The 64,456-nt window shown below is 36.4% G+C and overlaps 3 protein-coding genes across 5 annotated transcripts; 1 reads left to right on the top strand and 2 right to left on the bottom strand.

Moving 5' to 3' along the window:
• The first annotated feature begins 20,358 nt into the window (after nt 1-20,358).
• Nucleotides 20,359-23,189, top strand: LOC140890358 (uncharacterized). The gene is made up of 5 exons (XM_073298115.1): nt 20,359-20,778; nt 21,413-21,547; nt 21,693-21,761; nt 22,394-22,830; nt 22,955-23,189. Exons 1-5 carry the CDS (start codon nt 20,359-20,361, stop codon nt 23,034-23,036), a joined length of 1,143 nt encoding a protein of 380 aa, XP_073154216.1. The 3' UTR covers nt 23,037-23,189.
• Nucleotides 23,190-23,642: 453 nt separating this feature from the next.
• On the bottom strand, nt 23,643-30,680 carry LOC140889071 (uncharacterized). Of its 3 annotated transcripts, XM_073296773.1 has the most exons (12): nt 30,264-30,680; nt 29,622-29,707; nt 29,307-29,386; nt 28,827-28,882; nt 28,508-28,556; nt 28,137-28,283; nt 27,643-27,738; nt 26,709-26,822; nt 25,901-26,034; nt 25,493-25,725; nt 23,950-24,723; nt 23,643-23,836 (listed from the first exon to the last, which is right to left on the bottom strand). In XM_073296773.1, exons 1-12 carry the CDS (start codon nt 30,638-30,640, stop codon nt 23,787-23,789), a joined length of 2,196 nt encoding a protein of 731 aa, XP_073152874.1. In that variant the 5' UTR covers nt 30,641-30,680; the 3' UTR covers nt 23,643-23,786. The 3 variants fall into 3 exon arrangements, with proteins under 3 accessions (XP_073152874.1, XP_073152876.1, XP_073152875.1); XM_073296775.1 differs by lacking the exon at nt 30,264-30,680 and having other exon boundaries at nt 29,307-29,447; XM_073296774.1 differs by lacking the exons at nt 26,709-26,822; nt 27,643-27,738.
• A 16,886-nt stretch (nt 30,681-47,566) lies between these two features.
• LOC140890357 (uncharacterized) lies at nt 47,567-48,007 on the bottom strand. Its single transcript, XM_073298114.1, has one exon. It carries the CDS (start codon nt 48,005-48,007, stop codon nt 47,567-47,569), a length of 441 nt encoding a protein of 146 aa, XP_073154215.1.
• Nucleotides 48,008-64,456: the final 16,449 nt, after the last annotated feature.

Here is a 64,456-nt window from a genome sequence, read left to right as displayed (position 1 = left end):
AAATTTCCTTGCCAAGCTACATGAAACAGATTTCCGGAAGTCCACAGAAAAATTATTGCTAATTGACCGAAGTGAGAAGCAAAAATATTCTGATAAAGACGTTCCTCAGTAATATCATCATGACTTTCGAAGTCATGTGCGGTAGCAATACCAAACCAAATACGACGAGTAGTGGGGTCCTGAGCTAAGCCTTGGCTAAACCTTGGAAATCTTAATGCCATAATGCTTTTCAAATCCTCCTAGCCATTATCCTACTGCAATAATTCTTGCTAAGAAGAACGCCCATGTTGTGGCAATTCCACCCAGAAGGTAATGGGTTACTCCTACAGCACGTCCTTGTACAATGCTCAAGGCTCTCGGCTGAGTAGCAGGAGCAACTTTTAATTTATTATGAGCCCAAACGATGGATTCAATAAGTTCTTGCCAATAACCACGTCCACTAAATAGAAACATTAAACTAAAGGCCCATACAAAATGAGCACCCAGGAAAAAAAGGCCATATGCGGATAATGAAGAACCATAAGACTGAATTACCTGGGATGTTAAACACACATTCACCATAAAACGGATATGTTAAAGATAGGAATACTGGTACGTTAGATGAACATTATAAAGAAAAGTAAGTCGTTATCTTGATATTGAGACATAATTTTCTTTGACGGCTCTTATATTCTTCTAAAATGTTGTGATTAAGGAAAATAATTGAATTGGCTTGAGATATATTATCTTGAATAGCAGCCTCTAGGTCTTCAATGGTAGTAGGCATCTGCTAGGGTTTTTCCCAATAAGCATTAACAAACTAACTTCCTAAATGAAGCACGCAATGCCAGCAATGAAGATTGGTTATAGTTGTTAATTAATCTCCATCAATTAAGAAATAAATTTTCACACATTTAGGACAAATACCTCCCATCTACGTAGAAATTAAAAAAAAAGGCTATTATTTTGATTAAAATTGAGAGCATTCTTCAATATCATCAAAATTCTGATGTAATTACATTCACTCATCCAGAACATACATTTCACGTAGAAAGTTTGGCAAATTGGCCAATTAATTTCTTTATATAGAGAAGTTCTGAGTCCTAAGATATTTAACATATTGGATATTACGATAAAAAGTGAGAAAATTTCATAGTTTCCAATAATATCTCTCACACAATGGTCACAAGGAAGTTTAGAAAGCAGTATCCAAATGCACTATAGCCTGTGGCATTCGATTTGAGATTTAATTTCTGGACGATGCAATATATAGGATTTTTTCCTAATCTGTACCCTTTCCAACGATAGTTATGACATGCTGGACTGGTAGCTTCTAACAAGTTATCCTGTATATGATCAATTTACAAATAATTTAACTAAAACCAGTACCTGACCGCTAAATTTGGTGTCTACTAGCAAGTGCACTATGTCAAGTAATAGTAAGTGGACAGAGAGTTCAAGTATCAATCCCACAGGGACTGTAGTCAATTCTCAAGAATTATTTATTTTTCTCAACCTAGACAAAATAATAAAAGGATTAATATGATTTAAATAAAAATAATTTACTAAAAAGAAATAATTATTAAAATAGATAAAAGGTGAATTTAATTAAAATGAGACAACCAAGACACATGCAGGAACCGAACAAATCATGTAAACATGTAGCCGATTCAGAACTCAGATTTAATCTTAGATTACGGGAATTCTCCTAACTTGTTCAAAAGTTTATTTCTAGAACAATCAAACCTACTCAAATATTGACAGATTAATCTTTCGTAATTCTAATCGAATTTGAATGCATGACAAATAGTGAAAATTCAGTTTACATCCAAAACAACACATTGAAACCGAATTCTATTTCTAGTTGATTTTACAATATGTTAATTATCAGAGCGATCAAAATCAAAACCTCCTCTGTCGACTTGGAATCGATTAACAGACAAGCAAACAGTTGATCAGACTATTCACAAGAAAAATATAAATCTGATAATCAATAAAACAAAATCAAGTCTGAAAAATCCCAAATAAACATCCAAGTTTTCTACATGAGTTTGTACGGCCCAATCACGGCATCTTGGTTGAAAACAAACTACTCAATAATTGAAAACAATGATTCAAAAATAAAAGTAGAAAAAGAAAAGGAAAGAGAAATCTTCTATCTCAAGCCTTGTAGCCGCCTCTCTTGAAAAGAGTTGTGTTCTAATGGATGGGTTCGTACTTATATGCCCAAGGGTCTTCAAAAGATGGTATCCTTCCCGAGCAAGAATTTCCAAATTTAAAAAGTCTGAACGCTCCGCTCGCTCGAGCAAGCAACTTTCTGCTCCGAAGGAATTTGGCTCGTCTCGCTCGAGCGAGCTCAATTTTTTGTTGCGCGCAACTATTTTGAAAAATTTATATATTGAGTTCTAATCGTCGGATCGACCTGAAATTTGGACAAAAACTTCAAAACATCTTGAAATTTATTTTGAATAATGTAGATTGGATTTGGATCCATCTAGAATTAAAAACAAGTTTTTGACCAAGGCTGCTCCGTAATTCACTTTTCACAAATCCATTTTTCTACAAAATTAACTCGGAGAGTGAAATGCACATGTAAGAAATAAATCACATAAAAACACACATAAAACAGTATGAGTGCACACAAAATAAACATAAAAATATCACAAAATAATGCATACAAAATGCACTCGTCAACACCACCATACTTAAATTTTGCTCGCCCTCGAGTCCTGGCGCTGATAGTGAAATATTTCCCATAGAACACATCTTTGAATCCATTCCAAGTCAACGTAGTCATATCCACAGCAGAACGGGCTCACTGCCACCAAACCCGTGCATCATCACAAAACATAAAGATGGCACACCTCACACGGTCTGCATCAGTGAGCTGCATGTAGTAAAAAATAGTCTCCACTGACTGCACCCATTCCTCGGCTACAAGGGGATCAGCCCCTCCTTTGAACTCCTGTGGCCCTAGATCCTTAAACTGCTTAAAGGTCGGATTAGTTAATAGCGGCTGATTGTTGTTCCGTCCTCCCGCTTGTGCTTGGATTAACTGTTGAATCTGTTCCCCTTGGGCTCTACTCTTCTCTTGCAACAGAGTCGCCAACCCAGCCAAAAACTGGTTGTTCTGATTGTCCCCATTGTTCGGATTCCTACGGTTAGCCATGATCCTGATGTCCATACAGTCCACATGCTTAATTACGTTATTTTAACATAACATCCTACTCAATATGCATACACTATAAATCAAAAATATTATCATGCATCTTAAACAATCCATAACATAAAACTTACAGACATGAAGACGAAGCATAGGGTCATGGCGAGAATGCATGTGTGCGACAAACCCAGAGCGAACTGCTCTGATACCAAGCTGTAACGTCCCAATTTCACAATCGAAACGTTACTCAAACATACATACTTAAATTTGGTAAAAATAAAAATTTTGCGGAAGCATCATCTTCTTTATTAAAAGGAGCATATAAAAATTGCACATAATAAAATAGTATCTAAAAATCTTTGTCAAACATGGACAACAACTAAAGAAAATTAAACTTGTTTGCCTCTCATCAAATAAAAAAAATGTTTTTAAAACATCTCCCAAGCTAAAGCGTTCGCACTCATGCATTGCCCGTTGGACCAACCTCGGCCTCTTCTTCATGCCCGGTCACATAATCATCAATATAAGCATCCACATCATCGTTACCTGCACCATTCAAGTATAGTGAGTCGAAAGACTCAGCAAGAACAGACATAAAAAGGATTTTCTACTTTAAAAGAAAAACATTAACTTAAACTTTCATGCAATAAACATAAATTTGATGTAGCCATAACATAAAAATATTTGAGGTGATGAAGTATGAGTAATGTGGTAACCGTCATAACGAGCCATTCATAGTTTCCTGTTGATCAACAAGCATATGGCATTACGCTCGTAAACTTTCATTCTTTGGATAGCCGCTTCGGCGCTTATCCCGAAGTGCATACCCCATATAACCATCCCGTGAGCCATGTTTGGATAGCCGCTCCGGAGCTCATCCCGAAGTGCATACCCCATATAATCACCACAAGACGCATAATTCATCAAAATATTTTTCATGTATCATATCATTCATCTTATCAAATCATATCATATCATTTTCATAAACCTCGTAACATTCTCATAAAATTTCTCGTGATGCTACATGCTTAAATTCCTTCAAAACATTTCATGAGAAATTAGCTTTCATAAAAAAATCACATAATCATGCAATACATAACTTGACCGATCCACGTGAGGCATTCCGTCCGTTTCGGACCTTGAAAACTTTAAAGTTCTTCATGGACATTCTTAAAAATAATTAAAATACATTAAAATATCAAAATCATGATTTTTAGGACCCAAAAACTCGTAAAATGGGGTGGGAAGTTCGAGGTGCGGCGCGGCCGCGCCAGCCCCGTGTGCAGCGCAGCCGTGCCGCCCATTCGCAGAATTGCGGAACTGCGGCGCGGGCGCGCCGTCGCGACACCTATCTCCGAAAAACTGATCTTTTCTGCACAATTTCAAAACCCACAATGCTTTGGGACGTTTTTCCATCAAAAATAACATTCAACCACATCAAAACTTCAAAATAACTTTTCCCAAAACAACAACCATTTCAAAGATTTTGAATCAAGAACCCTCATTCCAACTTTTACCCCAACACTCTGATTTCTTGCCTTCAAATCATTCAAAACTCAATAAACTTGAACCGAACACATCAGGAATGCTTCACGTATCACAATCAAGCAACATACTCATAAATTTTTCAAGAACGTGCATATATCATCAATCAAAACACCTAGGTTTTACCTTAAAAATACATAATTCTTGAATGGGTTTAAAAACAGTAAAAACTTGCCTGAATCGTCTGATTGGGATTAACCTGGACGGCGGAACGATCGAGCCTTGAGAAGTGGAAGAACCCCAGCCTGAAGATCGCAGTATTCGAGAGAGATTTTGAGAAAAGAAAAGTGAGCGTTCAAAATGAGTGTTCAGAAATAAATTCTGAACGCTTTTCTTTTGTGACTAATGGGCTCCAACACGGCCCATTAGTTACTCTTAAAATCCTTTAAAATTTTTTTACTCTCCTACTTAAATAAAAATGCACTACATCCCTTTAAACTTAATTTAAAATATTTTCTTAACTCGTTTCAAGGGTAGACTCGTTCCTGCGACCCAAAATTAATTCCAACATGAAAACTTTAAAATCATACATATGCTTACAATTTCAGGCATTTAAATTAATCACATAATTAAACATAACAATTAAACATTCTAAATAACATGCATTAAATCATATAATTTAATCAATTAACCGTGATTAAGCTAGTGGAATTTTTGGACCTTACAAGTACTGATAAATTCTAAGTTATCATTGTGTTCTGAGAAATGACGACTATCAATTATATCTGGTTCTAGCGAGTAGACTGCTAGTTAGTGAGTTAGTGGAATAGGTTGTTTCCATTTTAAATAGGATCGTTAAGAGTAAACAGATGATTTTGGTAAGCTGAATGGGTGAACAATTGCGAGATAGGAAATAGAGTTTTTCCTAGAGACTTTTGGGTACTTTACATTAGCATTCTAAGATTTTGTGAATATCAACCAGTAAGGCTATTGCAACAAGTATGGGTGCAGAAGGATGAATAGAATATTTATGAAGTTCCTGAATAAGCTGAAGATTTATTTACCAGTAAAATGCTAGGGTACTTGAGGAACAATGAGAAAGCATTTTCAATCGAATTACAAACTCTTCAAGGTGCCTAATTGGATACTAAGTTCTTGAAATATGAATCAGGTTGTACATATAATAATTTGGAAATTTTTGGATTTTCAGACTTGCTGTCAAGTTGAACTAGGGATTTGAGATATGTCTTCAGGCGATATGTAAGAATTATTTGGTGCTTAGAGACAATCTAATCCAATAAATGGATAATAGCTCGTGGTATATTTTGATTTGAGGTGTAAATATGGATTTCTTAGCCGTTGCGTCTGGGATAGAAAATATGGTTAAATCTGTTGGAAAATTTTAATTAAGAATTTTACTTTCGGAAAAATCAAAGATGCTAGAGATGAACGTATAACTTGGAGAGTGGATAACCGAGATCTGTTTAGTCACCTATTTGGATTTTATATGTTATCGGTTAATACCTTGGGACTGAACAACAGTGGATTTTATGGTTATATTTTCTTATGAAGGATTAGATTTATTTATTTATAGAAATGGCCAGATCTACCTCGTATTTTGAGGACTTGTGAATTTCTTAAGAGCTCGAGTCGTATATTATATGAGTTAAGTTTAATTGGTAAATATACGTTAAGCATAGCTTCGTTGTTAGAAAGTTTTTAAATTATGATCGAGGTAGACATAAATTATTTATTGGTTATATGGGCTCTATTGCTTGGAATCCCGACGTAGGATATAAGGGTATCAAAAATGTAGGTCGTGCAATAACATAAAGATCTAAGAACTTGTAGGTTGTAGAACTTATCAATGCGGTAGGATGACGTTTTAAGTTGATAAATTTAAACTGAAGGTAAATTGAGGATAAGACCACTTGGAAGATGTAGGAATTGTAAATTTTATATTGCAATAAGATTTAGTCAGATCTTTGATGACATAGATATCAATAAGCATCAGAATGCGCAGCGAAAGCTGATTTGGGCCAACTAATGTGGGTGCTAAGTTGGAAAATTTAGTGTTGATCTGGTCTAAGGTATTCTAACCTAGTTAGTAAGTCTCGAATTTAGAGGACGAAATTCCATTTAAGGGGGGAAGGAATTGTGGCGCCTAAAATCCAATCTACAAAATCACATGCATTAAATTTAATAAATATTAGGATTATAATTTTTAAAGTTTATCTCATTCAAATTCTTTATTTGAATTATGTGCTAATAAAATATTTTATTATTTGTTTAAATAATTTTTATTGTACTAAATATTTAATTAATGTTTTTTTTAATTGTTTAAATTTAGGTGTCTAAATGAATTTATTGTGCAATTTAAATTGTTTTAATATTTTAAAAGTTTAGGCTTGCATATTTAAATGATTTTAATTTTAATTGTTTAGTTTACTCTTTTAAATGATTTTAATTTTTTAGTTTATTCTCTTAAACAATTCTAATTGTCTTATTTTTTTTAAATGATTTTAACTTTTAGCTTATTTGTTTAAATATTTTCGAGTGTCTAATTTATTTATTCTAAATAACCTAAGTTTAGCGGTTAGTTATTTTAAATTATTTTAAATGTCTAACTTATTTATTTAAATTTTTTTAATTGTCCAAATCATTTTAAAGATTTTTTTATTTTCGCTTGTGTATTTATTTAAATTGCTTTTAAATGTTAGTCTAGTTTGTTTAAATTATTTTAAATCGCTCTGCTTGTTATTTAAATATTTTACTCGTCGTCGTGACATCAGAATATTTAAAGTATTGATTTTTAATTCTATGATAGTGTTTAAATTTCTTTAAAGAATTAGTTGCTCAAATATTTTCAGTTAAATTTTTCATGAAATTCTTGAGTTCAGTGTTTCCGGTTCCGGCTTGCGGCAATGGTAGACTTCGGCAGTTAATTCCTAAATTTTATTTCAAGAGTAAATTTTGTGAGAATTGAGGAAATTATTTGAATGGTTGATTTTAGAATTTTCCGGGTGTCAAAAATCACTTTTTCCGAATTCTGAGTTTATTTTTAAACTTTTACGAAAAATTAGCATTTTTTTGAAAATTCGAACTAGTAAAATCCAATTTAATATTTTAAATTATGATTTTCTAGCTTGTGCATTTTATTGGTGCAATTAAATTAGGGCTAAAATTGTTATAGGTGTGTGACACTTTTTAAAAGTTAAGAGAACTTTTAAATCACACACACCCACCTATACAAACACCTATACTTACACACACTTATACACATAAATTATTTTACACAACAAAAATTACAATCCCTAACCCAAGCCCCAAACTCACGTTTTTCTCTTCCCCTTCTCCAAGAAATATGCGTCTCTCTCTTCCAGGGTTTTTCGGTCGCCGCCGTCCTGCCACCACCGCCGCCGTCGCCGGAGCTTGCACATTGGATGTCTATCTAGCTGCTGGGTCGAGTTTCCAGCCATGGTTCATCAGTTTTTCAGCTCGTTCCATCTCCATCTTCTTGAGTTTTTGGGGCATTTCGAAAATAGGCAAGAATATGATTTTCTTTGGCCACCAAATAGATTATTATGTTGTGTGTTTGTCTTGTCTTGAGTATTTCGAATTTTTCTTTATTTTTGGGACAACATTTCGAAAATTTCAGCCCTTATATTGCTATGTTTATACTTATGTTAATTTTTAGCCATATGTATTGATTGAATATGAGTTGTGTTGGAAGTTTGGTTGATGTACTCCTTTTCCCCTTTCAATTTGAAATTTCAGATTTTTTTTTTAGCCTATGTTGTTTCGAATTTTGTTATGTGTTGCTTGGATGGTGTATTAGGGACTATCATGGGTGAGAATGTAGCTCACATGGTAGTGCTTAGGATGGGTTGAAGTTAGCTTGCAAGTTGGAGTTGAGGGGTAAATCGATTTGGTGAAGATGGTTTTATGGATTGGTCGAGGGGCTGGTTATTGAGTCGTGCTAGGCTTGGGAGGGCTGAACAAGTGGTTTGAAGAGGTCTAAGGAATGGTCATGGTCTTAGTTTATAGGTTGTAACATGGAAGTTCAATGTGTAGGTGTCTTGAAAAGGGAATGAACTAAGACTTGGATGAGAAAAATTTTGTCATGCGTGGGCTGCCTGGAAATGAATGTTTGAAACAGGGTTAGGATCATGATTTAGTGAAGGGATCGGGTCTCGAGGTAGCCTAGGATGTTAGGGAAATGTCGTTTCAAGCGGAACTCAATTCGGATGAGTTTTCCTCGAGTCCTAGGCATTTGATCAAAGAGGTGCAGAACTTTTGAGTGAATAAGGTTGATGTCCGGAAGCTAATTTTTAAAACGGGGTTAAACTCGGGTTTTGATCAAGGGCTCGGGTCTGGAATTAGTATAAGATGTTGAGAATATGTCGGCTCAAGCGGGAATTATTTCGGTTAAGTTTTGGTCGAGTTTTAAGCATTTGAAGAAATAGGTGCATAATTTTGAAATTTTGTGAGGGGCTGTCCGAAATGAAATTTTTATAAAAGATTGGATAGGAATAATACCCTGAGGGTGACTTTCTTATTTAGTTTTAAGTGTGAGGGAGTTGTGGTTTCTAGCGGAATTCTTTTTGGATAAGAATCGAGTGAGTTATAAGCTTTACGGACGAACCGCTCTAAATGTCTTAAGTGCTAAATTATGGTTTAGATTTTCATCCTTGGTTTGCTCCCTAAATCACCATCCCGGTCATCCATGTTTGAGTTTTTTGCTTGATCATTGAGTAAATATTTTCAAGTACATTACATCTACATATACGTGCTAAGTACATGAATCAAGAAGGAAAGAAAATATTTTGAACAAAATGAGTTGGTTGTGACCACAAAAAGACGTGTATGGACGGGTTGGGAGACGTTCTGGCTTTCCTTACCACCTGACGTGTATGGACGGGCTGAGAGAAATCTTGGCTTCCCATACCAAACATTGGCAAGACGGGTTGGGAGATATCCTGACTTTCTTGCGGCATAGTGCACTGCAGCCATGATCTAGATCGAAACCAGAGTCACAATTCAAGGATCTAAGTTCACAGTTACAGTTACAGTTACAGTTCAAATCATTTATGACTATGTTTCAGTACAGTTTATTCATTTACAGTGATTATATTCGACTTACTCATTCATATGTTATATTCATGTTCTCTCAGTTTTGAAGTTTATTTTGTTTAAAGTAAGGGCACAAAACAAAAGTATTTTTAGTATCAGCTATTTTTTAATCTGCGTGTGCATATATTTATGTAGTACTCGTTATTTTCCTCATATTCTTGTTGGGCCTTTAGGCTCATTATATCTACTTGGTTCAGATTTAGGTTATCATTGAGATTGTGGGGCAGGACTATCAAGTGGACTGTGATGCGGGCACGGCACATCCCTCTAACCATGCCAGTTTCCGCAAAATTTTATCGTATTACCTTAAAGTCTTTTATTTTGTTGATCGAATAAAATGTAAAGTATTGACTTGAAGAATGGATTTCTTCCATGTAAACAGTAATTTTTGAATATTTTGGACGTTTGGTTTGTCGAATCTTTTTCTCCAGTTCTCGTTCATTTCTCGGTTTAGTTTAGTTGTGTTGTCAAGTTGCATTCCTTTTTATTTTATTTTAGTTGTTGTCTGTGACATGCGGGTTTAATTATAAATAAATAGGTCATGCCGAAATTTTTTTTAAAATTTTTTTAAAGTATTTAATTTTTCTTAAAATCCGCATTTTATTTCATTATTATTTAAAGTAAAGTTAGGGTCGTTTCAGTTGGTATCAGAGCATGGTTCTGGTTTGGGTTGTGCCTACTGCCGGTTGCAAGAAACTCGAGAAATCTCGCCTCAAAGTCTGTAAGTTTTAATGAATTTTATATGGTAGTCATAATTGATTTATTTTAAATGTTTTGATGTCACCTTCTTTTTAAAATATTTTCAAAACTAGATGTTTAATTTAATTATGTGTGTAGTTTAGTGTTTATTTTTGTTTAAATCTTCTTTTATAATTTAAAATGTATTATTTGACTGTTTATTTTTGTAGCATGCGGTTCCATGTTAAACGGAGTTGGTGTACTAATATTCCTTCAAGTTTTGGATAGTACGTGGATGTTGTTTGAGTTATTAGGTAGTGTTAATAATTTTATGAGATTGTAGGAGCTTGATGGAAAATATTAAACTTGTGCATTAGGAGAAATTAGTCGTTGTGTCCTTGTTGTCATGTATTCTCTTATGGATGGAATTTATTCGGATAAAACTAAGTTTATAGGTTGCTTGGGAATTTCTAGACATGTGTTTAGTCAGTTAAGTTTATGAATAGAATTCATGTGAAGACTTGAGATACGAACTTGGTTTTATATTTATATGGTCCGGAACGCCTATCAATTAATTTCCTTTCAATACAAGGACTTTTCGGAACAATCTGATGTCGCAACCCCCGCGCGCGCTTGGAATAAGTCTAGCGCGCGCATAACAAAAAAACAGATTTCTGAAACTCTGATTCGCGCGCAGGCGCGCTCAAATCTCGCTCGCGCGCCTCACATTTTCTGCTCCGAGCGACGATTTTGAAAAATTCATATATCCAGTTCTAACCGTTGGATCGAGCTGAAATTTGGACAGCAACTTCAAAACATCTTGAACTTTATTCTAAACGGTAGAGATCGGATTTGAATTTATCAAAAATTAAATATGATTTTTTAACCAAGGCTGCTCCGTAACTCACTTTTCAAAAATCTATTTTCCTACAAAATCAACCCGGAGAGTGAAATACACACACATGCACTAAAACACATAAAAAAACATAAAAACAATATGAATGCACACAAAATAGACACAAACCTATCACGAATTAATGCATACAAAATGCACTTATGATTGATACATATTATTCGGCACTCGGGAGAGGGAATAATACACTTGAGTGTTCTTGGTTATTAATTGAAAGGAATTCATGAAAATAAATTATTTAGGAGTGATTTTTGTTGAAACCAGTGAAGTCTAAACCTCTAGACCATTTTTCATCTGATTGGTAATTCCTGAAAGTTGTGTGCGTGCTATAAATAATCATCTGCTTATTTTTATTTTTTTGCAAATCTTCTGATTGTTGATTTTCTAAATAAAGTTAAGACTATTTTAATTACAAGTACTGAATATTTTCACGTTATTCTTCGTAGGAATGATACTCTATTTATCATTATATTAAAATTTGACACCGTGCACTTGTGAGCACAAATTTCGCAACACAAAAACAAACAAAAATTCATACGTGACTGGTGAGGTTTTGGCTGCTACTAAGAGCTACGAGAACAGACAAAAAGATGTGCTCGCAATATATCTTCCAACTGTGTCATCTTCTGTCTCATCTCGGCAAACTAACCTCGCTTCTCAGCGACCGCACCTCAGCAACTTTCCATGCATCTCATTCATTGAAGTTTGCATCATCGTGCACATGAAATCAATGGATGTCTGCATGACACATATCATGTCTCCTAACATCTGAATTTCATTTGGATTAGGAGGCTGCAAGCCACTGGCATTGATTGGAGGTGGTGGCGGGATCATGAAATTATTGGGGCTGTTGAAATCCAGAGGGTTTGTCATCTCATTTTGGATATCAGGTGACCGATCAAGGATGAGTGATGGCAGGTTCCCCTGAGGAATATTCACAGCCGGTGTAGGAACAAAACGGGAAAGGATACACTGGCAGCAGTACACCTTCTTCCCCTGAGCCATAAAATCAACGATTCGATCAATCACATGATCTGGGGAAGGATCTTCAAATATGCCAGTTCTGAAGTGTTCTGACATACGCTCCTTGTCAGTGGGAGCAAGGATCCCGACAATGTCAGCTTACATGTAATAGTTATAATTTAATGAGAGTAATGAATTTATGAATGAATACCATATATCTAAGACACAAAACGATTACTTTACTTACATTATCAAGTGATTTGAAGCATGAATTAATTTCTTCCTTCTTAGGAGCATTCTTGCTGCTCCAGTCCTTCGTGCTCCAACGACACATTCGCGGAAGTGGTAGACCAGGCTCATCTAAATGAGTTGCAAGACTGTTCACAGCGCCAGGTATGCATTCGTAGGAGAGGATCTGCAATTATATAACATTTCTATTCAATATATAGATATGATTAAAATGATATATATTACAAACGAATTACAAAACTAGATGACTACTTACTTGTAATGGATTGATGAAGCCTGCAATGGTGTATGTCAGCGAATATTTTTTTTTCGTTCTTTCTTTAATTTTATCAAATATATTCATCGACCGCAAGCTAGCAAGGACTACATCATATGCGGAAGACCCCCAAGGATATCTATTAAAGGCATCAAAGTATTCAACTAACCTAAACCACTTGGGGCCCACGGTCAAAGATTGTCAAGTTCTCTTGGTCAACAGAACACCAGTGACAAAAAGAAGGCACACTAGATTTACCTTCTCAAGATTGACCTCATCACCGCCCTCGCAGCTCAACACACCTAGACTATCCTCCAAGTTCCGCACAGAGACCACATCCATATCCCCAAAATGTCTAGATTTAAAATCTAACTTCATCGGAATCTCAGGAATATCTTTGGAGCAGTTAAGTCCTGTGATCAAACAAAACTCGAGTTATGAAAATCTGATAGGCCTCTTTCGTATCACCATCCAGAATTTATTTTTCGGTGAGTCTAATGTCTGCCTACTTATCAAATACCATAACAAACTCCCAGACAATTTATAACAATTTGCGCTACATATCAGGTGTCCAAGTTGTGTTCTGCTCATCATGACTTCCATCTCGATCGGATTAAGATACTTAATTATCTTTTCAGTAACATCTACGTATCGTCCTAATTTAGTCAAATTTCAGGAAAAACGATCAAATTTGATCCCTTTCCTTTGAAGAACAACCTGAAAAACGTATTAAATCAATGAATAGTTAACTACGAATGAAATCAGAAGAAAAAATGTTCATAAATAATTAAATATCAAAATAATAAGTTAAATGAATCAGTCGAGATTAAAATATGATACAATCGATGTGAGAAACAAATCGGTCGGCACATAGTCGATAATTCGTGCTATGTAATACAGTCGAGATTCATAACATCATCAGTCGAGATATGAAGCAAATCGGTCGAAAAATAGTCGATAATTCGTGCTACGTAATTCAGTCGAGATTCATAACATCATCAGTCGAGATAAGAAAAAAATCGATCGACACATAGTCGATAACTCGTGCTACGTAATGCAGTTGAGATTCATTACATCATCAGTCGAGACATGAAACAAAACAGTCGGAATTGGTCGAAATTTACTATGACTGTACTACGGTAGGAATGAATGCAACAAAGTTGACAAACATATGAAAATGTTCATGGATTGATCATATATATTCATCATATATGAATATCAAACATGAAATATCAAAGTCTATAATAGAAAAACCTAGGTTTCTAGCTGACTTACAGTAACGTTTTCCTCTGCCATTACTTGTTTTGCTTGTTGTGGAGAACGAACGAGGTTACGTGGAGGACAGAAACGATGACGGCGACGAAAGAGGGCTTTAACGGCGGCTCAATAGGGTTTTGTTCCGACAAGCGACGGTTCCGTAAAAAATTTAAGAGCAAAAAGAGGGAAAATTGAAGTTCAAGTGAAACAGTTAATTACGTCAGTCGAGAAATCAATTACCCAGTCGACGAGAGTTAAAATTATTTTTATCTCATTTTGGATTTGTTTTTATTCCGCTTAATATTTTTACTAAAAGGTAACAGTGTTTTTCAAACGTCTCTTTGTTCAAATAAAATCAATAGTGATCTATATGCCTCATTTTTTCCTGATAAAAAGCAGATGGCCATGTACCAACGGAACACTTCCGATCACCGTTTACCAAACACGTGCCACCGCCGCCGAGAGTCCGCGGCCTCCGTTATAACTCCTTTCTGATTCTACTTGTAACATATTTCCAATGTGATGATTGAATCCATAATTTAGTATTGTATATGTATATGTTGAGAAATTTTGATTATCCGTAATGGGAAAACCAAACTCGGTGGTTCCGAATCAGAGTGAGGGAGGGGAATTTATTTCATTTGTATAGTTTATTATTATTATTATTATTATTATTATTATTATTATTATTATTATCTTCTTGACTTGTTGGAGCAGATGCAGGGGCGTCGGCCCAACTAGATAGGTATACTATATATATATATATATATATATAAATTTATGTCTAGCCCAAATTAAAAATAGTCCAGCCCAAATATAATTTTTATTTTTTTATGACTTCCGCAGAACAAAAACCAAGAACTTTCTCTACTTTGGTAATTTGGTTATTTCTTTCAAAATTGCGAGTCTTAAAGACGAGAAGAGAAGAGGGGTTTTTATTTTTGAGGAGCTAAAGCTATTGAAGCTCTCGGTTTTGATTTCTTATATTTAGGAATCAAATGAACGGTAAGCTATCGATTCAAAAAACAGAGAACAATTTCGATTTTAGTTTGATAATGATTTGTGGGAGACGGTTCCAGTTTTTGTTTATTATATTCATGGTTATTATATGTTAGTGGCCTTTCAAATTTCAATGTTCAACTTTGTGGGGACTAGGGATTGAATTTCTGTTTTTATTCAGGACACTTGCACACTATACACAATAATGGAAGAAAAAAAATGAGGGGATTGAAATTATTGAATTGGTGGGGCCGTGGGGTGCGGGTCAGTCAAAAGAAAAAAATGGTTTCTAATTCTTCATTTCTTTGTGTTAATGGTTGTTGGTTTTTTGAGATTAAAATCTTTAGCTGATTCCTAATACAAATTAAAATGTGTATTAAAATTAAAATATGTTGCTACTTGCTAATTTTATTTGCTGCTAATGCGATGAATATTTGTAGAAATTAGAATTATTTGTGTATGGTTATATAGTATTTACATAATTATCAAACTTTTGGATTTTTATATAGTTATTTTCTAATTTATATATCCTATGAATTTTGTTTATGCATTGACTTTTGAAAAAATTTAATCACCCCTTGTTTATTTTCTGGCTCCGCCCCTGAGCAGATGGGAGCCATCACGTTGTCGATGGCGGCGAAATTGGTGTATTTTCCGCCGAATCCGGCTTGGTATGGGTTGACGGTTGATGGGTCGATGGGGAAGATGAGTATGACGGAGGTGGCGGAGAAGGAAAACGTGGATGTTTTGAAAGTGAAGACGAAGAGAGGTACGGAGATCGTGGCGGTGTATGTGAAGAATCCAATGGCAAAGCTTACCATTTTATACTCTCATGGAAACGCAGCCGATCTTGGGCAGATGTATGATCTCTTTAGCGAGCTCAGCTTCCACCTCCGAATCAACTTGATGGGGTATTTTCCAAACTTTCGGAGAAATATTACTCTTGGAGTTATTTTTTCTTCTTAATTTTTGAGATTGGTGTCTTTTCTGGTTGAATAAAAAGCGGTAGTTTTTATTTATAGTTCGTTCTATTGTGGTGGAGTACGCGTGCTTGGGAAAGGGGAGGACCTGTGGATTGTGAATGATTTTCTGGACCAACTTAAGAATTCTTTCATCATGGTGTGGATATTCATATTCCAGAAAAGAAAAATAAAATAGAGGTGGATAAAGCTTTGGATTGAGGTGTATCCATATTGCAGTTCCAGGATTGCTCAACAAATCGCTGAAATTTGTGATGTCATAGCTTACACTGAATGCTGCTTCTCTTGCAAAACTAAATGCAGATGAATAATTGTTGTTTTTTGCTTATATAATGAGGCGTGTGTCGGGAGCACATTGTGTGTTCAGCTGTATTCTTGATTTTGGAGATCTCACTTCTTGTTCATGCAAAATGTTTGTCAATATCATTCAGACAATAAAAAATTGCCAGCTGGAAAAATTATAGGTATGATGTTCGAGTTGTGTATTTCTTCATGGTAGGTATGATTACTCAGGATATGGACAGTCCACTGGCAAGGTATATCTGTATACGCATGTATTAGAAAATCAAAAATAGTTTGTGTTGCTTACGTGTAGTCAATAGTCTAGTCAAACATATTTCTTGTATAAATAGAACCACACCTATATTGTATTTGACTCTCCCGAATATTCTTCAATAATATCAAAAGATCAGTTTCTTTCTCAATCATGGTGTTTCATCGATTTCTCTGTTATGGTTTTAGAGAGGGGGATCTCTAATTTCTTTCAAAATTGATCTAAATCATCTTCTTTTTGTTCAAAAATGTCAAGAGGAGGAGGAGCAAATCAGAATGTGAACCCCAATCAAAATCCGAATCCGCTGCTTCGTTCAACTTCGAAAGATTCAGGAAGTCCGTATTTTCTTCAAAATGGAGATCATCCTGGTATGAATCATTTATCTCATCCTCTTGTAGGATCCAACTACAACTCTTGGAGTCGTGCTATGATTGTAGCATTAACAGCGAAAAATAAACTTGCATTTGTGGATTCTTCAATTCAACGTCCACGCTCTGATGATTTGCTCTATGGATCGTGGGTGAGGTGTAATAGCATGGTGATCTCTTGGCTTTTGAATTCTATGACCCGAGAAATTGCAGATAGTCTCATGTATCTGTCAGTTGCTAGTGAAATCTAGGCGGACCTACGAGACATATTTCATGAAAGTAATGCTCCGAGAATATATCAAATTAAGAAGTTGCTCAGTGAACTACAACAAGGATCTCTGGATGTTAGCTCGTATTATACAAAATTGCGAACACTGTGGGATGATCTGCGAGATTATCAACCTACTTCAGTCTGTAATTGTGGAACAACAAAGGAATGGCTGAGCTATCAAAGTCAGGAATGTGTGATGCAATTTCTGATGGGGTTAAACGAGTCATATGCGCACATTCGTCCACAAATTTTGATGATCGAACCTTTTCCTGCTATTACGAAGGTTTTCTCACTAGTAATACAAGAAGAAAGACAACGGTCCATTAATTTGGGGGTTTCGAAGTTGAATGTCGATCAATCAATCAGTATTAATGCTGCTAATGTGAATTCTCCAGTTACTGCTGTTGTTGCATCTACGAAGCATTTTCAGAAACCAAAGGGATGAATGGTGGATAAAATGATGTGTTCTTATTGTCATTTCACGAACCATACAATTGACAAATGTTTCAAATTTCATGGACATCCACCTGGACATCCTAGGTACAATCAATCGCAATATCGACATAAAGGTCAAGCTCACCAAGGTCAAGCTCATCAAGTATCCAGTAATGCAGAGTTTTCTTCAAATGCTTCGATGGATAATTTGACTCAAAACCAGTGTAAGCAACTTATTGAGTTTCTGAGCACTAAGCTTCAAGCTAGGGATGGTTTCAACATGGAAGTGCAAAAGCAAGAGCCTGCTATATCTTGTATCATTGGTATATGTTCTTCACTCTCTTCCATCTCAAGAATGGATTGGGTAATGGATACAAGGGCGACTCACCATATATGTTGTTCCATATCTCAGTTCCATTCTTATATGCCAGTCCAATCCACAGTAACATTACCAAATAGCTTAACAATCCCAGTAACTCTTTTAGGATCTGTTCGACTGTCCAAGGATCTCATCCTTAATGATGTGCTTTATGTTCCTAATTTTCAATTCAATCTATTATCAATCAGCTCTCTTACTCAAGTCCTCACATGTTCTGTCTCTTTTATCTGATTTCTGTCATATTCAGGATCTCAACAAGACCAAGGTGATTGGAATGGGTAAAAGAGTTGGGAACTTATATGTGCTTACAAAATCAGATATGTCCTCTTCCAAGATCTGTAATGTTTTTGTTTTTCAAAATCAGTTGTGGCATTGTCGTATGGGACATCCATCTTTCACTAGAATTGCTTTCATAGGTGAAATTTTGCAATCCAGCCCTGATTCTTCAGATACTAAACATTGTTCTGTTTGTCACTTGTCAAAACAAAAGCGTTTGTCTTTTGTATCACATAATAAAATCAGTGCAATTTCTTTTGAACTCGTACATATTGATATATGGGGTCCTTTCACTCCAATTTCTGTTGAAGGCTATCGATATTTCCTTACCATTGTTGATGATCACACTAGATTCACATGGGTATATATGTTGAAGAACAAATCGGATGCTTCACATATATTTCCAATTTTTCTGTACATTGGTTAAAACTCAGTTTAGCGCTTGTGTCAAATCAGTGAGGAGTGACAATGCCCCCGAACTTGGTTTTGTTGATTTCTTTAATAAAGAAGGAATCATTCATTATTATTATTGTGTGGAGAGACCTCAACAAAATTCTGTTGTTGAGAGGAAACACCAACATATTCTAAATGTAGCAAGGGCACTTTTGTTTCAGTCCAACCTTCCTTTAGTTTATTGGGGTGATTGCATTCTTATATCTGTCTACTTGATCAATCGCACACCTTCTCCACTTCTTGATAATAAAACTCCTTTTGAATTGTTGTACAACAAACGTCCTCTGTATTCTCATTTAAGGATATTTGGATGTCTTTGCTATGCTTCTACTTTATTGTCTACACGACAAAAACTCTCACCCCGAGCTATTAAATGTGTCTTTCTTGGTTATCCTTCGGGTTATAAAGGATATAAACTGCTAAATCTGGACACAAATGATGTTTTTATATCTCGTGATGTTTCTTTTCAGGAAGATATTTTTCCGTTCAAGGAAAATTCTTCTTTCATTCCTTTTGAGCTTTTCCCTGATAATGTTTTACCTAATCACATGCCTTCATCTTCTTCCCCACTCATGTCTGATCCATCTCAAAGCATTCATTCTAAACGTACTTTACATAAACCTTCTCATCTAAAAGATTACTACTGTTATATGGCCAAATCTCCTTTTGAATCTTCAACGGCTCATCCTCTATGCTCTGTTGTTGATTCTTCTAAACTTTCCTTATCCTACAAAGCATTCATCAATAATATATCTTCTGTTCTTGAACCTGAAACCTATTCTCAAGCCGTTGCACTTCCTGAATGGAAACAAGCCATGACCGACGAGCTTAAGGCTTTAGAAATCAATAGGACTTGGTCTATTGTTTCCCTGCCTCCCGGGAAGACTGCAGTTGGTTTTTGATGGGTGTATAAAGCAAAATTTGGTTCTGATGGCACTTTGCAAAGACATAAGTCTTGCTTGGTAGCTAAGGGCTACACTCAACAAGAAGGCCTTGACTATCTTGAGACTTTTTCTCCAGTAGCCAAGTTAGTTACTGTTAAGGTTTTACTTGCTCTTGCTGCTTCTTGCGGTTGGTCTCTCATCCAAGTTGATGTCAACAATGCTTTCTTGCATGGTGATTTGGTGGAGGAAGTTTATATGTCACTACCACCTGGTTATTGTAGCAAGGGGGAGTCATTACCTGTAAATGCTGTTTGCAAACTTCATAAGTCGCTTTATGGTCTCAAACAAGCGTCTCGACAATGGTTTGCAAAATTCTCTTCAACCTTATTAAATGTTGGTTTTATTCAATCTCATGCTGATAACTCTCTGTTTTTAAGAGTTCGTGGCACTGTTTTTTTGGCTTTGTTGGTTTATGTCGATGATATCATCATAGCTACAAACAATGAGAGTGAAGCATCTGAATTGAAAGAATTAATTTCTTAATAATCGATTCAAGCTAAAGGATTTAGGACATTTGAAGTATTTTCTGGGCATCGAGCTGGTATTTCCATTTGCCAAAGAAATTATGCACTGAAATTGCTATCTGAAGCAGGATTATCGGGCTGTAAACCACGAAGCACACCCATGGATGTTAATCTTAAACTTACACAGGAAGATGGAGAATTGGTTTCTGATCCATCTTCATATAGACGAATGATTGGCAGATTGCAATATATTACTATCACTCGCCCTGATTTAGCCTTTGCTGTCAATAAACTTAGTCAATATGTTTCAGCGCCTCGAGTTTCTCATATGGAAGCAGCTTTTAATGTACTTAAGTATGTGAAGGGCACAGTTGGTAAAGGGCTGTTGTACAAATCAGATTCTGATTTGCAACTCAAATTTTTCTCAGATGCAGATTGGGGCGCTTGCATAGATACTCGTCGGTCTATTACTGGTTTCTGTGTATTTTTGGGCGAGGCTATGATATCTTGGCGAGCAAAGAAACAACAGACAATGTCCAGATCCTCTGCTGAAGCAGAGTATCGGTCCATGGCAGCAGCTGTGTGTGAAATATTATAGATTCGTTCTCTACTTGCAGATTTTGCCGTTCTACATGCTGGCCCAGCAACTCTGTTTTGTGATAGCCAAACAGCAATACATATAGCTTCGAACCCGGTCTTTCATGAGAGGACGAAACACATCGACATTGATTGCCACCTTGTCCGAGAGAAGGTCCAGGCCGGGATTGTCAAGTTGATGCACGTCTCTTCTGAATTTCAGCTAGCAGATTTGTTCACTAAACCTTTGTTACCATCACGTTTCAATTTGCTTTTGTCCAAGATGGGAATGCATAATATCCATTCCTCATCTTGAGGGGGAGTATTAGAAAATCAAAAATAGTTTGTATTGCTTACGCGTAGTCAATAGTCTAGTCAAACATATTTCTTGTATAAATAGGACCACACCTATATTGTATTTGACTCTCCAAAATATTCTTCAATAATATCAAAAGATCAGTTTCTTTCTCAATCATGGTGTTTCATCGATTTCTCTGTTAGCATGCACATGAGTTTATTAGTTCTGAGGTAGTTTGTGGATACAAAATGCTGAGTTTTGCTACTCTTTTAATTTTTCAAAGCCGAGTGAGCACAATACGTATGCTGATATAGAAGCTGCATTTAAATGTCTTCAATAGACTTATGGGGTGAAAGAAGAGGATATAATATTGTACGGACAATCTGTTGGCAGTGGACCAACTTTAGAGTTGGCATCTCGTTTGTCTAGGTTAAGAGCTGTAATCCTTCACAGTGCAATACTATCTGGACTTCGGGTGATGTATCCGGTTAAGCGTACATATTGATTTGACATTTATAAGGTAAAACATAAGTTCAGAAAAGAATTAAAAATGGCTCTTAGCTTGGTAGTATTATCAGGATGAATCTTCTGTTGATTACACTATTTTTGTTTTCATTCAGAATATTGGCAAAATTCCGGGAGTTCAGTGTCCAGTCTTGATTATTCACGCAAGTGTTTATCTCCATCAGGTTATGAAGTAGTTAATGTTGTTGCGCATCCTTTAAAGATCATGCTGACAAGGTGGCAACAACACTTTATTTGTACAATCTAGTCATTCATATACAATAGTTCCTATAATACATGATATCACATCCTGAGGCTAGCCAATTTTAACTAGATAATATGGTTTTTATAAAATGGGTATCGCCAATCATTATTTTTGTTACTGTACTCATTTTAATGACTCAATGTATTAGCCTATATTATTTGCCTTTATATGACATTGCAACATTACTAGACCATAAAGATTAATTTTTCGATGTGCATGGCCAAGACCCTTTCCTGTTTCAGAGGTGAAATTTGATATCTTAAATTATTTGCTTTATCAGCTTGAGCAGATAGCATCTCAATTTGTCCTTGCTTGGAGACGTTCTTAGTCATCAATTGTTATCCGGGCTGAGTTACATCTGAAATTTGATTTTTATGAACCTTGGATTCCAAAACTGAATTGCATCGAGTTATTACCAATTATTCCCCGACCATTTAACTGTGCCCATTATGATCTATCTTAAACTCTGTCTTATTCACTAGTACTCTAGCATCATCGTATTGGAGATTGATCCAATATTTCATGAGAAAATTTTAATTTCAATATCAATAGGGTACTGCAGATGATGTGGTTGATTGTTCCCACGGTAAACAGCTGTGGCAGCTTTGTAAAGAAAAGTATGAGCCATTATGGATTAAATGTGGCAATCATTGTGACCTGGAGCTTTACCCAGAATATATCAAGCATTTAAAGAAGTGTATATTTATATTAGCTATTGAGAAATCAGGGCATCTGAGAAATGGATCCTTGTCATCAACAGACATTGCTCGAAACAGCACAGATTGCCGACCCAGACCGAGCATAAATCAGAGAGAAAAGTCAAGGTCCAGTACAGATCATAGAGAGAAGCCTGGAGTAAGCACAGATATAAAAAAGAAATCCAGTTCCAGCGCCGACAAGAGAGAGAGAGAGAGAGATTTCGAAAGAGTGTGGGGATTATTCGAGAAAGCAAATAATAATGCAGAGAGAGCGAGGAACAGCTTTGATCGGTTGGTCTCAATTTACCAAAAATATCTTCCGCCTTCCACATTTATGATTTTCTGATTATGTTTATATCATCTTTTGGATACGGTTGTAACTTCATCCTCGATTGCTTGTATTGAATGGCGGCAGCTTTGGAGATATGATGAAATCAGCTGTCTTGTGCAATATCGACTGGCACCAAGATTTGAGGATTGAAGGGATGGTATGTTAGTTTCACCACTAATATCATCCTCTGATAGTGTCTTCTTGTTGTGCGTCGCCTTCTTTCAGTCTCATATTGATAGTGATGGAAATACCTGAGTTCCCAAACCAACAGATCATAAAGTGCTAGAATGGTCGAAGACATATCAATTGTTGATCCGCACGTGGAAATTGTAAATTATTGTTGGAAAGTGTTACTCCGTTAATTCTTAAATTATTTGATTCATTGAATCGTCCCTCACTCCCACAATAAAGAAGCTTGTTTTCCGCTGTAGAACTGCAATCCATACGCTGATATTGATCCATCTTCTTATCCTCCTATAGTGTGTTTGTGAATATTATTTGGCTCCACTTAAATTTGTGCATTTTAATTTCACTATTATTCAATTATTTTCAGCCTCCACCGTTGTGCATCATCTCAGAAGACATCAAAGAATATGGGTTTACACAAAGAACCGAGTTTCAAACAATTCCAATATTCCCAACAGCCTATTGTTAACCCACTTGCGTTAAGATTTCAGATGGAAATAAAATAAAATAAAATAAAATAAAAAAATGGTTCTGGTGGAGTGAGTGCCATTTGAACCTACAAAGTCAGACTGGAACTCGGAGGGGAGCATCTTTCATACTATTTACTCTTCATACAACTGAGTTCATACAAGGCGGTGATTGATATAACATAAAACCTATGAACGTTAGCCAAAAATACTAATCATGTACAGGAGTTCAAGTATCAGATCCGAAGCAATCCCATCAAAATTCAGTAACCAAGACGATCGTTCAGACAAGTTCGTCCATCACCCGATTGACCTGTGTGCAGAGTCGTAGCACAAAAAAACAAAGGAAACAAAACAAAAGTCAACATCCAAGTAATCTCGATAGTTATTTATATAACCTAATTCCTGAACTTACAGATTGATTACCTTCAGGGGGAACCCACGTAGAATCCGACTCAACACCCAGAAAAGATGGTCGCTCTGGACCTAGAACCCGCTGCGGCTTTCTCCCATCTTTAGTATTTTTATTCTCGAGCAAATTTTCACCAACAGGTTTTTCTTCCTCATCTAATGCCTGGTATCCTCTTGAATGCTTCAGTAACAAGGCCACTGCATCTTCTGCTTGAAGGTTAGAATCAATAGATGATTCAGAATCTTTCGCCTCATTGGCCTTCGAAATTTCAACATGTTTCCGTTTCCTTAATATCAAACCAGGGGATGCATCTTCAATTCGTGTTTCCACCTGGGAAGGATCTGGTGTGATCAGCATCGTCCCCCTATCTTTGTAGTCAACAAACTGATCCTTCCCCTGTGAATCTACTGGCACTTCTTGTACAACTTCTTGTATTTTCCTATCCACGACAGCACCAAGCCATTGTGGCTTCGTAACGGTATATGCAGGAGCAGGAGTCTCAGCTTTGTCATATACCGATTCTTCCTGCTTTTCAACAGATTTTGAAGCCAACTCAACAGTAACCTTGTCCTCCACGGTTTTATCCGATGAAGCTTCTGCTAGAAGACTTCCATTTTTGTCCGAATCAGGAATATGATTCACAATTGCTTTAGGTTTCTGTGCATTTAATTCTATCCTTCTAGCTGCTTCTCCTGTAGGATCGGCAATTTTCAACAAGTACAGAATCCTATCCAACTCTGATTGAAGAGTGGATAACTCTTTACTGATCTTTTCCTCATTGTCCAGAACTGTTGCAAAGCACACCAACAAAAATTAGCGAAGTGATTTACCGGTATAAAATCCCCCAAAAAACACTTTGGCACATTCAAAAGGTAGTGTTGGGATTGCTTGTAGGAAGCACTTTTGACCTTTTACTTCACAAAGTTTCAAATTTTGTGAAGGAAAAGTTCAAAAGTGCTTCCAAGAAGCAATCTCAAACACTACCTAAGAGTGTTAAATGTAAAGAGCAATCACACATCAGGTTTATCATCCATTCAGAGAAAATCAACATCCGGTATTTTGAGGGGTAGTTTCACTAAGGATCACTTAGATAAAGATAACCCGCCAGTTTGAAGGATAGATCAGACTTCTTGTTTGAATTTCTTCACATGAAAACTGGGATGAAGAATCTTCTTTTGATTAAAAGAATAGCCATTTTGCATTCAAACTCGTGAATATTATTTGTCCTGAAAATTTTCTAAAGGGAACTAAATTTAACCGAATGACCATAATATATTTTTTCTTCTTCAGAAGAAAACTGTTTTAACCTATTAAAACATGTAGTTGAAAGAATGAACATGAAAAGAAAGTGCTTGCCCAAACTGACACATCCACAAGTGACACAAATCCTTTGGGATGTTTTAGAGCGTGTCAGCGACAGAAATATGATGCAGTTTTAGGCATTACAACCAAATATAAACGTTCAATTTCTTCAATAATAATAATAATAAATAATCAAAATAGGAGATAAAGAGAGACCCGAGAGTAGAAATCTATGTTGGAAAAGAATTAACAGACCTAAATGAGACGAAACTGCACTCATGTATGCATCAAGTGCATCTCCAGCTTCACCAACCTCGTTTGTCTCTGTTGCTTTGTCCTTGCCTAGAAGCAACTTTCTCTTATCTTCCATCTTTTTCACTATAGCATCTTTCTTATCGAGAAGAGAATTAGCTGTTTCTACAGATTGGTCTTCACCAGTCTTACACTTTGAGGACTTCTTTGTCCGGTCGTAGAAATCATCGTCATCACTGCTTGTGAATAACACATGTATAGAGTAAATTTATAAGTCCTATTATATGACATTGAGATTGGATTTCAGAAGAGAGAAACTACAGAACAAAGACTACAAGGTGGTGCAATTTTTCGCAGACAGGTCAGATCTCACTTACTATACCAAGTTGACTAAAGAATTTGTTCATGTACCTGAAATAATCTTCTTCTTCATCTTCAGTTGTTCCTTTTCTCTTACCTTGGGACAGCCTTCCAGCCCGTGCACCCATACTTTCCCGAATACTATCATTCAAGGTTTCTTCCAAATTCTCAAGCTCTTCCATTATCTAATAAAGGTTTGTGTATTAAATTATGGAAAGTGAATTGAATTTTCAAAACATGTCATCCATAATTATAATACGTCAAAATTGCAAGGATAGAATGAATAGAAACATCTATTACTCTAAAGCATGTGATGATCATATCAATATTTTATGGACGAAAGTGTTTGGTAAAAGAAGAATTAGGATTCACAACCCAAAGGCAAAGAACACTTAAGCCTGAAAAATTGTATGTACTACTCTACTACTTTTGGTGACAGAGGAGTGATAAACGACAGCAGTGACTGTGTGACTGGATATGAAATTGACTTACAAATTTCCAACCCTCAAAGGAAAGGAGAAAACTTTCTAAGTTATCCGCTTGGGTTAAGGAATCAGAAATATCTTGATTCTTGACTCACATGTAGGTCGGATAACAGTATCTACAATAACCAGGTAAACAACCAAGCTTTCACCCGTGTTCAATCATCAATACTTAGAATGATTTTTTCTAATTTTGTTTGACTAAATAGAAATCACTTTCAAATTTTTTTTGACTAGATAGAAACCAATTTTGAAATTTGTTTGACTAAATAAACTGAATTAACTGCCCATAAACATTGTGCACCATGCAGCTAAGCCAAATGCTTAGCAATGCGGATAAATATTTCTTTTAATATGCCCACTTAATAATGTTATACCTGTGATATTCTTTGCTCATTTCGAGCAATCTGAGTTTGCTGTCCTTGAGTCAAGCCACCTTGAGAGATGTCCTTCACTCGGATAGAATTTATCTCTTTCTTCATGTGAGCAATCTACAATAGAAAAGGAAAACCATTGATGTCTGATGATATAGATTTACAATTTCTGTACCAGAAAATGTTGCCAGCTACATAACTAGAAGATAATATCCGACATAAGGGAAGAAGGGTGTACCATCCCTTTTCCAATCCCTAAAACAACAAACAAACATGAGAGGTTTATCTAAACAATTGGTGGAAGACAAATATATTCCAGGTAGGTAGTTACATGGTCACAAATATCAAAAGACAATAGAGATGTTAAGATAAAACTTGACCCTGACATTAAAATGTAAATCGATCAAGCTTTGAGCTCACAAATACCGATCTAGGAGCTTAAAACCCAAAGAATATGGGATAAATTACGGCTATTATAGATTTCAACAGTTCATCATTTTGTTCATGAGGTTCGTAAATATACAGCTTAGTACAATGGCAGTGAGAACAAAAGCACAGAAGCTGTTCTTTTTGTAATAAGCACAATTTTCCTTTTTAAAAGGTGATGTTTGGATGCAAAAGGTGTTTTAAAATGTCAGAAGCCTGAAAATTGAACTTCCAAGCTTCTGGTTTAACTTCTCCATGAATTATCTTTTTTAAAAAAACACATGTTTTGGCTCTATCCAAATCAGAAAAGTGCTTTTTGTTTATAAAAAACAATAACGCGAAGGTTAAAACATGTCTGAAAGTGATTTTAAACTTTCAATTGCCTTCAAGCGCCTAAGGTAGGTATTCAATGAAGTCACAATCAGTCAAACACAGAGAAGTAATAGATTGTGCAAAATACGCAACCGAATGCATTCATGAAAGCATCTTCTGGTGACAGAATACAACTAACCTTTTCAAGTCGCTTAACTACTTTATCTCGTGTTTTTTCTTGCTTTTCTGTTAGCTGACCCTTGTAAGTTTGCCAAGTAATCTCATCAATTTCCTCCTACATGTTAGAAAGCATATTGTAACAAGGATAAAAGAACAGGCAACACTAAATTGGTAAATTATGAGAAGGTTGAAGCATATACATAAAAAAAAATTAAAGTCACTATAAGATAATAGATTTTAAAAAAAAAATTGGACCAGTTATCATTTGAAACAAAAGCTTAGGCAGTGAGACAAGGAAAATCCAAAATTTAGCAGATTGTAGCTCTTCTCTGCCAGAGTGGAAACAAAGATGTGGTATGCTTTCGTTTTCAGGTTCCAAAGATTTTTAACATCCACAAGACAAGAAAAGAAGTAGAATAATACAGCAATGTTACTTCTGTACAAGAATAAAAAACTAGATAGCATTGCTCCTCGAACAATTTCATCCTAAGAAAAAAAACATAAACACAAAACCTCGGTTTCCTCGACAGCATCCTCACGCATGCCCCACGAAATTCCATCAGCACGAGATGCTTCCAGTCTTGCTCTTATAAGTGATGCTTCCATATCTTGCACCTCCAGCCGAAGCTTGGATTTTCTTAAACTTTTCGAGTCAGCTTCCTTTCAAACAGGACCAGACATGGAAAACAATCCCAATAGACTGGATTAATGACGAAATAAGAGAGAATAAACTGATGCTGTCATTTTAGAGCCATTTTCTCAGACAACAACGAAGAAATTGTGATTTGTATTTTCCAGAAATGTATAAATTACTTTATTAACGAGCAAATATTAGGCTACTCCGGAAATTGAAACTAAATATTATTGTAACAAAAGAATCTTACCTGTGGCATCAATACAGATGGTCCTTGAAATATGTACAACCTAGATGAGCTGCTCCAAGAAAAAATAATAATAAGAACAAAAGCTGCCAAGTTAAAATAAAATGGGAAAGATATATTGAAATAAACATGACAATTGCTCTCTTCGTGCCGAAGATCTCACAAGATTTAAAATCTATAAAATTTAAGAGAATTTCATAAAAGTAGAAGAAAAGGTGGATTCAAACATGGACACTCAAAGATTGATGCATGAAACTAAATATATTAACTAAGTCGAAAACAAACATAAATAGTTAAATACCAAGCCTGAGTGACTACTTACTGGCCAAAACGGATTACATCACCAACATGCAAATCCACGAAAACCCTCTTCTTTACCTGATAATTCAGCCAATAATGAATCATAACAAGGTAAAAAAGTAAGATTCTTATTTCAATACGACAAAAGTCAAAAAATAACTTATTTCAATAAGAAAATAAATAATGGGATGAACACAAAGATATACAGATCCATTTAATGTTTTTCGAACAGGAGGAAATTAAGTAATCAACACAAGAAAGATGCAACCGGTAAGGCCTCAGATGCCTCGGCCACCTATAGAATGTCAACTTTATGTTTAAAGAACAGCATACAGTTGCTGCTCAGTCAGTTTCATGAACAAGAAATTTGATACCTTTATAATTAATATCCCTGAACTCGGCAAGGGAAAACAGATAGATTCATATTTCATGGCCAAAATTACAATATATACATTGTTGATAACTTAAGCCACACACATGGTACTCAGGAGAAAATTTATACCTGGTTCTTGTTTATAAATGTCCCATGTGTGCTGCCAAGATCGTAGAGATATGCATCTCCACTTCTTTTGAACTGAAGAACTAGAAAAGTGAGGCATGTTTTAAAAGAAGTTGTCAGACACTTGTGAGATATATTTGGTACCTGCATCACACTCTCATATGAAATGAAAAACATAACCCATACCAAAACCCATTATATGTTTCAGGAAAAGCAAGAATGCAAAAGGAATCAAATCTTGGACTCACAGAAGAGTGAAAAAAAACATTAGAAAATAGAGGGTGAAAACAATTTAGAAAGCATAGCTAAGAACTGTACCAGCATGAAACCTAGAAATTGTAGGATGCTCGAGCACAAAATCACAAAGGTCCACACGGCCAAACATGTAAGCCCCCTTCTTATTCCTGGATGAGTATACCAGTTGTAAATGTAGTGCAATGGAACTTAATTAATAAACCTAATTATATAAAAAGTAAGTAAAAACAAATTGATCACTTTTTATTTCTAAAAATCGAGCCGTCTTTTGGATTGAGATACTCGAAGGAATTCAAACCTATATTTTAAAATCGATTTGAATTGTATAGATGAATTCAGATTCACCTATACAATTTATAAGCATGTATTAGTAATTATACCAATGCACCCTAGCTGGTTCAAATCCATTCTTAAATAAAATCACACATCCAAATACAATCTAAGTTTCTTTTTTAAGGTAGCTGGACATCTTGCATGCAACAAAAATGCACGATAAAACTTTGAAAATGCTCTCAAATAATTTCCTCGGTTAATATTTGAAGCAGAGCAGGAAAAATGTTTTCTTTAATCCAGCAACTAGCTATCTAACATTAAATTTTATTTTTTTTTTTCAAAATAACTAAAATATAGCATATAGTAACGTAAAGGGGATTGCGATAGAAAACAAGAAATAAATATCAAGACCGGAAGGTGTGAGTTACTAACACATCAAATTGATTAACGATGGCTCCATCTTTCAGAACTTCAAGATAGAAATGGTGGCAGGGGGGTCCGCTCCATTCAGGAATCGTGTACGGAACTGCTGCATTGTTTTTACTATGTTCGCCCTTCTTTTCAACGTTATCAGAAGTACTATTGTCTACATCAGTAGGAATGAAAAGTTGAGTGGAATTCTCAGAGGGATCGGTCTCCGGAGGTTCTTGATGATTTTCGTAGGATTCGGATTCCGGTTCAGATTCTGAAGTGCTGGGAGGCGGTGGGAGCAGTTTAGTGGAGTCTGTTGATTCGGAGGCTGAGGGTTCAGCCTCGGCGGCGGAAGTAGAAGGAATTCTTGGAGGCGGAGGGCCCATGGATGTGGTCATTTTGAGAGAGCGAGATTGGCCCGTCTGAAATGGGAGATTGAAGCCGATGACACATATAATTAGTTCAATTTTTTCATTAACCTTTATATCAATCAAACCATTTTAAAATCATCTAATTTTTAATATATATTTATCACCTGCATCCTACCCGATTTTAGTGCTTTTTTACAAGAAATTAAAATAAATATTCAAAATCAACAAATTGAAGCAATTTTAATTAAAAAAAACAATTAATTACAAGGAAACCTTCAAAAAACTTGTTTCTGACAATCCACGAAGATAATCAATTGACAAACGCCACAAAGTGGTTAAACTTTGATAAGTTTGATTTACTAAACAAAGCATAGCTTTGGCATAATTCTAGAAAGATTTATAATTGAAAAAAAAATCAATTTCCATAATTTTCATTCTATTGTATATTTTCAATAATGAATGTATATGTTGTATTTATAATACAAATACAAAATAATAAAAAATAAAGCAAAATAATACAAAAGATATCATCTAAAAGTTTTCTAATAGACTTATAATACTCAAAATAATAAAAAATACTCAAAATAATTAAAAAAAATACTAAAAAATTCGAAAATACAAACTACACGCCGAGTGTGGGTAAATCTCGGACTGGCGCTGGCACGCTGGAAGTAGGGCGCTGGGCGCTTCGTCTGTTCCAATTTGTGCATTATTCTTGAAAATTTCATATCTCGAGTTCTAGCCGTCGGATCAGGCTGAAATTTGAATTGTAGCTTTATATATAACATCCTAAAATACATTCTAAATGGTGAAGATCGGATTTTGATCTCTTTAGAGTTGCCAATAAATTTCAGTTCTCCACCTCGAGCTCCATGCATTCCAACTTGGCTCCCTTGCTCCTCAACTTGATTGTAATGAATCTCAATTCCTTCTAATATCGATGGAAAATTATAAGAAAAATCTTGAAACAATATGAATCTTCGATAGACTTCTAGATTCATATCAATAACTTTCCACCAGAACCTGGTACATAGATCCTTATACATCCTGGCACTGCTTGGGTGCACTGCGAATCTACTACGATGTGCCTGAGAAAAAACTTCCTCTTGAAGGGCTGAGTCATCAGGTACTACGACTCTGCCAGACAAACACAATAATCCATCTGTCTGAAAGTGAAAATCGGATGTGTTGTCTCCCTAAGCAAGTCTTGCTAATTTCTGCGTCTTCGGATAAAAAAACTGCACTTCTCGGATGTGATCAAACAAGGATGGCTCAGTTAACACTGAGAAGACTCGGATTCCCTGTTGTCCCTTCTTATGCTGAAACATAAACCCTGAAGAACAACATTATCGAATGGTGCTAGCCCTTGTACTGATACCTTTCGGCCATGTGCGTCCGCCACTGGGTTAGAAGTACCGGGATGGTACTTGATCTCACAATCATAGTGTAGTACCTACAACTCAATCTACTAAATCGCATGCATTAAATTTAATAAATATTATGATTATTATTTTTAAGTTTAATTGATTTAAATTTTTTATTTAAATTATGTGCTAATAAAATATTTTTATTATTTATTCAATGATATTATTTTACTAACTATTTAATTAATGTTTTTAATTGTTTAAGTTTATTTATCAAAATGATTTTTTATTGTGCAACTTAATTGTTTTAATATTTTAAAGGTTTAGACTTGCATATTTAAATGATTTTAATTTTAATTGTTTAGTTTATTTTTTTAAATAATTTTTAACTGTTTAGCTTATTTGTTTAAATATTTTCGAGTGTCCAACTTATTTATTTTAAATAACCTAAGTTTAGCGGTTAGTTATTTTAAATTATTTTAAATGTCTAGTTTATTAGTTTAAATCATTTTTAATTGTTCAAATCATTTTAAAGGTTTTTATTTTCGCTTGTGTATTTATTTAAATTGCTTTTAAACGTTAGTTTAGTTTGTTTAAAATTATTTTAATCGCTCTGTTTATTATTTAAAATTCTTATTTATCGCTGCGACATTAAAATATTTAAAGTATTGATTTTTTATTCTATGATAGTGTTTGAATTTCTTTAAAAGAAGTAGTGCAAAGTTTGGGTAGCACTTTTTAAAAATGTGTGACACTTTTCCCATTTTCACTAACACACTCACATTTGTATACTTACATCTATACTTACACACACCTATACACTCAAACTTAATACATAACCCTAGCCCCTAAATCACACCCAATTCTCACGCCTCACTCTCACACACACACGATTCCTATCATTTCTCTCCAACACCAACCATCGGCTTCCACCTCCTTCAAGCTCCGACCGCCGCCAACAGCTTTCCATCTCCGGCGGAGCTCTTCCATGGCGAGCTGAGCGTGCTGTTACATCTCTTTGCAGCTCGGTTTCTACATATTTTAGCTCAACATTGAATCGGCTTCATCTCCTTCTTCACCAAAGTAGCAGCCGTAGCTTCTTTCTCTTCTTCTTCTCCGGCGAGGCAACTTCATCGGCAAGCTGAGCAAGTTGTTACCTTATTTTTTTTGAGCTCGATTCCAACTCCATTTCTATCCTTTGATCGGCCGCAGCAAGCCTTTTTTCTGTTCGATTTTTCTTTCCTAGCTAGGAAAGGTTATGTGGTTCCTTACTCACCATTGTAGATTTTTATGTTGTGGGTTTTGATTGTGATTGCATTTCATTCTTTTTTTTCAAAAACTTCGTGCCCTGTTTTCGAAGAAAATGGGATCGGCCTATCTCAAGCTCTTGTTCTTCGGTTTCGGTAGCTTAGGCAAGAATATGGTTCCTTCCTTGCACATTGTAGATTAGTCATTGTGTGGCTTGCATTTTATTGAAAATTTTCGAAGTATATATGCATATATGAATGGGTTATGTTATATGTATGAATTTGAAATGCAAATGCGTGAAGACATGCTACCTTTGAAAATTTCCAGAAACTTTTATGCCCTGAGGTTTCGAAACTTTTTCAGAATTTTGCTAGCATGTTGGTTCGAAAAAAAAAAGTGGTGTTTTAATTGTGTTTTTTGGATGGTGATTGAGGAGCTACCATGGGTGTTATGTAGTTCACGTGGTAGCTTTTAAGACGGATTGAAGTTGGCTTGTAGGTTTGATTGGAGGCGTATTCAAATTTGCGGGTAAGGGGCTCGGTTTTGAGAAGGGGGTTGTGGACTGCCTTCGAGCTAGATTTAAGGTGATTCAAGGAGAGTTGTAGGTGCTGGAAATGAGGATTTAATTTTGTTCTTAGTCTTAGGATTAGAGGCTTGGAAGAGTGGAAGATTTATAGCTAAGTTTTGGATGAGTTTGAAATTTAAACTTGAGCAGAATTTCCATGGGTGTTGGGGCTGTTCAAGAATATGTGATTAAGGCGGGGTTAAAGTGAAGTTTCGTTATGGTCTCAGGTCTGGAACTTGTCTTAGATGTTGGAAATATGTCGGTTCAAGCGGGAATTAATTCGGTTAAGTCTTGGTCGAGTTCTAGATTTTTAATTGATTAGGTGCAGAGTTATTGAAGCCAAAGGGGATGCTGCCCGGAATTTGATTTTTCATAAAATGATCGCTTAGGAAATAAAATCCGAAGATGATTTCTTGACTTAGTTCTAAGTGTCATGGAGTCGTGGTTTCAAACGGAATCCTTTTTTATTATGAATCGAGCAAGTTACAAATTTTACGGGCGAACCGCTCGAATTTGTCTTAAGCGCTAAATTATGGTTTAGTTTCCCATATTTTGGTTTGTCTACTAAATCACCATCCCGATCATCCATGTGTGAGTCATATGCATGATTATCGATTAATATTTACATGTACGTCATATTTACATATGCATGCCGAGTTCCATATTCAAGAATGAAAGGAAAATTACTTTTTACGAACGAAGTGAGATGATTGTGACCATAGAAATTTACGTGTATGTGTGGGGTTGGGAGACGTTCTGGCCTACCTTACCACCTGACGTGTATGTGTGGGGCTGAGAGACGTTTTGTCCTACCTTACCAAATATTTATGTGTATGTGTGGGGTTGAGAGAAATCTTGGCCTCCCTTACCAAGTATGGGCAAGATGGGTTAGGAAATACGTGACCTCCTTGCGGCATAGTGCACTGCAGCCATTATCATGATCGAAATCACAGTCACAATCCAAGGATCTAAGTTCAAATATTTATGATTATGTTTCAGTACAGTTTATGCATATATATGGATTATGTTAGACTTAGGCATGCATATGTTTCATTCATGTTCACTTTATTCTTTTAGAAATCAATTGTTTAAGTTAGGGCACAATGTATTTTACTACAATATATTTTTAATCTGCATGTGCTTGTATTTAAATATGTAGTACTCGTTATTCCCCCAGTATTTTTGCTGAGCCTTTTAGACTCACTACACTTATTATTATCAGGTGAGGAGTATTTCATTGAGATCGAGGGGCAAGACTATCGAGTGGACTGCGATGCGGGCACGGCACATCCCTCCGACCTATGCTAGTCTTCCGCAGAAGTTTTATTTTAACACTTTAAAGTTTTTTATTTTGTTGATTGGATAAATGTTATTGTAAGGATATGTAAATATGTAATTGCTTAATCATTTGATGTTCGAAATGTCGAATCTTATCTCCGGTTCTCGTTCCTTTCTCGGACTAGTTTATTTAGTGATGTTGTTTTCATTTTAAATTTGCTGTCTGTGACAGGTGGGTCGTTACATAAATAGATAGGTCATGCCGAAATTTTTAATTTTTAATTTTTTTTAAATCCGCATTTTCTTTATTAATTAATTTAAAATAGAGGTCAGGATCATTTCAGTTGGTATCAAAGCATGGTTCTGATTTGGGTTGTGCCTACTGCCGGTTGCAAGAAACTCGAGAAGTCTCGCCTCAAAGTATGTAAGTTTTAAGGAATTTTATATGTTAGTAATACTTGGATTGATACTTTGAATGTTTTGATGTCATCTTTTTTTAAATATTTTTAAAACTGGCTGTTTAATTTGTTTAAGTGCGTAGTTTAGTGTTTATTTTCGTTTTAAAAAAAAATTCTTTTAGTAGTTTAAAGTGTACTATTTGACTATTTATTTTTATAGCATGCAAATTCAAGTTAAACGTAGTTGGTATACCAATATTCCTTCCACTTTTAAATAGTACGTGAATGTTGTTTGGGTTATTAGGTAGTGTTAATAATTTTTATGGGAATTGTAGGAGTTTGTCGAAAATATTAAACTTGCGCATTAGGAGATATTAATTGATGTGTCCTTGTTGTATTTTATTCTCTTATGGATGGGCTTTGGTCGAATACAACTAAGTGTATAGGTTTCTTGGAAATTGATAAATGTGTATTTTGGTCTGTTAAGTTTATGAATCGAACTCGTGTAAAGACCGGGGATACGAACTTGGTTTTATATTATTATGAATAGTTTGAGTTTTTCTTTTAATATTTTGGCAAATATGATTTTATGAAATAGGGAGTCGGTTATTGTTAGCCTTTCAATTATGTGAACTACTACTCCGATCGTTATTTCTTTTTTCTTTTTTTGTGCTCAAATCCGTTGCAACATATACTTTTGCATATCCGAAATTTATTTTCACATTCTTTGTTCATTTATGAATTCGTATGACATCAGTCAATGTTGTATTCAGCTACTTTGACCTTGGTTCAACTTCTTAATAAAATTTTGTTCACGTTTTATACTTCTTGAAATTTTTCTTCGGTTCAAGATGAAAAGATAAGAAAACTCTAGACTAATTTAATTAATAAAGAAAATACGGGATTTTTCGAAAATTTTTGCCATGACTCGTTTAAAACTATTAAAAAGCCAATCTGTCACAAACAGCAGTTCAAACAAATAAAATAAACACGTGATAAAATCCAAATCAGATACCCATGAATTGTAAGTAAGTTAACCCCGCTTAGACGCGGTACAACGAGTGAATAAGTTTACATGCCAAAAGACCAAAAGCAGAGAAGACTCATCCTGCGAATAACTGAAAATGCTTAAAATACTAAGATTCATTATTACAAATCCTCAGAGTTTTTGCGGAACTAAAAGTAGCGACGGTCAAGGGCCTGCACCACTAGTGGCCTCACCCTGGGGATCCTGTTCCTCGGTACCTAGAAACTCATACTCACCTGAAAACAAATAAGAGGGGTGAGTTTAAAAGACTTAGCAAGAATATTGGGGGGGGGGGGGAATAACGAGTACTATATAAATACAAGCACACACAAATTAAAAATAGGTTATGCTAAAGATATTTTGTGCCCTTAATTTAAACAAATGATTTTTAAATGAAAGGAGTGAACATGAATGAAACATATGCATGGCTAAGTCGAGCATGAGCAATGTAACTGAATAAACTCTACTGAAACATGGATATAAATGATTGAACTTATATCCTTGAATTGTGACTATAAGGTTTTCGATCATGATCATGGCTGCAGTGCATTATGCCGCAAGGAAGTTCGGATATTTCCCAACTCGTCTTGCCTTGTGGGTGGTAAGGGAAGCCAAGATTCCTCTCAACTCGTCCAAACACATAAATTTGGTAAGGGAAGCTAAGACGTCTCTTAACTCATCCAAACACATGAATATTTTGGCAAGAGAAGATAAGACGTCTCTTAACTCGTCCAAACACGTGATAAATGTAGTCACAATCATCTCACTTTTTCGTAAAAATACTTTTCTTTCATTCTTGAATATAATACTTAGCATGCATATGTAAATATGACGTACATGTAAATGTTTGATTGATAATCATGCAAATGACTCATACATGGATGACCGAGATGGTGATTTAAGGATCAAACCAAAGTATGGAAATCTAAACCATAATTTAGCACTTAAGACAAAAATCGAGTGGTTCACCCATAAAATTTTTAACTTGTTCGATTCTTATTCAAAAAGGATTCCGCTTGAAACCACGACTCCATGACACTTAGAACTAAGTATAAAAATCATCCTAGGAATTTATTTCCTAAACAACCATTTTATAAAAATTCCATTTCCGGACAGCCCCCTCCTATAACTTCAAAATTCTGCACACCTTCCTTTATATGTCTAGAACTCGACCGAATCTTAACCGAAATAATTCCCGCTTGAACCGACATAATTCCGACATCTAGGAAAAGTTCCAGACCCGAGACCATAACAAAGTTCCACTTTTAACCATGCCTTAGACATACATTACCGGACAGCCTCAACATTCTTAAAATTCTGCTCAAGATTCAAGTTCAAACTCAACCAAAACTTAGCTATACATCTTCTAATCTTCCAAGCCTCTAATCCTAGGACCAAGACCAATAATCCACCACATTTACAACACCTACAACTCATCATGCATCACCTTAAACCCAGCTCGAATGCAGCCCCTCAAAGCCCATCAAAATCGAGCCCCATATCCTCAAAATTTGGATTCACCTCAACTCCATCCCACAAGCTATCTACAAGACGTCCTAGTTGCTACCATGTGAAATACATATCATCCATGGTAGCTCTAAATCACCATCAACACAACAAACACCAAGTGTTTGAACCATACATGTATATAAATCAGAAAATTCGAATCGAGCCATAAGCCAACAAAACCTGGAAATTCGAACACAATACTTAAGGAAACATTTCTGGAAAATGTTCGAACCAACCCAATCCAAGGAATAATCTGGAAAAAAAGGAGAAAGAAAAAAAAAAAGCAATTCGAACCAACATGCTAGCAAAATTCTGGAAAGGATCTCGAAATACGCAAGGCATAGAGTTTCTGAAAAATTTCGAAGCTAGCATTCCTTCAGTGCATCCACAAACCAAACTCAAATACATTACAAACTCATCGTATACCATGGTTTCCCAAAATGAATGCAGAAAATGGGAAGTCTTGGCTAAATGGGAAAAAACATCGAGCAGGGCATATATATATCTACATACATTTCTAAAATTTCATGGTATGCAACACATAAAAATATGCTAAACTACATGGTGTAAGAAGGAAGAACCATATCCTTGCCTATCAAAAGAAAATCGAAAGAAGTAAGAGCCCGAAACCAAAAAATCGAAGCAACAGAAATGAACAACTCGAGCTGGAGGGAGCTGAAATCGAGCTCAAGAATCACGACCAGCTTTCCTAGGAATGTTTTGCCGGAGAAGAAATGAAGATTAAGGAACTAAGGGAAGAAGAATGGAAGATTGCACATGTTTTTCTCCAAGAACAGGGGAGGTCGGCGCTTTGTGTGTGTGTGTGTGCGTGTGTGTTGTGCGAGATTTGAGTGTGTGAGGACCTCGATTCTAATCATATAATCCTGAATAGTAAGATAATAGTCCATAAATAAAAGGGCCAAGACAATCAACAAAATTTTTTTTTATCAAGAATAGTGTCTCCCCGAGCGTTAGAAAAATATTCGGCTCGAGCGAGATCATCTCTGGCTCACTAAAGAAACAATTTTAAACTCGGTCTTAGACATATATCAATACTAAAAAATAATCGGGGTTTAAAATACATGCAATACAATAAATTCGACAATAAAAGCATGCTTCAAAAATTAATCGAGTTCTAAGAGTTATTCGACTTCTAAATCGACGCCTCACATCTATCATTCAATCCCGAGCTAACCATGCCGACACTGGCTAGCTCCTGCCCCACCTGTTATCAAGTACACATACAAAACAAGACAGCAGCCGGATAACTCCGGTGAGAATAAAATACCAGTAAAAGCGACGTAACATGTAATATCAAGTAAGTATATTAAAATCATAATATACATTCATATTCTTCAATGAAAATTCAAATGAAATGCATGCGTTTAAAAATCGGGATTATCAAATAAGATAATCAAAGGAATATCGGACAATCGGTTGGGATCCCGAGGTCAAGATCATGCAACTAACCCACCTACGCTCCCGCTCGGTGTGGTGCTACGCGTCTCAAACCTCTAGACTTTGGCGCAACTATAGGAGTATGCTGACACTGGGGGAACTCAACATACCAGACCACTCGATATAGCTTCCAAATGTCTAATTCGAATCTGGGCAACTCAGCCCTCTAAAAATCAAGAAATTTGGCTCAAGATGAATGCATATGAATTAAATGTAATTTAATCGAATCAAAAATAATAAATCTGTGTATTCAGACATCAATGTATCGAAGATGTCAACACATTCAACTCGTATATTCAAACTCATGAATATAATATCGAAAATCATTGAAGAAATTCAAATAAGCAATCTCATGCTTTTCAAATCGAATATATAAATCACTTACTTCAAACAATTTCATATAGACAAACTCATGTCTTTCAAATAATATCAAAAATCAATTAAATCATTCAAATTCTCATTCAATATCAAATAAACATGCAAGTATCTGATTTTAATCGGGAACTCAAGAATCTCAAACTCGCTCGAGTATTCATTCCCTTCGAAAATCAACATCAGCTCATACCTCAATTTTCCAAGTCTGGAAAAGTTCAAACCCCTAGTCTGTTGATCTCTACCTTTAAATGTCCTAGACTGGCTTCGAATCTACGTAAAATCACATAATATACAAAAGTCAACATCGGTCAACTCTAGTCAAACTTTGATCGATAAATTTGCAAACTTTATCGCGTTCTCACCGCTTCACCGTTTCGAATCTCGACTTGAAACTTGGATATTTGGATCTATCACGTCGAGACGATCAAAATTGGTTAACTCGTCGGAGGTCGCCGGAAAATCGAAGAAGACGGCGGCGACGGCGATCCAAACGTGCTCCAAAAATTATGAAATTTTCCAGATATGTAGAGCTCAACGAGACGATTCCAACCATCTAGGGGTTCGACGCCGGGCGATCGGAGAAAAACCAAGCGGCGGCGATAAACTTTTCGGGCTTCGATCTACACCGTTTCTGCACCAAAATGCTCCCATGAGCTAAGGAAATGCTCCCCAAAACTCAAAGAATCAAATTTTTTTTTTGAAAGAATAAAACTCAAAGAATCAATTAATAGCTTTAGAACCAACAAAAATGAGCTAAAATCATGAAAATCTCGGCGAAGAAGATGATGAATAATACATTCGCAAAATTTGTCTATTCATCGCGGATTTACCGGCGATCCAACCGTTGGATTTTTGATTTATTTATACCAATAGATTCTTCTTGATCTTGGCTACAATCTGACCGTTCGGATCTTTGATCGGAGCTCCGGTGAACGGCCAGAAAAATCATAAACGTGGACTGCTACAGTATCGATCGGGAATTTCGAAAATTTAGGGAAAAATCTTAACTCTGTATTTCTTTTCTGATGCTACAACGCGTGTTTTCTATTTATAGTAACCCGATATTTTCGGGTCTCGGACTAATTTATTTGATACTCAAATGGTAAAATTTAGTCCTAAATCTGATATTTTTCGGTACACACAATCCACATCTATTAATACCATTTCTGAAATTATTGACTTTTACCAGTCAATTGGACTCATAATTTTTTCCAAATTAATTACTAAGTCCAACTTAGACTCTGACCAGTCAACTCGATCAAATATTCTTCCAAATTAATTTATCTGGAATAAATAATTATTTTTATTTTAATATCTCAATAATTATTCCAAAATGCCAAATATTCCAGATCTCTAAAAATAATCAAACTCATTGATTAATTGACACGTGTATTTTGTAAATAAACTCTGTAATCTCATTAGAAATAATAATTATTTCATCAACTCAATAATTATTTTAATTGCTAATTAATTCGATAATTAATTTTTGGGGCGTTACAATTCACCGCCCTCTAAGAATTGATTTCGTCCTCGAAATCGCATGCAATTTGAGCACATCAGATAAAGATCTGAAAGAATCTGTACTCAATCTCATTGCAATAAAGAGATTCGAATATCTCTAACTCATATCTTGTTCTATCTTCCAAATGACTTATTCGATTCTTATCTAAGTCGCCATACTGAAACAACTAGAATTGACTTGTTCTAGAACTACTTCTCTTTTTGGTACGTAATCTGTATCCTTCATCGATTTTCGATCAATCACGTAGTTCAAAGTCTCATTCAATTCCATCTCATCTCGCCAAAGTACAAATGAACGAATCTTGTTCCAGAAATAAATTTTGAATCAAGACTTACAACTCTGACACATCTGTCTCGCACTTTTCTGATTCTATTCGGAATCATAATCACATCCTCTGACATCTACGACAATATTAGGTCAAATCTGACTCTACAACTGATGTATTTCTGAAACATCATTCTCAAAATGGGAAAAATTCGCAGTACTCTTCGTATATCGTTTCGAAAAGAGTAATCTCTAAACTCTTGTTAATAGTTCAAATCAGAACATTCAATCAAAGTTATGAATCTGGCCAACTAGTGCCAAACTTTAGCACTACGGCTCGTAGAATGTCCTCTCAAAAGATATGAAAAGTCTGTTCTGACTCACGGACAGTCTGAAATTAGTATACTGTACTCTGATAAGACGAGGAAAAAGAGTTTCTTGAATATTTAACTGTGACCTAAATTCAGTCATCGGATCATATCTGTATGTTAGTTGATAAGGAATCAACCAAAGATACTTCGAAAACCTCTAAGGAGTCCATAATTCAATCTTCGATCAATCAATCTCAAACTAAACTCAATCCATAAGTTTAGAATTCAGGGGAACTTATGTCAATCAGACAATTCCAAACATCTTAAACTCATATACTGAGTTAATCTCAAATAATTCGATCTTCCTCTAATGCCTTATAAGTCAATTTCGATCAATCAATCATTTTACATATCTCAAAATTCTTTATCGGAAAGTTATTTCTTCGATGTCATTTAGTAAGATCACATATTCATCTGCGAGTCACAATATGTTCTCGCAATCATGGAGCAATCACAGATCAAAATTCGAAAATTCTCATCAAATTCTTCCCAATATCAATCGAATAATCGATCAAAAAGGCAAGTTTAAATCCCAAAAATTCTCATTCGATTATAAATCGCAAACAACATCGTATTAATCTCATAAATTGGAAGAACAATATTCAGGTATTCATCTGACTGCTCTGGAACTTATTCAGTACCAGTTTCACTAATTCAAGTTTTTTCTTCTTCTTATTTGATCCATCTGATCTCAAGTGTTAGTAATTCCCGCCATCAAGTTCGAATGCTAAAACGAGATTAAACATCTCTACTAACACTGAAATTACTATCTTATTTCTAAATTCAAAATTCTACACTTAGTCCAACAATGAATTTAACCGCAAAATTCCATAAATTCCCGAAACAAGCATCACAAAATCCAAATATCAAAAGATAAATCCGATATCACTGATTCATCGGGTGAATCCTATCAATTGTTTCTAAAATATCTGAAATGTTCTTTAAAAACCCAAATTCGAATCCGAAGGGTTCGCTAAACTAATTCAATATGATCACAAATAATCTATTCAATCCACGGCCATTCTGATTCAAAATCTCACCCAAAATACCAAAAATATGTACTATCATTAAACTAAAACTTTATCTGTTTCAGTCGAACAATAAATTCTAATAGTGCTATCTATCTCTATTAGTTACGAGCTAACAAAATTACAAATACCTAAGATATTAATTAATAATCAATGAATCTCCGAGTCAGAATCAAAATGATATCAAAGAGATTCTCTCAAATCATGATCATCAATAGAATGAATTCTGGACAACAATATCTGCTAAGTGAAAACAAATCACTTGCATCTCAATACAAGGGGTGAATAAATCAAATCATGCTCGAAGAATAAGGAAAGCGAGCCAATCAATCAATATCAAATCAAGGGATCACTCATCAACATGTACGACATAATGCCCATCATCAAGACAAACCAAAATCATGGTTGCCAACATGGCCTCAATCACGAGGAATCCGCACATACTCAACGATTAGGACTCAGTCCTAAGGCATACTCGAATGTCGCAACAAATAAATCTAGATCATCAAGAAATCAGATAGTCGAAATTCACCCGAATCAATATCAATGTCCAAAATTAGAATTCAAATGTCAAAAAATATTAATTTTCGAATTCATACTCGAAGAACAATCGATACCAAAAGGTTATATTCATCGAATTCAATGTTATGCGATTTAAAGATGCATAACTACAATAAGATTCAAGTATTTTCAGATTAATCGAGGGAAGACTCAACTGTAACTGATTTCGATATTATCCCAAAAGCACTAATACCATCCTCTTATTTTATTGGAAAAAAATATTTTTCGTCGGAAATTCTCAAATTCATATCTTTCCAAAATATCAATCACAATAACTCTTCGAACCAATTCAATACTAAAAATTCGTACAAGTTCTCTTAAGATCCGATAAAACATCATTCTCGAAATAACAATATTGGATACATCAATAAAATCTCGATATCATCGATTGTGGCCTAATCAAATTCTCAAAATATTCTATCAATCTTAATTATCCCAAAAGTTTAGCACATGAGTGTTGACATTCTGAAAATTAACTAACATCTTTCAAAAGTATCACATACTTAGATCAATTCCAGATAATTCAAGATATTATCAAAATCTAATCATCTTAGATCCAAGTAATCAGATAAAATTTGTTCATTCATATATCGATCTCAATTCACTTCTACTCAATCTTTTGATATCACACACAATTTAAGCTTATCATTTCTCATAACTCGAATCATCTATTCAGAATCTCACCTGAAATCTAATTCTGATCAACAATTCGTGAACATCAAATTCTTTTCATAATTTCAATTCTCCGGAGCAAGCAATCTAATCATCACACTCAAATCTGATTTGCTAGCTTACTCAATCATATCGGCCTAACAATTATAATCTCAAATAATCACAAGCACAAATCTCGAAATATCAAAATCATCAACTCTGTTTCGATCATCCTCCTATCATCATACTCATAAATGTATTTGCACGAGCGTTCAAATTCTCATTTCGAATCAGTTCCAATCCTCTTTTCATATAATGCACGCTTAAAAAAATCAATTCACATAATCATGTAAACATATAATTCTGAATTAGTAAAGCATGCTCGCATGTAATTCAGGAAATCAAACACTGAAATCAATCACATGCGAAAGAAATAAATTAATGTGGACTCGATCTACCCCGCTCACTCACTTCTAACTCAATCCAAGAATCTTATCGCTCTGATACCACTTAATGTGAGGACCTCGATTCTAATCATATAATCTTGAATAGTAAGTTAATCGTCCATAAATAAAAGGGCCAAGACAATCAACAATTTTTTTTTTATATCAAGAACAGTGTCTCGCCCGAGCATTAGAAAAATATTCGGCTCGAGCGAGATCATCTCTGGCTCACTAAAGAAACAATTTTAAACTTGGTCTTAGACATATATCAATTCTAAAAAAATAATCGGGGTTTAAAATACATGCAATACAATAAATTCGACAATAAAAGCATGCTTCAAAAATTAACCGAGTTCTAAGAGTTATTCGACTTCTAAATCGATGCCTCACATCTATCATTCAATCCCGAGCTAACCATGTTGACTCTGACTAGTTCCTGCCCCACCTGTTGTCAAGTACACATACAAAACAAGACAGCAACCGGATAACTCCGGTGAGAATAAAATCTCAGTAAAAGCGACGTAACATGTAATATCAAGTAAGTATATTAAAATCATAATATACATTCATATTCTTCAATGAAAATGCAAATGAAATGCATGCGTTTAAAAATCGGGATTATCAAATCAGATAATCTAAGGAATATCGGACAATCGGTTGGGATCCCGAGGTCAAGATCACGCAACTAACCCACCTACACTCCCGCTCGGTGTGGTGCTACGCGTCTCAAACCTCTAGACTTTGGCGCAACTATAGGAGTATGCTGACACTGGGGGAACTCAACATACCAGACCACTCGATATAGCTCCCAAACGTCTAATTCGAATCTGGGCAACTCATCCCTCTAAAAATCAAGAAATTTGGCTCAAGATGAATGCATATGAATTAAATGCAATTTAATCGAATCGAAAATAATAAATCTGTGTATTCAGACATCAATGTATCGAAGATGTCAACACATTCAACTCGTATATTCAAACTCATGAATATAATATCGAAAATCATTGAAGTAATTCAAATAAGCAATCTCATGCTTTTCAAATCGAATATATAAATCACTTACTTCAAACAATTTCATATAGACAAACTCATGTCTTTCAAATAATATCAAAAATCAATTAAATCATTTAAATTCTCATTCAATATCAAATAATCAAATAAACATGCAAGTATGTGATTTTAATTGGGAACTCGAGAATCTCAAACTCGCTCGAGTATTCATTCCCTTCGAAAATCAACATTAGCTCATACCTCAATTTTCCAAGTCTGGAAAAGTTCAAACCCCTAGTCTGTTGATCTCTACCTTTAAATGTCCTAGACTGGCTTCGAATCTGCGGAAATCACATAATATACAAAAGTCAACATCGATCAACTCTGGTCAAACTTTGACCGATAAATTTTCAAACTTTATCGTGTTCTCACCGCTTCACCATTTTGAATCTCGACTCGAAACTTGGATATTTGGATCTATCACATCGAGATGATCAAAATTGGTTAACTCGTCGGAGGTCGTCGGAAAATCGGAGAAGACGGCGGCGACGATCCAAACGTGCTCCAAAAATTATGAAATTTTCCAGATATGTAGAGCTCGAACGGAGGTCCGACGCGCCGGCGATCGGAGAAAAACCAAGCAGCGGCGATAAACTTTTCGGGCTTTGATCTACGCCGTTTCTGCACCAAAATGCTCCCATGAGCTAAGGAAATGCTCCCCATAACTCAAAGAATTGATTACTAGCTTTAGAACCAACCAAAATGAGCTAAAATCGTGAAAATCGCGGCGAAGAAGATGATGAATAGTACCTTCGCAAAATTTGTCTGTTAATTGCCGATTTCCCGGCGATCCAACCGTTGGATTTTTGATTTATTTATACTAATAGATTTGTCTTGATTTTGGCTACAATCTTACCGTTCGGATCTTTGATCAGAGCTCCGGTGAACGACCAGAAAAATCATAAACGTAGACTGCTACAGTACTGGTCGGGAATTTTGAAAATGTAGGGAAAAATCTTAACTCTGTATTTTCTTTTCTGATGCTACAACGCGTGTTTTCTATTTATAGAAACCCGATATTTTCGGGTCTCGGACTAATTTATTTGATACTCAAATGGTAAAATTTAGTCCTAAATCTGATATTTTCCGGTACACACAATCTACATCTATTAATACCATTTCTGAAATTATTGACTTTTACTAGTCAATTGGACTCATAATTTTTCCAAATTAATTACTAAGTCCAACTTAGACTCTGACCAGTCAACTCGGTCAAATATTTTTTTAAATTAATTTATCTGGCATAAATAATTATTTTTATTTCAATATCTCAATAATTATTCCAAAATGCCAAATATTCCAGATCTCTAAAAATAATCAAACTCATTGATTAATTGACACGTGTATTTTGTAAATAAACTCTATAATCTCATTAGCAATAATAATTATTTCATCAACTCAATAATTATTTAAATTGCTAATTAATTCGATAATTAGTTTTTGGGGCGTTATAGTGTGTGTGTGTGTGTGTGTGTGTGGCTAGGATTAAATATTGAACTCAAGTGTATAGGTAGGTAAACCCTAGAAAAATGGGAGTGTAGGAATTCCATGAAAAAATGCAACACACTTTTAAAAAGTGCTAACCAAACTAACAATTAGGACTACAAATTAAATCACACTTAATAAAAATGCAAACTAAAAAGAAAAATCCTAATTTTAAAATATAAGACTGGATTTTACTAGTCCGAGAATTAAAATGCTAATTTTCGCAAAAGTTATAAATAATAAATTCTAATGCACGGGAAAAATATAATATTTAGCCAATTAACACAGAAAATTAAAATAATTAAAATCAAAAATATTAAAGACTAATTTAGGCATGAAACTTAAATTAAGAAATTCTAGGCGTCACAATTCCTCCCTCCATAATACGGAATTTCGTCCTCAAAATTAAGAATTACCAAAAAGCTCTGGTAACGAGTCCTGATATCCGCCTCTGCTTCCCAAGTAGCCTCTTCATCCGAATGGTTCTGCCATCTCACTTTGATAATCGAAATCGACTTGTTCCGGAGTCTCCTCTCCTGTCTATCCAGGATCCGGATGGGCCTCTCCTCATACATCATGTGAGGAGATAGCTGAAGGGGTTCCACGCTAAGCACATGGGACGGATTCGAGACGTACTTTCTCAACATCGACACATGGAAGACATTATGGACTCCATCAAGATTAGGCGGCAAGGCCACCCTATAAGCCAATTCCCCTACTCTGTCCAATATCTCAAAGGGTCCTATGAACCTCGGTGCTAATTTCCATTTCTTCCCAAATCTCATGACACCCTTCATAGGAGCCACTCGGACGAACACATGATCTCCCACTATGAACTTCAAATCTCTCCTTCTATGATCAGCATAACTCTTCTGCCTGCTCTGTGCAGTCCTCATCCTATCACGGATCTTGGATACAACTTCGGCAGTCTGCTGAACAATCTCGGGTCCCAACTCTGATCTCTCACCAATCTCGGTCCACAAAACCGGTGATCTACACGGTCTCCCATAGAGTTCCTCGTAAGGCACCATACCAATGGTGGCCTGATAGCTGTTGTTATATGCAAATTCCACCAATGGTAAACTCAAATCCCAACTATCATGAAAGTCAATGACGCAGGCTCTCAAAAGATCCTCTAGAATCTGGATCACCCTCTCGGACTGTCCATCCATCTGCGGGTGAAATGCGGTACTAAACAAAAGCTTCGTACCCAAGGCTGCATGAAGACTCTTCCAAAAAGTCGACGTAAACCGTGGATCTCTATCAGACACAATGGAAACATGGATACCATGTAGTCTGACTATCTCCCGGATATACAACTCCGCATACTGAGTCATAGTGAAGGTCTTCTTTACTGGAAAGAAATGTGCCAACTTAGTGAGACGGTCAACAATAACCCAAATAGCATTCGAACCTCTCACTGTCCTCGGCAAGCCAACAACAAAATCCATGGTAATATTCTCCCACTTGGGAATATGGAGTGGCTTAAGCAATCCTGTAGGTCTCTGATGTTCTGCTTTGACCTGCTGGCATGTCAAGCATTTTGATACAAAGCGGTCTATATCACGCTTTATGCCCGGCCACCAATATAACTGCTGAAGGTCCCGATACATATTCGTACTGCCTGGGTGAATGGAGTACGACGATGTATGTGCCTCTGCCATGATAGTAACTCGCAGAGAATCACCTGCGAGCACCCATAGTCGACCTCTAAACCTCACAATACCATCTACCACTGTCTTTCTCCTTAGCTCTTTGTCTCCACTTTCTTAACTGCTCATCAACTGCTTGAGCAACTCTGATACAGTCAAATAATATAGTCTGCACCGACAATGCTGACAATCTGGGAACTCTACCCTCGGCATAGTACTCCAGTCCGAATCTCTGAATCTAATCTTGCAATGGTCTAGACACCGTCATAGAAGCAATCATTGCTGTGAGACCTCGGTTTTAAACAACTAATCTCGGAGTAAACAAATAAATAAATCATACAATAATCCAAGATCCAAGCAATTAAATAAAATTTTTCTTTTTTTTAAAAGGCCACGCGCTCGTGCGAGATGAACATCTCGCGCGTGCGTTGGCTACACTTCCAGAGCCACCACTGAAGGCTCGCACCTGCTTGAGATGGAATCTCACCCGCGCGCGGGCCACCATTTCAGAGCCCCTGGAAATGCTACCCGTGCTCGTGCGAGATACCATCTCGCTCACACGCGGGTAGCCTGGGCAGAAAGTTCAGGGCCAACAAAATAAAATCTTCCCGTGCTCGCTTTCGACATGCATTCAAATACATACACAAAACGGGGTGTGGAAATACATGCAATATCAAATATCAATACCAATAACAGGATTTCATAATACATGCAACGACAATATTCAATCCACAATATTCGAATAATAGAAACTAAAAACATCACAAGTTCGAGTACTAACATGCTTCAAATCATAAACTAGATGACATGCTGATTCGACTTCTAAACCGAGTCTCACTTCTATCTCTCTCTCTCTTGATGCTAACCAGGTCTTCGCTGACTTGATCCTGCCCCACCTGTCGCCAAGCACACATACAAAGACAAGACAACAACCGGATAATCCGGTGAGAATAATATTCCCAGTAAAAGAGACTAACATGCAATCTCACATAAACATATCACAACATGATATGCATCAACTTCAACATAATATATCAACTCAAGATATACATAAGAAAAACATTCAAATGCGGAATTAAAGTGATATGCATGACTTTAAAAATCCGGGATTATCAAGTCTGGATAATCAAAAGGTACTCCGGTTGTTCTCTTCCTCTTATTGGGATCCCGAGGATAAAATATCACATAGATCACACCGACTCTCCCCTCGAGGTGGATAGTGCATATTTCAATCCTCTAGACTTTCTACAACTATAGAGAGCTAAGTCGGTCATTGCAGTAAATCGCCTGTCAATGCCCCCTGCTATAATTATCAGAATGTCTAAATCAAAATGAAATAAGTCATTTGGCTCAATATGAATGCAATGCAATTCATAATTCATTCAATAAATTCAAGTAAAACAATTGACATGCAAGTATGTGATTTCTCCAGAACACTCGAATCAAGTCGGATTCGAGTTAATCGTTCCATTCAAGTCTAAGTCATCTTATAACACTTTCAAACGTCGATGCTCCAAGCTGCAACTCTGCAAAACCACAAATATTCCATTTCAAAACTCATTCAAACTTCCTCAATCGATAAAAGAAAATCGATACTATACCGTCTCCAATCTCTAGAACTATTCAACTTCTGCAACCTCGCAACTCAACGGCCTTCAAACGAATCTGTAAAATAAGTAATAAAGGCTCGATATCAATATCGACATTCAAACTCGACTGAAAATGGCTCAATACAATCCAACCCAAACTATAGCCCAAAACTCAAACCAGCGGCAAAACGGCTATATTCTGATCAAACCGGAAACGCAGACAACAGTATAATATCGATACCAACTCAAATCAAGATCAAAACATCCATAAAAATTCAAAACCAACAAATCTCAAAACCCAAATTCTCAAAAATCATCTAAAAATTCATAACAAATCCGAACGACATTCTATTTCAAAACCAATAGAGAATAAACGATCAGAACTCTGTCAAGAACAACATAACCGAAAATCAATCGATTCTAACAACATCCAAAAAATAAAGTATAACTGATCAGAGAAATACTTACTATAGAACAAAGCTCTTGCAGCCCTGATCGCTAATCTGCCTTCAGAAATAAATTCCAACGGACGGATCGAGCTCGGGGTGAAATATGGAAAGCTTGGGAGGCCTTTGGGCATTCAACAATGGAGGGAGGCGAGATGAGGAAGGAGAGAGAGTGAAAGGAAAGTCATTCCATGCTATAAATATATAACAAATCCAAAATTTGCATTTTAGTCCCTAAAAATTCCAAAATTTGCAAATAGACCTCGATCAAAATCAAATCGGCTCTCGACTTCTATAATATCTGATTATCTCAAATAAAGTCAATTAAGATAATTTGGGGCGTTACAATTCTCCCCTCTAAGAAAAGATTTCGTCCTCGAAATCAAACACGGTTCTAACACAAGGAAGAAAATAGAATCAAGGAATTAACTTCTCAGAATAAGTCCAAAATTTCTGATCCAATACGAACTCTATCTCTCAAAGTACTTCTTCAAGACCGTCTATAAAAAAAATCGACTCATTCTCGTCAGAATAATCCTCCTCTGCTCAGTCACAATCGAATCATCTCTGGTTCCAACCCATGTGACTCAGAAAATCATCTCGAAAACACAGAGATCTTCATCTCTTCTCGTACAACCCTTGAAAGGTGTCTCCTATAATTCATCTGATACCTGTCGTTGTACGAAATCTCTACAAGAATCCAGAATTCTGCCAACTAGGGCTAAGTCGAGCTCTACTACTCATGGAATATCCTCCAAAGTTTGATTCATCTGATCTGGTTGTCCATCGTTCTGAGGATATTGGACTGAATTAAGTTGTAATCAAACAACAAAAGTGATGGAACACATGTCGCTCTCACGATCAAATCGATCTGATACCCGGTGCAGCGGAAGTTTAAAAAAAAATTTTATATGGAACGATTCCATATCATGGGTATCAAATCCTAACGATTAAATTATGCAAGTAAAATAATAATCACAATCAAAATTTTACCTCTTCAAGCTAAGGCTTGATTATGGACTCCAACAGATTTAATCTGCTCTTGTTGTAAATCTCGGGAACCGATGACTCGCTCGATCAATCTCCGAAATTAGGTCCACGAACAGAAAACTAAAACCTTTTGATTGATTGCACTAGAAATCAATCAGATGTTTATCGTAGAGATTAAACAGATTTGATCTGTCAATTCAGAATGTAATTTTTCCAAAAAAAATCACAGACTAAATTTTCTCAAAAAGGGAGAGAGGATTTCGAAAATCCCCTTAGAATATTTAGTGTGATTTTCGAAAATTCCAAGAGATTCCAAGAGAGAATTGTTGTGTTATTTTCAAAACCTACACACACACACACACACACACATATATATATATATATATATATATATATATATATATATAATTTTTAGACTGGATTAAGTTATATCTCTATTAGGACTCTAACTCCTTAGGGCCCATAATCCATAACTTAAGTCCAACTAGCCAAGCCCGTTATTATAAAAATTAATATAAAATTCATCATGACTCCGATTGATAAACCAATTTCACCAATGTGCACAGAAACCATTTCTGCATCTTTTAAAGTCAAGATAATTTTTCTGAAACCGAGATCAGTGATTTCCAAAAATGCCCATCCCTATGTCATTTTAGGAAATTCCACTCCCTTTAGTTAAGAAGTCCAACTTTTCTTTCATTAAATTTAACTCTTTAAATTTAACTATCTCAACGGGGTTTAGTAATCCATTACTTGTGTGACCCTCAATGGTTCAGGGATACAGCTAGTCGTGGGCTCACAACTCCTTGTGACTCGGAACAACGATTTCCGACTTATCCAACGAATCATGGTAAGAGCGTCTAACAACATCGCCCCATGATTCCCTAGGTATCACTGATAGTGCCTGCAAGAACCAGTAAGTTTTGGTTAGCGTACAGTACAGTCCCTTCATCCATATATCCCGATCGAATCAACAACCATTGGTACATCGAGAGTCGTTCGAGATTCGATAACTATGCAATGCATCTTGAAGATCAAATAGTGACATCGTATGTGCTACTACGAAACCAAGTAACCTAAATCACATCGAGTACTCTGGCCAGAGATTTATCACACTAATATCTCCTCAGATCGCATAGGATATCCACACTCACAAGCGTGTGGTGAATCCTTGACAACAAAGCATCGACTCCTATATGTGTCGTAAATGTACCCAATCCCGACACCTGATGAGTCCCCATAGAGTCGGTAAATGAGTCAAAGTACAGTACTAGCATATAGAGTCTCAATGATATTTCAAGTAGTAAGGACTAATGGTGTACAACCAAAACCGCGGACTTATCCGCTCAAATAATAATAACCACTTGGAAAGTCCGAATAGGGTACTTAGATCATTCATCATATGAATATCCATTTGCATGCTTTGAACATCTCCATGTCCATTACCAATAAAACGTGGTATTTGGCATCACAAATGCTAGTCTCAATCTCGAGCGATCCTTATCCTTATTATCGGACGGCTCAATTGACTAGGAACTGTTTAGAATATACAGTGGCTATAAGATGTGTTTCATAATAGTGATCTCTCTTTATTCACTATCTCATCTTACTTACATTATAGTATATTCAAGGTCTTTATCAAAACAACAATAGTATATCACAATATAACAATATGAATAAAGATAAAGAAAATGCCATTAATGAATGTAAATTATATTAAACAAAGATTATTTATACATAGAGTCATAAAAGCCCTTAGCCACAAGTTGGCTAACCGGGCACCCACTCTTTCAATCTCCCACTTGCCCTAAAGCCAACTAGTCATACTACGTAATCTCATTGCTTCGCGATGTTTGTCAAACAATGGTCCTGGCAAGGGCTTAGTAAGTGGATCAGCGATATTGTCTGTAGAGGCCACTCTCTCGACAGTGATGTCTCCTTTTTCCACAATCTCCCGGATGATGTGGTACTTCCTCAGTACGTGTTTGGATCTTTGATGAGACCTTGGTTCCTTTGCCTGAGCAACGGCACTAGTGTTGTTGCAGTACACCGGAACTGGACCAACAGCTTCAGGAATGACACCCAACTCTTGGATGAAATTCCTCATCCAAACGGCCTCTTTAGCAGCAGCTGATGCTGCAATGTATTCTGCCTCAGTGGTGGAATCCACTGTAGTGTCCTGCTTGAAACTTTTCCAAGAGACAACACCACCATTGAGCACGAATACAAATCCAGAGGTTGAATTCGAGTCATCCACGTCTCTTTGGAAGCTAGAGTCGGTATAGCCTTCCAATTTCAATTCTCTTCCTCCATAAACCATGAATACATTCTTAGTCCTTCTTAAGTACTTAAGAATATCCTTTACGGCTTTCCAATGCATTTGACCGGGGTTGGCCTGATATCTGCTCGTGACACTCAGAGCAAAGGCTACATCCGGTCTGGTAGATATCATCCCATACATAATACTACTTATGGCTGACGCATATGGTATGTGTGTCATTTTCTCTATCTCTTAGTCAGTCTTGGGACACATAGACTTGGATAGAGAAACTCCATGACACATAGGTAGATGTCCTCTCTTGGACTCATCCATTGAAAACCTTTTCAATATAGTGTCGATGTAGGTTGCTTGAGTGAGTCCTATCATTCTCTTAGATCTATCTCTATAGATCTGTATCCCTAGAATATAGGAGGCCTCACCCAAATCCTTCATCGAGAATCTACCTGATAACTATATCTTTGTTGACTGCAACATCCCTACATCATTCCCAATGAGTAGGATGTCATCAACATAAAGCAATAAGAACGTCACCGCATCCTTAACTACTTTCTTGTACACGCACGGTTCCTCCGGGTTTTTGATGAAACCAAAGTCCTTTATTGTTTCATCAAATTTCTGGTTCCAACTTCTTGATGCTTGTTTGAGACCATATATTGATCTCTGAAGCTTGCATACCTTATGCTCGCTTTCCATAGATGTGAATCCCTCGGGCTGCATCATATAGATCTCTTCCTTAATGTTTCCATTAAGAAATGCAGTCTTCACATCCATTTGCCATATCTCATAGTCATACCAAGCTGCTATGGCAATAAGGATTTTTATGGACTTGAACATTGCAACTGGTGAAAAGGTTTCATCATAGTCAACTCCTTGTCTTTGAGTATAACCTTTTGCGACCAATCGTGACTTGTAGGTCAATACCTTACCATCAGACCCAAGTTTTCTCTTGTAGATCCATTTACACCCTATTGGAACAATTTCATCGGGAGGATCTACTAAAGACCAAACTTGGTTTGTATGCATCGAGTTTATTTCCGACTACATAGCATTAAGCCATAAATTCGAATCCGCATCAAAAATTGCTTCCTTGAAGTTTCTTAGATCACATCCAATGTCAGGTTCACTTTGATCCCCTTCAAGAAGAAGACCATATCGAATAGGAGGTCTAGAAGTCCTCTCGGATCTTCTAGGAATAGGCGTGTCAATCAATGATTCCTGAGGTGTAGGATCGTTATTTTGTATCTCGGGTTCTTCTCGAATTTCTTCGAGTTCCATCATCTTTCCTTTCTTATCAAGTAAGAACTCCTTCTCCATGAAGGTGGCATTCCTCGAAACAAACACTTTTGTTTCATTATGATGATAAAAATAATATCCGATTGAATTCTTCGGATATCCTACAAAATAACATAAGGTGGAACGACTATCCAACTTATCTCCCACTGTCTGCTTCACGTAAGCAGGACATCCCCAAATCCTTAAGTACGAATACTTTGGAGCTTTGCCATTCCATAACTCGTATGAAGTTTTATCCACTGCTTTAGTATGGACATTGTTCAACAACAATACCTCCGTTTCAAGCGCATAGCCCCAAAACGAAGGTGGGATCTCAGTGAAGCTCATCATGGATCGAACCATGTCCAACAAAGTTCGATTTCGATGCTCCGAAACACCATTGAGCTGAGGTGTCATAGGAGGAGTCCACTGAGAGAGAATCCAATTCTCTTTTAGATAGTCCAAAAACTCGGTACTTAAGTATTCTCCACCTCGATCCGATCGAAGTGCTTTAATACTTTTTCCTAGTTTGTTCTCTACTTCAACCTTGAATTCTTTGAACTTTTCAAATGCTTCAGACTTATATTTCATCAAATATAAATACCCATACCTAGAAAAATCATCAGTAAAGGTAATGAAGTAGGTGTGTCCAAATTTAGTACCAATACTAAATGGACCACAAACATCTGTATGGATCAAATCCAACAGATTTTGACTACGCTCAGGTTTTCCTTTAAAAAAGATTTAGTAATTTTTCCTTTTAGGCAGGACTCACAAGTAGGTAGAGAGTTAATATCAGACATATCAAACATGCCCTCTCCCACTAGCTTGTTCATCCTCCTTGAGGAAATGTGACCTAGCCTAGCATGCCAAAGGTTTGCTGGGTTTTGACTATCGTTTTTCCTTTTATTTGTTGTTACCGGTTTATCAACATAATTAATTGGAACGTCTTTTAATTTTGAGTTATATAGATCGTTTTCAAGTTGTCCATTTCCAATTAAACATTCATTCTTGTAAATATTGCAAATCTCATTCACAAAATTGCAAGAAAAACCATCTCTATCAAGCATAGAAACAGAAATAATGTTTTTAATCAAATCTAGCACAAATAAAACATCTCTTAAAAGTAACTTAAAATCGTTCTGCAAAACTAAATAAACGTCTCACACTACTTTGGCTTCAACTCTGGAACCATTTCCGAGCCTCAGCTGGGTCTCACCCATCCTAAGCTTACGACTTCTTGTCATCACCTGCAAATCATTGCAAATGTGAGATCCACATCCGGTATCCAATACCCAAGAAGTAGTATTAAGTGAAACATTTATTTCAATGTAAAACATACCCTTTGCAGTTCGCAACTGCTCGAGGTATTCCTTACAGTTACGTTTCCAATGACCGAGTTTCTTGCAGTGATGGCAAACATCTCCAGATATGTTCACGTTTGAAGCTTTTGTCTTGCCCTTCTTCTTTGGTAAAATTTTTTTGGGTGGGACAGAACGTTTCTTACCCTTTCCACTTGGCCCCTTCTTGGAGTAAGAAGAGGAGCCAACCAAGAGTACCGGTTTTTCCTTCTTTAATGTGTCCTCATAAGACACAAGCATATTGACCATCTCTTCAAGGGTGGCCTCTATCTTGTTCATATTGAAGTTCACCACAAATCCGTCAAACGACGAAGGAAGTGAAAGAAGCAATAAGTCCGTATTCAATTCATGCTCCAATGTCAAATCGAGTGTTACCAACTTTTCAATTAGCCCAATCATGTGTACCCCATGCTCACGGACAGAAGTCCCATCTCGCATGCGGCATGTCATGAGCTCTTTGATGGTGGCATACCTCTTCGACCTTGACTGAGCTCCAAAAATTTCCTTGAGGTGCATGTGTATGTCAGCAGCATTCACGGCATCCTCAAATCACCTCTGGAGTTCATCAGACATTGAAGCTTGCATATAGCATTTAGCCTTGATATCATGGTCCCACCATTGATCAAGTTTTGCCAATTCTTCCGGACTTATATTAGCCGGTGCTTCCTTTGGAGGATTCTTTTCTAACACGTAGAAAATTTTTTCCGAGTTTAGAACAATCTTTAATTTACGGAACCATTCCGTATAGTTTGCGCCAGTCAATTTGTTTTGTTCGAGAATTGAGTATAGTGGATTGCGCGAATTCATTGTAATGAAATACTGAAAAGAAACAGACAATAATCAGTGATTGTTTAATTAATTTACTAAGACATAAAATATGGAGAGATTTAATTTTATGAATTTCACTCCCACTATTTTAACGATTTCACTACCTTCTAGTGAAAACGGGAAACTTGTTTCCTTAGTGGGAACATGGAGTCCAATTGACAAACTATAGTCCCGAATAATATCAGCCAACCATAATTTTCAAAAGGTAGAGCCCAATTGCTTCCAAAGCAATTCCCATGTTTTTACCTCATGTCCAATAAGGGCCCAATAATATGACGCCGTTTATTGTGACATGTCAAGATTACCCATCAATATTAAGTTGTGATGGACGGTCGCCATGTGGATCCCCAATAATATGAGCCAATCTCATGGGAGTTCCACCCAACTTACAACTTGTGTCGATCCAATGTACAGCTTTCCTACGAACGGGCCCCCCTAATAATATGAGCCGGACCGTGCCCGCGTGTAGCATCTCATACATTGATCGTTGATGGAAGGTAGGAACATTTAAACAATATTTAAATTTTTTTTATTTATCTTGATATCAATTTTAAATCATATTTAAAATGAGGGATTTTTAATTTTGAAAACTGTCTCATCATTTAGTATTTGTATGCTTGCGGGATTCATACAATTTAGTCTAAACATGCATACAACAATAATATCATATATTATTTAAAGGATGATCGACCCCAATAACTAATCGACCCGTGGTTGCCAATCACGAGTCTAAGTCCAATCCTAGGTGATATGCAGGTATGCAATGCAATTCTATTACATTGAGCTTCCAATTTACATTTCTTCGGTCTTTATTGTCTGCTGGACCCACTATTGTCTTCAAATCTTTATCTCCCACTACGTCTAATAAATTTATAATAAATTTCGATGACAAGTAGGGGATACATATTTAATGGTGGGAACGGGCCATAAACCAGGCCAACTTTTTATTACAAATGACAATTCAAATTGGGCCATAAACCAAGCCCATTAATAAAATCCAACAACAATAAAACCAAATATAAACAACCTAACATACACCTACAATATTGGTCATGGCAATCGATCATCATCTTATCCAATAATTAATTTAATAATTAAATAATTGGATAATGCAATGGCATCATAATTAAAAAATATAAAATCAAATTTTATCTACTATTCTCATAAGATCATATCTTATCATCAATTGTACCAAAATAATTAATTTTATAAAATCTAATTTAACGGATAAAATTTACAAATTTTACAAAAATTCAAATTTATCCAAAAATCAATTTTAAAAATTTCGGACTCAAACAATTTGATCTGATGCCTCATGGACCAATCAAAAACAATTTTCGATCGTACCAAAAACTAGGCGCTGCCCCTGGGTAGCGCCGTGCGCTGCCCTAGGCAGCGACGATCGCGGCCCCGGGCAGTGATCTAATCGCTGCCCGTGATGCCCTTGTTTCCTTTAAAATTTTTAATTTAAAAAATTTCGTTTTGTTTCCAAAACCCGAGGCTAAAAATTTTGTACAATCGATTAATTTAATCCTTTGATCCGAGAGCAACATGTCTCTGACGCCACTGATGGAACACATGTCGCTCTCACGATCAAATCGATCAGATACCCGGTGCAACGAAAGTTTAAAATTTTTTTTTATATGGAACGATTCCATATCATGGGTATCAAATCCTAACGATTAAATTATGCAAGTAAAATAATAATCAAAATTAAAATTTTACCTCTTCAAGCTAAGGCTTGATTATGGACTCCAACAGATTTAATCTGCTCTTGTTGTAAATCCCGGGAACCAATGACTCGCTCGATCAATCTGCGGAATTAGGTCCACGAACAAAAAACTAAAACTTTCTGATTGATTGCACTAGAAATCAATCAGATGTTTATCGTAGAGATTAAACAGATTTGATCTGTCAATTCAGAATGTAATTTTTCCAAAAAATCACAGACTGAATTCTCTCAAAAAGGGAGAGAGGATTTCGAAAATCCCCTTAGAATATTTAGTGTGATTTTCGAAAATTCCAAGAGATTCCAAGAGAGAATTGTTGTGTTATTTTCGAAACCTACACACATATATATATATATAATTTTTAGACTGGATTAAGTTATATCTCTATTAGGACTCTAACTCCTTAGGGCCCATAATCCATAACTTAAGTCCAACAAGCCAAGCCCGTTATTATAGAAATTAATATAAAATTCATCATAACTTCGATTGATAAACCAATTTCACCAATGTGCACAGAAACCATTTCTGCACCTTTTAAAGTCAAGATAATTTTTCTGAATCCGAATTCAGTGATTTCCAAAAATGCTCATCCCTATGTCATTTTAGGAAATTCCACTCCCTTTAGTTAAGAAGTCCAACTTCTCTTTCATTAAATTTAACTCTTTAAATTTAACTATCTCAACGGGGTTTAGTAATCCATTACTTGTGTGACCCTCAATGGTTCAGGGATACAGCTAGCCGTGGGCTCACAACTCCTTGTGACTCGGAACAACGATTTTCGACTTACCCAACGAATCATGGTAAGAGCGTCTAGCAACATAGCCCCATGATTCCCTAGGTATCACTGATAGTGCCTGCAAGAACCAGTAAGTTTTGGTTAGCGTACAGTACAGTCCCTTCATCCATATATCCCGATCGAATCAACAACCATTGGTACATCGAGAGTCGTTCGAGATTCGATAACTATGCAATGCATCTTGAAGATCAAATAGTGACATCGCATGTGCTACTAGGAAACCAAGTAACCTAAATCACATCGAGTACTCTGGCCAGAGATTTGTCACACTAATATCTCTTCAGATCGCATAGGATATCCACACTCGCAAGCGTGTGGTGAATCCTTGACAACAAAGCATCGACTCCTATATGTGTCGTAACTGTACCCAATCCCGACACCTGATGACCCCCCATAGAGTCGGTAAACGAATCAAAGTACAGTACTAGCATATAGAGTCTCAATGATGTTTCAAGTAGTAAGGACTAATGGTGTACAACCAAAACCGCGGACTTATCCACTCAAATAATAATAACCACTTGGAAAGTCCGAATAGGATAGTTAGATCATTCATCATATGAATATCCATTTGCATGCTTTGAACATCTCCATGTCCATTACCACTGAAATGTGGTACTTGGCATCACAAATGCTAGTCTCAATCTCGAGCGATCCTTATCCTTATTAGCGGACGGCTCAATTGACTAGGAACTGTTAAGAATATACAGTGACTATAAGATGTGTTTCATAATAGTGATCTCTCTTTATTCACTATCTCATCTTACTTACACTATAATATATTCAAGGTCTTTATCAAAACAACAATAGTATATCACAATATAAAAATATGAAGAAAGATAAAGAAAGTGCCATTAATGAATGTAAATTATATTAAACAACAAAACAGTTGATCTTTTAGGAAACATTATTAGATTTAAACTGTCGTCCCAAAGAAAGTGTAGCGACCCAACCCGGATCCACTACCTAATCAGAGTTAAGAGCATAATTAAGCATGCATTAAAATAAATCGCTGTGAAAGACTTAAATAAAAGCAGACCGGCAGAATACAGCCGGTTAAACAAATTCGATTATACAACCCAATCGAATAAATAAGTCTAAAGGGTAAAACCTACAGCTAATCATGCTGTCTTCACTGGTCACTGGTTACTCCAAGCTTTTGGTGCTCGATCCTGCACCTACACCTACACCTGCCCCGTCAAATGGGGTGTCTAGATACACAAAAAATACTGGACGTGAGCTCTAAGCTCAATACGAAATCACAGGTAAAACATACAAATATTATGCATGCAAATGACAAGGTATCCATATCTGGGATAACTGTATACAAATGCTCAGTAATGACGCCTAGGACATGAGTGGTACAACCCGAGGAGCAAACCCTGTGTACACTGCTCATTCCTAACGGACGTAGACCGTGTCTTACAGAAGCCAGTACCGGCTAACCCGTCGGTCGCGGGGCGCTCGACAACAACCGTCCGAATAGGGCTGAGCGACCCTACATGACTCATCTCAAAATATGGACATACACAATATGATATGCACATGCTGCATAATAATATGACACACAAATGCAACATATAAGCATGCAAAACCCGCTGGCTATCTCAGTCAGTACTTACATACCTTTCTACATGAAGTCCTAGCAGTCCCACTCTAGGTTCCAAACCTATCATCAACTCTACAATGCAAATACCCATGCATCATTAATTAAGCTCTAAAGGCCTTAACTAAGCTATTGCATACTCCTAAATAGTTTAAGGAGACCATAGCTATACATGCGTCCGTCGTCAGCCCTTTGCTGTTGGTGGCCTCAAAACTAGGCCACAGCTCCGCTACGACGCCTGGATCGCTATGCCACTTCCGGATTCTTGGTAGGACGCATAGATCTCCCTAGATCTGAGTTAGAAGGCCTAGGAGTCGAGAGAAAAGAGAGGAGAGAGGTGCAAGAAATGAGCTCTCGGACCCTCTATTTATAGACACGAAACGTCCGTTCCTCAATGTTGCGTCCGTTCTGCCTGACGAACGTTGCTTCCGATCCCCATTGTTGCTTCCGATGTCCCATCAAGTGCGTAAGCAATGACGTAATATTGCTGACATCACGGATGACATCAACTGCCGGAACGTTGCTTCCGATCACCAACGTTGCTTCCGTTCCTAGTCACACTTCGGGCCATTTCCGATCATTCTAAATCCATTTCCGAAGTCCGTTAATCCAACAGAAACTCCATTAATAATGTATTAGTAATTCAAAACATGATCACACGATTAATATATTCATTAATCGTTAATTACGGATACGGGTTACTACATTCTCCCCTCCTTAAAAGATTTCATCCTCAAAATCTAGGGTTAAACCTCGTGAACGTACTAGAAACCCTTGTTTGGGTGTCTGGTCGAAATAGTTTCCGACACACTCAGAATCTTGTCGAATTCCCTGTAAGCTCCATTAATGCTGAACCGCATTAACATTCTCCCAAGTGAAGATTACTGCGCTACTGGTCGACAATCGAACTCCTCTGGCACAATTATATCACAACACTGATACATCTTCCATTCGGACCACGATCTCCCTTATCACGAACGATACAAACACCCTCTTGATCGAGATCATCATCCCAAGGAAAATCTTAGACTGACAAAGACCAAGTAATAACCTGACTGGTTTACGACATTCGTCGAATTACTAACCAAATCTAACCATACAATGGTTCCAAAAAGTTCTCGATGTCTAACACTTCTAGGAGAACACACCATTCCCCACACTGTGCTGACACAATAAATCCCGAATTTCTTCTCAAGAGAATCTTGTTGACCCAAAGCTATACTCCAACATAACTGCTTAACATGATTCCAAACTGGTCATTCATCCCATGCTCCACCGAAGCGAACGAGCTTCGCAAGAAATTACTGGGAACTCAGACCATCCAGTCTAGTATCAATCACAGTTCATGTATCTTAGTATAACTCAACACTGTGCCCTGATGAAAACTATCATCGCTCGCCAATAATGACGCTAAGTCATCTCCTAGCCATTGGCCTGTGTAACCACGCATACACTGCAATGGAAATCATCGCGCCTCCGATGATCTATATCATTTCGACCATAGGTTATTCACCTAATGAATTTCCAATCGATGGACATCCTCCTGATAGTTATACATACTCGCAATCACTATACGATCATCAAGACTAAGGCAAGATTCCACCAATATGCTCGACTGGGACATTCCACAGTGCACAGTCATATGGAAACGCTTCATATTCTGTCTCGAAACTTGACAGTCATTGCACCTGGTATAACTCATCACGGAGTCTCTGATGATACCATCATTGCTCGTCCCAACCTCCCAAGGTTGAACATAAAGGTCCTGGAAAACTAAATCCCAACGGATTATCCGGAGTCAAATCATTCCTTTGCTGAACGTATCAGCCTTAGTGTTGAAAGGACTAATTCATGGATTTCCTAGCCACTCCGGGAAAACTCTTACGCTCATAGTAACTTGTCACACAAAACACCTATGGCTATCGTCCATTGTTGAAACGCAATATCCTTGACAAACAGTCAGCACGGATGTGACTCACTGACTGGAAATAACAAATTCGATCCGTCCCGATCTTGCGAAATCTTCGAGTCCAAAGGCAAACCTCGTTGGCTACTAAGTCGATCAACTACTGCCTCGATCATCTCAATGACCTCATGCACTACACACTGGAATTAGTGACACACTCTGCTGGACCTTGAGAACTAGATCCCCAGCTAATATCACACCTCACGATCAGACAACTGATGTCAATACGAGTACACAATTCTCATTGGATCTCAAACCCAACGGTATACTAAGACATCATCACAAGAACATTATCCGGTGAGCTACCAATTCCTTCGCTTATTTCTCTTGTCAAGTTAACACCTAACTTGACCATACAATTCAATTGTAGTCTTTTTGTAGATTCGTCTCTGGCAAACCTATAGACTCCAAAGCAACACCTGCTCCGAGACTGTACCAAGTACTCATCTTCTAAGCACTAAGCGACAAAATACTATCCCGAGTATTTCTCGATTGCTATATCCAAATCATCACTGATTAGATTTACCCTATCGATCTCGTCGAACTACTGATGCTCGCACTCGTCCGATCAAACAACCACTGACCATCTAAACCTACGTGGCTCAATCAATAACAATGACTCAGCTGCCACGAAGAACTATTTCCAAACACTTGGAATACCCAAATTGCTTTGGTTTCAACACACCCATACTTGATAACCATAAAATAGCTATTAGTAGCCTATCGACACAA

This window comes from Henckelia pumila, chromosome 3 (genome assembly GCF_033568475.1).
Source record: "Henckelia pumila isolate YLH828 chromosome 3, ASM3356847v2, whole genome shotgun sequence".
NCBI lineage: Eukaryota > Viridiplantae > Streptophyta > Magnoliopsida > Lamiales > Gesneriaceae > Henckelia > Henckelia pumila.
The sequence above is the reverse complement of the archived record's forward strand: the minus strand, read 5'-3'. Positions and strand labels throughout refer to the sequence as shown.

Bases quoted from the DNA above. Each gene is read 5' to 3' on its own strand.
- LOC140890358 (XM_073298115.1), top strand. From the start codon at position 20,359: ATGGATGTTAATCTTAAACTTACACAGGAAGATGGAGAATTGGTTTCT. The intron at 20,779-21,412 runs GTGTGTGAAATA...TGTCTTCAATAG, and splicing joins ATCGGTCCATGGCAGCAGCT to ACTTATGGGGTGAAAGAAGA. The intron at 21,762-22,393 runs GTTATGAAGTAG...CAATATCAATAG, and splicing joins CAAGTGTTTATCTCCATCAG to GGTACTGCAGATGATGTGGT.
- LOC140889071 (XM_073296773.1), bottom strand. From the start codon at position 30,640: ATGACCACATCCATGGGCCCTCCGCCTCCAAGAATTCCTTCTACTTCC. The intron at 29,708-30,263 runs GTTAGTAACTCA...ATACTCATCCAG, and splicing joins ATCGTTAATCAATTTGATGT to GAATAAGAAGGGGGCTTACA. The intron at 27,739-28,136 runs GTTTTGTGTTTA...TCTAACATGTAG, and splicing joins ATGCTGTCGAGGAAACCGAG to GAGGAAATTGATGAGATTAC.
- LOC140890357 (XM_073298114.1), bottom strand. From the start codon at position 48,007: ATGAAGGGTGTCATGAGATTTGGGAAGAAATGGAAATTAGCACCGAGG.